General features: G+C 37.4%; 1 protein-coding gene and 2 pseudogenes across 1 annotated transcript; 2 read left to right on the forward strand and 1 right to left on the reverse strand.

The window, feature by feature from the left end:
• The first annotated feature begins 19,528 nt into the window (after window positions 1–19,528).
• On the forward strand, window positions 19,529–22,131 carry LOC137239600 (T-complex protein 1 subunit eta pseudogene; annotated as a pseudogene).
• Window positions 22,132–22,955: 824 nt separating this feature from the next.
• Window positions 22,956–25,446, forward strand: LOC137239602 (uncharacterized). Its single transcript, XM_067765095.1, has 4 exons — window positions 22,956–23,239; window positions 23,557–23,745; window positions 23,809–24,042; window positions 24,101–25,446. The coding sequence occupies exons 1-3, from the start codon at window positions 23,222–23,224 to the stop codon at window positions 23,914–23,916; spliced, it is 315 nt and encodes a 104-aa protein (XP_067621196.1). The 5' UTR covers window positions 22,956–23,221; the 3' UTR covers window positions 23,917–24,042; window positions 24,101–25,446.
• A 24,708-nt stretch (window positions 25,447–50,154) lies between these two features.
• On the reverse strand, window positions 50,155–51,280 carry LOC137238459 (tRNA-dihydrouridine(20a/20b) synthase [NAD(P)+]-like; annotated as a pseudogene).
• Between the last annotated feature and the right edge of the window lie 20,809 nt (window positions 51,281–72,089).

Genomic DNA, 72,089 nt, shown 5'->3' on the forward strand with positions numbered 1-72,089 from the left:
GACCGCATTTTTTTCTTAATACAAAGTTTTTTTTTTTTTCAAAGTTTTGTTTCCAGCTAAATTTTTCCTTTTCCTTTCCACTGCATATATAGTTACGTTTATAGATTACCGAACATACTAAATTTTTCAGTTTCTACTGAGCTCGGCTTGAAGTTCAGCTTGAGCCTAACTGTACCGCCTCTCTAAGCTTATTATACATACATATTTATACTATGAGAGTTAAACATATATTTTTTTTCTTTTGGACATTAGATATTTTCGAGAAAAAAAAACTTTCTTACTTTGCTTTTTCTTTCCTTATGACTATTTCCTTCGAAGTTAATTTTTGACCAAGATATGTACACTAATAATTTCCTTTCTATTTTTCTATCGATGCTTCTTTGCAAAATTCTGTCTTATATTTGCTAGCTATATCTATACAAAATAGTTACTTTGTTACTTGTTTGTTACTACTTTGTTACTAGTATGAAAATCAAATCAAAAACAATCTGAGACACCAGAAAAGTAATGAGAAAAAAAAATTCAGGAATCCAATTCCCATTGCCACTCAGCTGCTGGATGCGGATCCTCTGGGCAACTTGCAATACCCTTCTCCAAATCCAAATGATGTTCTGCTACAATCTCGAAACTTTGTTTAAAAATTTTAGTTTTGTTTGCATATTCGGATTTTATTTTTCTTTTTGTTTACGGTCAACGCGACTTGTATAGAACTTTTCTCTTTACATTAAAGCGAATTTTAAAACCTTATATACTATTGTTGCAAAATACGATAAAATGAATTAACAAAATCAATACTCGAGACCACTTTTACGATCTTACCGCTGGCTGTTGAACAGGAAAAAGAGACTTTTTTCAGCTGAAAAACCTGTATATATAGGCTTGCTTTGACCGGAAGCGGATACCTTCTTCCCGTTCTATTAATTTTCTTTCTTGCATTCTACTCATTTTTTTTTTCACAATGAAGTTATCTGTATTTAAGTTAGTGAATTAATTTATTTGCAATAGCGAATGGACATACATTAAATTAGTGCATGGGTTTATTTAAAATAAAGAATGGAATTTTGGAAGAAAAAAAAAGAATGATAGCTTTGTCGGTATGGAACCCAGTACAGTGCATATGCTATCAAAGTCACAAGAAAGACTGAGGATTTTATTTGTGTTAATAATTCATCCATAATTTCTCAGGCATCTGCTTTCTCGAAAAAAATGTGTGCCTTTCCATGGCAATATTCACCTTATGTATGAAGTAATTGTCGAACTTCTTTAAAAGATTGTCATATCTTACAGTGTCTATTTCTTCATTAAAAGAGTTGATGGTGCAATAAAAGCGCCGCTTTTCGTTGGTCTGATTGTTCCTCTAGACCCGACGCACGCATAAAAATTGGAAAATGGCTTTTCCATTTTTTCCATGTCATAGGCTGATTGGATGCTTTTAAATCCATTGGAGTCATTGTCGTTGCAACTGACATAACCTGACTTTGATCACATATCGTGCGCACGTTGCTATTTGATGAAGGTGTTTTATTATCCTCTTCACCCGCCATTTTTTAGCTAATTAGGCGGAGCTCACTTTGCTAATTAATTAATTGGTTTTTTTACAATGAAAGATTATTTATCTTTTTATTTAATAAATGTGGCCGATTTAATTTTTCTTTTAACCTGACGCCATGTTGTGTCTTATACACGTTTATTAGTCAAAGTAATTCATGTATGTGTATACATCTGTCAAACTCCAATAACAGTGTTGCATAGCTTAAAACAAATATTGAACAGTGTTGTAGATAATAGTAGTATCTATCTATATCTATAAATCTTATAAAATAAAGTCGCTAAATGCCATGTACGCACATAATTTCACACAGAATGCTCCGATTTTAAAACGGATTTTTGCATTTGAAAGCTTAGCTACGTGAGATGGTACAGTTAATATAATTTGAATATGTTATAGGGGCGAGGCAAATTGCCAAAATGTAGTAAAAAATCATAACATTTTTGTTTACACAGCTATAACTCATAAACGGATGGATGGATTTGAAAAATTATATTTTTCAGTAAAACTTTGAAATATTTACCTTCGTTCTGCGTAAAAAAAATACTTGATTCCTTTCTTATATCAGCCAAATTGTATAAACAAAAGTAACATTTTTACCAAAAAATGCGTGTGTGTGGTTGTTCGGTGTCAACTGGGCGCGCAAATTACTTTTAAGTGAGGCCGGCGGCACATATGTATGTAGCATTCGCTGGGTTATTTAACTTCGGGAGTATATTTATATGTATGTATTTTCATATCATATCAGCTTGACATATGTATGTACATATATATTTATGCGTTGTTGCCAAGTTAATGCAACATAAATGATTAAGAATACAAACATCTCTTGAAAAATACTCTTTCGTTAAAAATATTGAACATTTCCTTAAAATTCGTAAACACAAGTTTTATTTTTTGGTATTTTTTCATGTATATGCTATATATGTGCACTAGGGAAATTTAATTCTTCAATATATTTTTTATGCTAAGGTAATCCTGGGATGTGTTTGTACAATATGGATAACAAATGAAAGCTGTTGTGTGTTGACGAGTGCTTTAGTAGAGGGTAATTTGCATACCCCTGGGCCAAAACGTGGGCCCGTGTACCCCTAGAGAGAGTTTATACAATATGGATATCAAATTGAAGCTGTTGATGAGTACTTTAGTACAGGGTAGTTTTCATACCTATTGGTGACTATGGTCTGGAGATATAGGCCAAAACGTGGACCCGGGTACCCCTAGAATGTGTTTATACAATATGGATAACAAATGAAAGCTGTTGCCGAGAGCTTTAAAGTAATTTTCAATGTGATATTCGATTTAGTCGCATCAACCTGGCAATACTGATAAATGTCCATGCGAAGCCGAAATAAAGACATGAATTAATAATACCCACATACCTATTTACATACGTACAATTCGATTTGCCTAAAATTTGGTATATAAATTTGTCTATATTAGTAGTTGCGACAGAGACGGACTGGGACTGGGATTAGGACTGGGACTGAGACTGAGACTCGGAATGGGACTGGAACAAAATAGATACCACCCTCTGGGACTGGCAATAAGGGACGAAGAAGAATGAGAAGAACTCGAGAGAAGAGCAAAGAGGGGAGGAGAAGGAGACTGAGAAAGAGATAGAATGAGACGAAGATAGAGATAGAGTGGAACGAAGATAGAGATAGATGAAGCGAAAAAGACGGAGGGAGTGAGTAAAAGGATCAAGAAAAAGTGAAGAGGGGGAGGGCAGAGTTAGACCGAAAAAGCTTATTAAAATGTATGCAGATAGACCAAGTTTAGGGCAGAACAATGTCTGCCAGGTCTGCTAGTAATAATATATTTACACTATGATAATTAAAGATCGTAATTAAAGATAATAATTGAAGGTAGTACTTCACATCAAACCACTTACAAAGCAATTGGTCAGCCGATTGCATGCTACGTGTCTCCCATATGGTCGCCAAGCCTAAAACCTACCCACTGGAAGAAGCCACAGGCCTGCCAACATACCCCTCTCAGAACCACCATGGGCTGTCTTCTTATGTCCCAAGAACACCATCTACATAATGAGGCTAGAATACTCCCGATCAGGGAGAGAAATGAGATGCTAACAAAGCAGTTCCTGTTGAATACCCAGAAACCTGGGCATCCCAATAGACCTCTGATTGATGAGCCAACACCGCCCAGGTGCTTAAGGAGTGAGTTGTGCTTTTTCATTCATTTCAGAGATTCGGTTCTTTCGTTATTTTTCTGATGAACGAAGAAGTTGTTCTTCTGGTTCATCTGTTCCTTTTTTTTCAATCAAATTTGTTCACTGCTGCTAACACTCACGAAAAAAGTCAACAAGTATAGATGGGGGTGTGTATGTAGCAATGCTTTGTGTATGTATATTTTTAGTGTAAGTGGCATCATCGACATTCGTGCTCACTGTGAATTTCTACGTATATATGTAAGAATTTACAATGTTTGCGAAAGAGAGAAAGAATAACATTAGATAAAACGAACTAAAAGAACAAATAGAACCAAAATCCAAGATCTAGTTCACTTGTTCAGTTGAGAGACCCGGTCAATTCACTTGAGTTTTTTGACAGCCACAAATACACCCAGTGTACATGTGAGAATTCGGAGCATAGAGTTCAGAAAATGAAATAGCATGATGAAATATTATTTTATATTTATTATCTCACTCTTTTTCTCACATTGCATACGGATGGTGAAATTTGAAAATTGTCATTTCTCGAAGTGCTAATTCCAATTCTGATTTGATCTGCGCGCAACCTCAGCTGTGGAAAAATTTATAAAATCAAAAAATTCTGCCGACGGACCCACTGAAAAATCAAATATTCCAGTAAGGATCATATAATTCTTTCTCGCCAACATCATTTTGTGTTAAAATACAAAAATAGAAGGGAAGATCTATGCCGAGCTTTCCTCCCAAATTTGTGACATACTCCATTTTTAATTTTGACTACAAATTGGCTTCCAAATACTGTGGATGTGATTCCAGACGTGGCCCCTCGATTTTGATACATTTGTGGCAATTTGAATTCATGTATATTGTATAAAACTATAATGAATTACAATTGTTTGAGCGGCCTATGTGCGCTAGTGCTTCTACAGTTGCCGCGTGTAAGCGAAGCGTTCATAGTCACCGTTGACGCACACAATGAATGCTTTTTCGAGAGTGTGGAAGGTGGCACAAAATTTGGTGTAACATTTGAAATTATTGAAGGTGGTTTCCTGGACATTGACATCAAAATAACTGACCCGGATAATAATGTTATACATTACAGTGAGAAGGAATCTTATGCCAAGGTATATACCACAACAGCAACCGTATAATGTGTGCTAATACAACTAATATAATTCAAATATTACTGATGATTATTTTTGTATTATTTTCTTTAGCAACCACCTGCACCTGGTACTGGTATATATCAACAGCCGCAACAGTATGATCAAGCCCAACGCCGCTTAAATCTCAATCAGATGCCAAATCCGATAAGCGTTCTCATTGAAAATCAAAATAGCGCTGATGGTTACATTTTTGTATCTCATATTAACAATGTGAAACACACAACGAAAAATTCTGTTTTTATAAAGCACTATACCTACAAATGGTAACTTTTCTCCACTAAAAGTAGCTAAATTTGTCTTAGGCTTAGTTATACAATTACTTAGTTTTAAAATGCGTGCCATTTCGTACGATAAAACGTTTGGCTGCGCTCCTGTATCAATTACACATTGAACCTCATAGTTATTGATCAACACTCGTACAACCCATTCGTCGTTCCTTTTACTCATTTTATGTAAATTCACTGCCTGCTCCTGTTGCGTATCAATTTCATTTGTTGTTGTTGCTGTTACCATTACCAGGAAGAGTTCGTTTTCACTATATTCGTCATCACTTGCATTGGTTACCTTTTTGACATATTTGCTTTTGTTGTTGCTATCATTCGTCTTTTTTACGCCGTTTCGTTGGTGAAGTCTAATTTGAGTTTTTGGTTGTTGTTTTGTTTTATTATGACACATGGTTGCGAAATGACCTTTCTTTTGACACTTGTAACAATTTGCTTCCCTTGCTGGACATTTATATTTATGAGTTTGCCCACATTTTTGATATATTTTCTGACTCTTTATTTTGTTGTAGTATTTTTTAACCACTGCCACATACTTTTCTTCGTTATCAGTCACACATCTTAGTTTCTTTGAGTTTTCTTTAGCACATTCTATGTTTTTTGCAATTTCAATTGGTTTTTCTAGATTGATGGCACCTTCAGAGAGCAGTCGTTCTTTTATCTGGCTGTGCATATGCTACCAAAGTCACAAGAAAGACTGAGGTTTTTATTTGTGTTAATAATTCATCCATACTTTCATCAGGCATCTGCTTTCTCGAAAAAAATGTGTGCCTTTCCATGGCAACATTCACCTTATGTATGAAGTAATTGTCGAACTTCTTTAAAAGATTATCATATCTTATTGAAGCTGTTGATGAGTACTTTAGTACAGGGTAGTTTTCATACCTATTGGTGACTATGGTCTCGAGATATAGGCCAAAACGTGGACCCGGGTACCCCTAGAATGTGTTTATACAATATGGATAACAAATGAAAGCTGTTGCCGAGAGCTTTAAAGTAATTTTCAATCTGATATTCGATTTAGTCGCATCAACCTGGCAATACTGATAAATGTCCATGCGAAGCCGAAATAAAGACATGAATTAAAAACCCACATACCTATTTACATACGTACAATTCGATTTGCCTAAAATTTGGTATATAAATTTGTCTATATTAGTAGTTGCGATCCTTTTTTCCGGGAAGTAGACCAGAGACGGACTGGGACTGGGATTAGGACTGGGACTGGGATTAGGACTGGGACTGAGACTGAGACTCGGAATGGGACTGGAACAAAATAGATACCACCCTCTGGGACTGGCAATAAGGGACGAAGAAGAATGAGAAGAACTCGAGAGAAGAGCAAAGAGGGGAGGAGAAGGAGACTGAGAACGAGATAGAATGAGACGAAGATAGAGATAGAGTGAGACGAAGATAGAGATAGATGAAGCGAAAAAGACGGAGGGAGTGAGTAAAAGGATTAAGAAAAAGTGAAGAGGGGGAGGGCAGAGTTAGACGGAAAAAGCTTATTAAAATGTATGCAGATAGACCAAGTTTAGGGCAGAACAATGTCTGCCGGGTCTGCTATTAATAATATATTTATACACTATGATAATTAAAGATCGTAATTAAAGATAATAATTGAAGGTATTACTTCACAACAAACCACTTAAAAAGCAATTGGTCAGCCGATTGCATGCTACGCGTCTCCTATATGGTCGCCAAGCCTAAAACCTACCCACTGGAAGAAGCCACAGGCCTGCCAACATACCGCTCTCAGAACCACCACGGGCTGTCTTCTTATGTCCCAAGAACACCATCTACATAATGAGGCTAGAATACTCCCCATCAGGGAGAGAAATGAGATGCTAACAAAACAGTTCCTGTTGAATACCCAGAAACCTGGGCATCCCAATAGACCTCTGATTGATGAGCCAACACCGCCCAGGTGCTTAAGGAGTGAGTTGTGCTTTTTCATTCATTTCAGAGATTCGGTTCTTTCGTTATTTTTCTGATGAACGAAGAAGTTGTTCTTCTGGTTCATCTGTTCCTTTTTTTCAATCAAATTTGTTCACTGCTGCTAAAACTCACGAAAAAAGTCAACAAGTATAGATGGGGGTGTGTATGTAGCAATGCTTTGTGTATGTATATTTTTAGTGTAAGTGGCATCATCGACATTCGTGCTCACTGTGAATTTCTACGTATATATGTATGAATTTACAATGTTTGCGAAAGAGAAGAGAGAAAGAATAACATTAGATAAAACGAACTAAAAGAACAAATAGAACCGAAATCCAAGATCTAGTTCACTTGTTCAGTTGAGAGACCCGGTCAATTCACTTGAGTTTTTTGACAGCCACAAAAACACCCAGTGTACATGTGAGAATTCGGAGCATAGAGTTCAGAAAATGAAATAGCATGATGAAATATTTATTTTATATTTATTATCTCACTCTTATTCTCACATTATATGCATACGGATGGTGAAATTTGAAAATTGTCATTTCTTCGAAGTGCTAATTCCAATTCTGATTTGATCTGCGGGCAACCTCAGCGGTGGAAAAATTTATAAAATCAAAAAATTCTGCCGACGGACCCACTGAAAAATCAAATATTCCGGTAAGGATCATATAATTCTTTCTCGCCAACATCGTTTTGTGTTAAAATACAAAAATAGAAGGGAAGATCTATGCCGAGCTTTCCTCCCAAATTTGTGACATACTCCATTTTTAATTTTGACTACAAATTGGCTTCCAAATACTGTGGATGTGCTTCCAGACGTGGCCCCTCGATTTTGATACATTTGTGGCAATTTGAATTCATGTATATTGTATAAAACTATAATGAATTACAATTGTTTGAGCGGCCTATGTGCGCTAGTGCTTCTACAGTTGCCGCGTGTAAGCGAAGCGTTCATAGTCACCGTTGACGCACACAATGAATGCTTTTTCGAGAAGGTGGAAGGTGGCACAAAATTTGGTGTAACATTTGAAATTATTGAAGGTGATTTCCTGGACATTGACATCAAAATAACTGACCCGGATAATAATGTTATACATTACAGTGAGAAGGAATCTTATGCCAAGGTATATACCACAACAGCAACCGTATAATGTGTACTAATACAACTAATATAATTCAAATATTACTGATGATTATTTTTGTATTATTTTCTTTAGCAACCACCTGCACCTAGTACTGGTATATATCAACAGCCGCAACAGTATGATCAAGCCCTTCACCGTTTAGATCTCGATCAGATGCCAAATCCGATTAGCGTTCTCATTGAAAATCAAAATAGCGCTGGTGGTTACATTTTTGTATCTCATATTAACAATGTGAAACACACAACGAAAAATTCTGTTTTTATAAAGTACTATACCTACAAGTGGTAACTTTTCTCCACTAAAAGTAGCTAAATTTGTCTTAGACTTAGTTGTACAATTACTTAGTTTTAAAATGCGTGCCATTTCGTACAATAAAACGTTTGCCTGCGCTCCTGTATCAATTACACATTGAACCTCATAGTTATTGATCAACACTCGTACAACCCATTCGTCGTTCCTTCTACTCGTTTTATGTAAATTCACTGCCTGCTCCTGTTGCGTATCAATTTCATTTGTTGTTGTTGCTGTTACCATTACCAGGAAGAGTTCGTTTTCACTATCTTCGTCATCACTTGCATTGGTCACCTTGTTGACATATTTGCTTTTGTTGTTGCTATCATTCGTCTTTTTTACGCCGTTTCGTTGGTGAAGTCTAATTTGAGCTTTTGGTTGTTGTTTTGTTTTATTATAACACATGGTTGCGAAATGACCTTCCTTTTGACACTTGTAACAATTTGCTTCCCTTGCTGGACATTTATATTTCTGAGTTTGCCCACATTTTTGATATATTTTCTGACTCTTTATTTTGTTGTAGTATTTTTTAACCACTGCCACATACTTTTCTTCGTTATCAGTCACACATCTTAGTTTCTTTGAGTTTTCTTTAGCACATTCTATGTTTTTTGCAATTTCAATTGGTTTTTCTAGCTTGATGGCACCTTCAGAGAGCAGTCGTTCTTTTATCTGGCTGTGCATATGCTACCAAAGTCACAAGAAAGACTGAGGTTTTTATTTGTGTTAATAATTCATCCATACTTTCATCAGGCATCTGCTTTCTCGAAAAAAATGTGTGCCTTTCCATGGCAACATTCACCTTATGTATGAAGTAATTGTCGAACTTCTTTAAAAGATTATCATATCTTATTGAAGCTGTTGATGAGTACTTTAGTGCAGGGTAGTTTTCATACCTATTGGTGACTATGGTCTCGAGATATAGGCCAAAACGTGGACCCGGGTATCCCTAGAATGTGTTTATACAATATGGATAACAAATGAAAGCTGTTGTCGAGAGCTTTAAAGTAATTTTCAATGTGATATTCGATTTAGTCGAATCAACCTGGCAATACTGATAAATGTCCATGCGAAGCCGAAATAAAGACATGAATTAATAATACCCACATACCTATTTACATACGTACAATTCGATTTGCCTAAAATTTGGTATATAAATTTGCTATATTAGTAGTTGCGATCCTTTTTTCCGGGAAGTAGACCAGAGACGGACTGGGACTGGGATTAGGAATGGGACTGGGATTAGGACTGGGACTGAGACTGAGACTCGGAATGGGACTGGAACAAAATAGATACCACCCTCTGGGACTGGCAATAAGGGACGAAGAAGAATGAGAAGAACTCGAGAGAAGAGCAAAGAGGGGAGGAGAAGGATACTGAGAACGAGATAGAATGAGACGAAGATAGAGATAGAGTGAGACGAAGATAGAGATAGATGAAGCGAAAAAGACGGAGGGAGTGAGTAAAAGGATTAAGAAAAAGTGAAGAGGGGGAGGGCAGAGTTAGACGGAAAAAGCTTATTAAAATGTATGCAGATAGACCAAGTTTAGGGCAGAACAATGTCTGCCGGGTCTGTTATTAATAATATATTTATACAATGTAATTAAAGATCGTAATTAAAGATAATAATTGAAGGTATTACTTCACAACAAACCACTTAAAAAGCAATTGGTCAGCCGATTGCATGCTACGCGTCTCCTATATGGTCGCCAAGCCTAAAACCTACCCACTGGAAGAAGCCACAGTCCTGCCAACATACCGCTCTCAGAACCACCACGGGCTGTCTTCTTATGTCCCAAGAACACCATCTACATAATGAGGCTAGAATACTCCCCATCAGGGAGAGAAATGAGATGCTAACAAAACAGTTCCTGTTGAATACCCAGAAACCTGGGCATCCCAATAGACCTCTGATTGATGAGCCAACACCGCCCAGGTGCTTAAGGAGTGAGTTGTGCTTTTTCATTCATTTCAGAGATTCGGTTCTTTCGTTATTTTTCTGATGAACGAAGAAGTTGTTCTTCTGGTTCATCTGATCCTTTTTTTTCAATCAAATTTGTTCACTGCTGCTAACACTCACGAAAAAAGTCAACAAGTATAGATGGGGGTGTGTATGTAGCAATGCTTTGTGTATGTATATTTTTAGTGTAAGTGGCATCATCGACATTCGTGCTCACTGTGAATTTCTACGTATATATGTATGAATTTACAATGTTTGCGAAAGAGAAGAGAGAAAGAATAACATTAGATAAAACGAACTAAAAGAACAAATAGAACCGAAATCCAAGATCTAGTTCACTTGTTCAGTTGAGAGACCCGGTCAATTCACTTGAGTTTTTTGACAGCCACAAAAACACCCAGTGTACATGTGAGAATTCGGAGCATAGAGTTCAGAAAATGAAATAGCATGATGAAATATTTATTTTATATTTATTATCTCACTCTTATTCTCACATTATATGCATACGGATGGTGAAATTTGAAAATTGTCATTTCTTCGAAGTGCTAATTCCAATTCTGATTTGATCTGCGGGCAACCTCAGCGGTGGAAAAATTTATAAAATCAAAAAATTCTGCCGACGGACCCACTGAAAAATCAAATATTCCGGTAAGGATCATATAATTCTTTCTCGCCAACATCATTTTGTGTTAAAATACAAAAATAGAAGGGAAGATCTATGCCGAGCTTTCCTCCCAAATTTGTGACATACTCCATTTTTAATTTTGACTACAAATTGGCTTCCAAATACTGTGGATGTGCTTCCAGACGTGGCCCCTCGATTTTGATACATTTGTGGCAATTTGAATTCATGTATATTGTATAAAACTATAATGAATTACAATTGTTTGAGCGGCCTATGTGCGCTAGTGCTTCTACAGTTGCCGCGTGTAAGCGAAGCGTTCATAGTCACCGTTGACGCACACAATGAATGCTTTTTCGAGAAGGTGGAAGGTGGCACAAAATTTGGTGTAACATTTGAAATTATTGAAGGTGGTTTCCTGGACATTGACATCAAAATAACTGACCCGGATAATAATGTTATACATTACAGTGAGAAGGAATCTTATGCCAAGGTATATACCACAACAGCAACCGTATAATGTGTGCTAATACAAATAATATAATTCAAATATTACTGATGATTATTTTTGTATTATTTTCTTTAGCAACCACCTGCACCTGGTACTGGTATATATCAACAGCCGCAACAGTATGATCAAGCCCAACACCGTTTAGATCTCGATCAGATGCCAAATCCGATAAGCGTTCTCATTGAAAATCAAAATAGCGCTGGTGGTTACATTTTTGTATCTCATATTAACAATGTGAAACACACAACGAAAACTTCTGTTTTTATAAAGTACTATACCTACAAGTGGTAACTTTTCTCCACTAAAAGTAGCTAAATTTGTCTTAGACTTAGTTATACAATTACTTAGTTTTAAAATGCGTGCCATTTCGTACGATAAAACGTTTGCCTGCGCTCCTGTATCAATTACACATTGAACCTCATAGTTATTGATCAACACTCGTACAACCCATTCGTCGTTCCTTCTACTCGTTTTATGTAAATTCACTGCCTGCTCCTGTTGCGTATCAATTTCATTTGTTGTTGTTGCTGTTACCATTACCAGGAAGAGTTCTTTTTCACTATATTCGTCATCACTTGCATTGGTCACCTTATTGACATATTTGCTTTTGTTGTTGCTATCATTCGTCTTCTTTACGCCGTTTCGTTGGTGAAGTCTAATTTGAGCTTTTGGTTGTTGTTTTGTTTTATTATAACACATGGTTGCAAAATGACATTTCTTTTGACACTTGTAACAATTTGCTTCCCTTGCTGGACATTTATATTTATGAGTTTGCCCACATTTTTGACATATTTTCTGACTCTTTATTTTGTTGTAGTCTTTTTTAACCACTGCCACATACATTTCTTCGTTATCAGCCACACATGTTAGTTTCTTTGAGTTTTCTTTAGCACATTCTATGTTTTTTGCAATTTCAATTGCTTTTTCTAGCTTGATGGCACCTTCAGAGAGCAGTCGTTCTTTTATCTGGCTGTGCATATGCTACCAAAGTCACAAGAAAGACTGAGGTTTTTATTTGTCTTAAGAATTCATCCATACTTTCATCAGGCATCTGCTTTCTCGAAAAAAATGTGTGCCTTTCCATGGTAATATTCACCTTATGTATGAAGTAATTGTCGAACTTCTTTAAAAGATTATCATATCTTACAGTGTCTATTTCTTCATTAAAAGAGTTGAATATTGTTAGACACTCAGGCCCTAGATGGTGCAATAAAAGCGCCGCTTTTCGTTGGTCTGATTGTTCCTCTAGACCCGACGCACGCATAAAAATTGGAAAATGGCTTTTCCAATTTTTCCATGTCATAGGCTGATTGGATGCTTTTAAATCCATTGGAGTCATTGTCGTTGCAACTGACATAACCTGATTTTGAGCCCATATCGTGCGCACGTTGCTATTTGATAAAGGTGTTTTATTATCCTCTTCAGCCGCCATTTTTTAGCTAATTATGCGGAGCTCACTTTGCTAATTAATTAATTGTTTTTTTTTTACAATGAAAGATTATTTATCTTTTTATTTAATAAATGTGGCCGATTTAATTTTTCTTTTAAAACCTGACGCCATGTTGTGTCTTATACACGTTTATTAGTCAAAATAATTCATGTATGTGTATACATCTGTCAAACTCCAATAACAGTGTTGCATAGCTTAAAACAAATATTGAACAGAGTTGTAGATAATAGTAGTATCTATCTATATCTATAAATCTTATAAAATAAAGTCGCTAAATGCCATGTACGCACATAATTTCACACAGAATGCTCCGATTTTAAAAGGGTTTTTTTGCATTTGAAAGCTTAGCTACGTGAGATGGTACAGTTAATATAATTTGAAGCTATATGTTAAAGGGGCGAGGCAAATTGCCAAAATGTAGTAAAAAATCATAAAATTTTTGTTTACACAGCTATAACTCATAAACGGATGGATGGATTTGAAAAATTCTATTTTTCAGTAAAACTTTGAAATATTTACCTTCGTTCTGCGTAAAAAAAATACTTGATTCCTTTCTTATATCAGCCAAATTGTTTAAACAAAAGTAACATTTTTACCAAAAAATATGTGTGGTTGTTCGGTGTCAACTGGGCGCGCAAAATACTTTTAAGTGAGGCCGGCGGCACATATGTATGTAGCATTCGCTGGGTTATTTAACTTCGGGAGACACTCAGGCCCTAGATGGTGCAATAAAAGCGCCGCTTTTCGTTGGTCTGATTGTTTCTCTAGACCCGACGCACGCATAAAAATTGGAAAATGGCTTTTCCAATTTTTCCATGTCATAGGCTGATTGGATGCTTTTAAATCCATTGGAGTCATTGTCGTTGCAACTGACATAACCTGATTTTGAGCCCATATCGTGCGCACGTTGCTATTTGATAAAGGTGTTTTATTATCCTCTTCAGCCGGTTTTTTTATCTAATTATGCGGAGCTCACTTTGCTAATTAATTAATTGTTTTTTTTACAATGAAAGATTATTTATCTTTTTATTTAATAAATGTGGCCGATTTAATTTTTCTTTTAAAACCTGACGCCATGTTGTGTCTTATACACGTTTATTAGTGAAAATAATTCATGTATGTGTATACATCTGTCAAACTCCAATAACAGTGTTGCATAGCTTAAAACAAATATTGAACAGAGTTGTAGATAATAGTAGTATCTATCTATATCTATAAATCTTATAAAATAAAGTCGCTAAATGCCATGCACGCACATAATTTCACACAGAATGCTCCGATTTTAAAAGGGTTTTTTTGCATTTGAAAGCTTAGCTACGTGAGATGGTACAGTTAATATAATTTGAAGCTATATGTTATAGGGGCGAGGCAAATTGCCAAAATGTAGTAAAAAATTATAAATTTTTTGTTTACACAGCTATAACTCATAAACGGATGGATGGATTTGAAAAATTCTATTTTTCAGTAAAACTTTGAAATATTTACCTTCTTTCTGCGTAAAAAAAATACTTGATTCCTTTCTTATATCAGCCAAATTGTTTAAACAAAAGTAACATTTTTACCAAAAAATGTGTGTGGTTGTTCGGTGTCAACTGGGCGCGCAAAATACTTTTAAGTGAGACCGGCGGCACATATGTATGTAGCATTCGCTGGGTTATTTAACTTCGGGAGTATATTTATATGTATGTATTTTCATATCATATCAGCTTGACATATGTATGTACATATATATTTATGCGTTGTTGCCAAGTTAATGCAACATAAATGGTTAAGAATACAAACATCTCTTGAAAAATACTCTTTCGTTAAAAATATTGAACATTTCCTTAAAATTCGTAAACACATGTTTTATTTTTTGGTATTTTTTCATGTATATGCTATATATGTGCACTAGGGAAATTTAATTCTTCAATATATTTTTTATGCTAAGGTAATCCTGGGATGTGTTTGTACAATATGGATAACAAATGAAAGCTGTTGTGTGTTGACGAGTGCTTTAGTAGAGGGTAATTTGCATACCCCTGGGCCAAAACGTGGGCCCGTGTACCCCTAGACAGAGTTTATACAATATGGATATCAAATTGAAGCTGTTGATCAGTACTTTAATACAGGGTAGTTTTCATACCTATTGGTGACTATGGTCTCGAGATATAGGCCAAAACGTGGACACGGGTACCCCTAGAATGTGTTTATACAATATGGATAACAAATGAAAGCTGTTGCTGAGAGCTTTAAAGTAATTTTCATTGTGATATTCGATTTAGTCGCATCAACCTGGCAATACTGATAAATATGCATGCGAAGCCGAAATAAACACATGAATTAATAATACCCACATACCTATTTGCATACGTACTATTCGATTTGCCTGAATTTTGGTATATAAATTTGTCTATATTAGTAGTTGCGATCCTTTTTTCCGGGAAGTAGACCAGAGACGGACTGGGACTGGGATTAGGACTGGGACTGAGACTGAGACTCGGAATGGGACTGGAACAAAATAGATACCACCCTCTGGGCTGGCAATAAGGGACGAAGAAGAATGAGAAGAACTCGAGAGAAGAGCAAAGAGGGAAGGCGAAGGAGACTGAGAAAGAGATAGAGTGAGACGAAGATAGAGATAAAGTGAGACGAAGATAGAGATAGATGAAGCGAAAAAGACGGAGGGAGGAGTAAAATGATTAGGAAAAAGTGAAGAGGGGAGGGCAGAGTTAGACGGAAAAAGCTTATTAAAATGTATGCAGATAGACCAAGTTTAGGGCAGAACAATGTCTGCCGGGTCTGCTAGTAATAATATATTTACACTATGATAATTAAAGATCGTAATTAAAGATAATAATTGAAGGTAGTACTTCACAACAAACCACTTACAAAGCAATTGGTCAGCCGATTGCATGCTACGCGCCTCCTATATGGTCGCCAAGCCTAAAACCTACCCACTGGAAGAAGCCACAGACCTGCCAACATACCGCTCTCAGAACCAGGGCTGTCTTCTTATGTCCCCAGAACACCATCTACATAACCCTGCAGTCAAACCAATTAGTTGTATACTAGAAGAATACTAGTTTGCCAAAAATTCCAACTAGTATGAGTTCTGTCTTTTTTCCATATTAGCAACTGGTATTTATAACACGGCGATGTCCTACGAACTATCAATTGCCAGCTTCTGCATCAGCATCATACCAATTGGCAAACTAGTCATTATATACAACAACATCATACCAGTTGACATACTAGTCATTATATACACCAACATCATACCAGATGACATACTAGTCAGCATACCCATCAGGGTCATACCAATTGACACAATAGTCAGCCTTTGCGCCAGCATAAAACAGATGACATACTAGTCATTATATACACCAATATCATAACAATTGACATACTAGTCAGTGTATTCAACATCAACATACCAGTTGCCATACTACTCAGTCTACGCATCAATGTAATAACAATTGACATACTAGTCGATATTTGCATCAGCATCCTACTATTTAATATACTAGTCTCAGTTGGGTTGAAAAATTACTTGAAAATTGATAAATTAGCTCAAATTTATGTTATTCATTATATTTCATATATATAAAATGTATGTATATATATACATATGTATATAACTTTAAAATTTATCACTTGAATACATTATACTTTGGAATAAATTTTAATAAAAATACGTACATATATATGAGAACTAAAAAGTAACAGAATAACACACGAATGTGACGCAATCTCAAGACGCAGGGCTAAGTTTATGAGTTCACCATGGCCAGAACATTCCCACATTAAATCCCTCAAGCCAAGAGAACTGCTAGGGTTCATCATGGAAGTCGGATGGGATGAGGTGCTGACCAATGGTCGCAGTGCAATCCTCAATAAATTATCTATCTATCTAACGGAGAAGGGACGAACCAGTAGTGGTTGACTGTGTAAAAACAGGCCAAGCTGCACTAGCGCCGTCCTGTTATGAGTGTTAATGGAGTTCAGAATGGTGGTAGTGATATGCACTTTACGGAAGTCATGCTTATGGCTGGATAACCGAACAATTTCATTTAATTGAGGTAATCATAACGGCTTTAAACGTTTTCGTTACTGACCAAAGGGATAATATCGGTATATACTGACTGGGTTTTCGGTCTTTCTCTGTTATTCTGGAAAGGCATAGGCTATTAACGACAAGTAGAAAAAATGTCCTAGGCTACTGATGCCCTCATGGCACAGGTGTTTTGGCATCGGTATAGGTCTTCCATCTGGGACTATTGATATGGATGGCTTGGCCTTTTCAATAACTTCTTTAACCTCTGTTGAGGGAACGGTGAGGGTTGACTCGTCATGCTTGTGTTTCTGTGCCCGTTGATTTGATCTAGCATTGTCAACTGAAGTATGCATTGCAAATTGGCTACAGAAAGCACTCGCGCATTTCCTCGAGCCGACAGACGAAATTCTAGTCAAATGAATTATTTAAATACTAACTAGTATTAATAACACCACAAAATTATAGCCAATGAACCATTCTAAAACTGACCAGTATGATGAACGCCACACAATTCTAGTCAATTAACTACTCATACACTAACTAGTATGAATAACACCACAAAATTATAGTCAATGAAATATTCAAAAGCTGACTAGTATGAATAAACCCACAAAATTCTAGTCAATGAACTAGAATGTTTGCTGACTACTTTGGCTTTTGACTGCAGGGTATAGATAGGGGCGTGCATGAAGCAATGCTTTGTGTATGTTATTTTTAGTGTAAGTGGCATCATCGACATTCGTGCTCACTGTGAATTTCTACGTGTGTATATATGAATTTACAATGTTCGCGAAAGAGAAGAGAGAAGGAATAACATTAGATAAAACGACCTAAAAACAAATAGAACCGAAATCCAAGAACTAGTTCACTTGTTCAGTTGAGAGACCCGGTCAATTCACTTGAGTTTTTTGACAGCCACAAATACACCCAGTGTACATGTGAGAATTCGGAGGATAGAGTTCAGAAAATGAAATAGCATGATGAAATATTTATTTTATATTTATTATCTCACTCTTTTTCTCACATTATATGCATGCGGATGGTGAAATTTGAAAATTGTCATTTCTTCGAAGTGCTAATTCCAATTCAGATTTGATCTGCGCGCAACCTCAGCGGTGGAAAAATTTATAAAATCAAAAAATTCTGCCGACGGACCCACGGAAAAATCAAATATTCCGGTAAGGATCATATAATTCTTTCTCGCCAACATCATTTTGTGTTAAAATACAAAAATAGAAGGGAAGATCTATGCCGAGCTTTCCTCCCAAATTTGTGACATACTCCATTTTTAATTTTGACTACAAATTGGCTTCCAAATACTGTGGATGTGCTTCCAGACGTGGCCCCTCGATTTTGATACATTTGTGGCAATTTGAATTCATGTATATTGTATAAAACTATAATGAATTACAATTGTTTGAGCGGCCTATGTGCGCTAGTGCTTCTACAGTTGCCGCGTGTAAGCGAAGCGTTCATAGTCACCGTTGACGCACACAATGAATGCTTTTTCGAGAATGTGGAAGGTGGCACAAAATTTGGTGTAACATTTGAAATTATTGAAGGTGGTTTCCTGGATATTGACATCAAAATAACTGACCCGGATAATAATGTTATACATTACAGTGAGAAGGAATCTTATGCCAAGGTATATACCACAACAGCAACCGTATAATGTGTGCTAATACAACTAATATAATTCAAATATTACTGATGACTATTTTTGTATTATTTTCTTTAGCAACCACCTGCACCTGGTACTGGTATATATCAACAGCCGCAACAGTATGATCAAGCCCAACGCCGTTTAGATCTCGATCAGATGCCAAATCCGATAAGCGTTCTCATTGAAAAACAAAATAGCGCTGGTGGTGCTTTTATTACTAATGAACAGTGTTTATTACCACCATTGGTGACCACAAAATATGTGGTACAATATCAGGGTAACTCCTCGCCACGTTACGTTAGGTGCTGATATTCGAAATTAATATTTTCTTTGGCAATTACATTGATCTTTCTCGTTTGCAGGTCCCCTTTGTATTGCATACCTGCAACAGCTGATTTATTAAAAACAACAGCTTTGCCCATTACACTTACCGTCTCACCAATGGCACGCACGGGTGAGCGTGAATATGAGCCACCTATTGTAAATTTTGGTGAATTGGGTCTAATTAGATGTAATCATTGCAAGGCTCATATACAATTTGTAGATGCTGGTCGTCGTTTCCAATGTCTTTGTGAAAAGTAACAACATATGGTAAAAAAAAAATCGTTCACTTTTACTTGTGTTCATTGACTTATACTTTTTCTCAACAGTGCCAACTGAATATTTCCAACAATTGCGCCACACCGGACAGTGTGTCGATAAATATAACGTCCTGAACTTGTATTGGGTACATATGAGTTTTTGTGTAAAAAATGTTTGGGTACCGATAGCTCTCAAGGTAAACCTCAACTCATATCCAACATCAATGCCTCGAAATCAATTGTGGACGCTGTACGCACTATATTGGAGCCACGCAGTATGGACAAGCATATTGTTGATTCCAGTGGTAAGGCCACAATTTCAAATGAAGGTGCTGCCATTATGAAACTATTGGATATTGTGCATCCAGCCGTAAAACTCTAGTCGACATCGCCAAATATCAAGATGCTGGGTAAGTTTTTTGTTATATTGGAATGTGTAAAATAAAAAATGTTATCTTATCAGGTCGGCGATGGCACCACTTCAGTAGTACTTTAAGCAGGTGAAATCTTAAAACAAGTTAAGCCATATGTTGTGGCAGGCGTGCATGCACGTCATCATTAAAGCTATACGTAAAGCATTACAATTATGCATGACCAAAATATTACATGGCTGTACATGTCCAAGCGCCAATCAAAGCAACAACAACGTGCGTTATTGAAAAAATGCGCTGCCACAGCAATGTCCTCCAAACTTATTCATCAACAAAAAGATTTCTTTTCTAAAATGGCTGTGGACGCTGTACTTTTCTTTGATGGACAACGTCATACAAAAAATATAAAATCGCATTATTAAATATAGAATTGGAATTCAAGGCTGAGCGTGGTAATGCTGAAGTACGTGTTGATAATGTTCAAGAGTATCAGAAAATTGTTGATGCTGAATGGCGTATTCTGTACAATAAACTAGCTAGGTAAGGCGCCAATGTTGTGCTATCTAAACTACCAATTGGTGATGTTGGTACACAGTATTTTGCAGATTGTGATATTTCTGTTGTGTTCGTGTACCAGAAGAAGATTTGAAACGTACAATGAAAGCTTGTGGTGGTACTGTTATGACTACAGCTAATGATGTTAATTCAAGTGTTTTGGGTGAACGTGATTTCTTTGAAGAACGTCAAGTTGTTGGTGAATGTTTCAACATTTTCCAAGGTTTGATAGTGGGTTTGACATTTATTTTATTTTCATAGTTTATAATTATTTAAAGTTGCGTTAATGCTAGAACATGCACATTGATTTTTCGTGGCGTTGCCGAACAATTTTTGGAAGAAACTGAGCTTCGTTACATGATGCTATAATGATTGTGCGGCATACAATTAAACATGATTCTGTTGTTGCTGGTAGCCAAAATACAAATTGAAAAGAATGTCTAATCTTAAATTGTTAAGTAATATAATGAAAAGATTGTGTCCAACTTCGAAAGAAAACACTATAAAATTTGTCTCAGTGAAATGATAATTATTGCTTTTGGTTGTTAGTTTTGAGGCATCGTCTTCGAGTGCCTTCTGATCGTATATGCTGTTTCTTTTGCGAACTACCTGTAAGGCGTTAACTGATCAGTAACGTCGCCGCGGACTCGTTCAGTGTAATGTAGCTCAGCTCTATAACAAAACAGTCAAAACATGTTTGTACACCAAAGCAAACGAGGGACTCAAGGGGTTGATAAGCGACAAAGCTTTATAGGTTCAGAGCTTCCGCAACCCAATTGTCAACCTCATCTACGCGAGGGGAATCCTGTTACAAATATGAATGTATAACACACTTATTTAGTAGGCGAGGCTCTGCCGACCCCAAGTTCCTCGTGGGGTGGGGCGGGATAGCTTAGAAGCGTTAATGTGATCATATTAATCGTTCCCTAGATGTTGTTGTAGCAGTGCTTCGCCCCATCCAATTGGTCTGACCGATCACAAATTGTCATCAATGTCTTCTAACGGGAGTCCAAGGAACTTGCTGTTTCAACAGAGATGGACCATAATGAGAGGGGTGTTAGAGACGTTTATTCCACAATACAGTTAAAGAGATGGTTGGTGTCATGTGGGGACACAGTGCAAGCAGGGACATTTTGTTTGTCGGCGTTGATTCTGGATAGATACGGGTTTAACCTCTTACAGTATCCAGATCGAAGTTGGGCTAAAGTGACTCGCGTTTGCCTAGGGAGTGTGCGTTCCTCTTCTGCAAGTTTAGGGAATTGTTCTTGAGTACTGGATTCACCGGGAAATTCCTGACATAGAGGTCCGACGCCTGTTTATGGAGTTTACCAAGGACCTGCTTATGTTTTTTGGCTTCATACGGCTGTGTTCTCAGGTGCCGTATTTCCTCATAGTGCTTACGGAGGTGAGTCCTTAAGCCCCTGGGCGGTGTTGGCTCATCAATCAGATGTCTGTTGGGATGCCCAGGTTTCTGGGTATTCAACAGAAACTCTTTGATTAGCATTTCATTTCACAGCAATCGGATTCATCGACACCTTTGAATATTCTTGATCTGAGAAAATCTAATCTAAATTTCTACTTAGCTTTAAGTTGCAGAGTTAGGTAGATTCAAATAATCAAATTTTATGTTCGAAACCATGGAAACAACTCAAATTTTGCACGAATATAACACACTTCTGAATTGTCCAAATATAAAGTTAGCAGCTGCAGCAATATAGCTCAAAACAATTAATATATGTATTTTGTATGTAATTACTAATGTACTTACTTTTTTTTTTATATTAAATGTTTTAATTTAAGTTGCAATTTCATGTACATATGAGGCTCCAAGATGCAAAACCGGGATAAATGTTTATATTATATGTTATGTTTTGCTATTATAATTAAAAATAAATATTGAAAATTTAATTTTTTGGTTGATATTTTATTCATGTGGCTGCTCCAGGTAAAGTAAATCGGCAGGTAAAATTCAAGTTATATGGCGGTTATATAAATGGTAAAACCGCAGTAAAATTTATTGTCAAAAGGCTCGAAACTGTAGAGTGAAATGACCGAAGAAATGACCGCCATTTGACGAGCATTGTGACGTGTGTGAGCAGAACAGTGCTATGCTCACATCCTATAAGTGGGAGCGGAATGCACGATCACATTAATAGGAACGAAAAGGAAAATTTGGTCACAAAAGTTCATCACGTCCATGCAAACGTGACTATGAATATAACCGCTGCAAAAAGTCACAATCACCCCTATTACGGTATCCGACGAATGTTATCCGCGGTGAATGCGAATCGAATTGAGAAGATCTGTAGGCCGATTCTGTAACTCTTAACAATAAGAAAACTTGTTAGCTTAGTCAAAAGCTTTTGCCGTTTGCACTAACAATTCATTGATTCTGTAACTCGGTATAAACAATGGCTGATTGTTCAAAGTAATGATATGTGGCATCTCCGGCGAAAAAATGCGAAAAACACAAAGAGGAAATGTCAAAAGTAAGTTTGTGCGCGCAGAATTATTTTTACAAAAGTGGAAATAATTCGGGGAATTTTGATCGCGGTTATTATTATATAAATTAAACGTAAGTACATAGTGCAGTGCATATTTTGCTAACTGAAAGTGTTTAAACTATTTGTATTTTACTAGGATGTGTGATAAAGCAAAAAGGAGTCGTGCTTCGGGTGAGCAGTTGAGTGCAATGCTCGATTTTTTTATTTCCACCCCGAATCTTGCCAGCGGAAAGTTCCAAAAATTGCATGGAAAGTTGGAGAACAAAAAAAAGTGGACCGGTAAAGACGGTTGAGCAGTGGCAAAATATAAGTTTATCTTGATTTATTTTCAAACAAGAAAGGCGCTTTTTTGTCCCCTCCTTTTCGTGTTCGTTTGGACAATAGAGGAAAAACTTCGAAATACTTTTGCGTTTGTTTTTAAAATGTCCGATTTTAAAAAGGTAAAAATGTCACTTTTTCTGCCCTGTGAAACCATTATTAGTAAAATGTAGTTGAAACATTTCTTTCGTCATGGCATAGCTCTTTCTTTCCATTAGCTTACAACTGCTAAGACACGTCTAAAAATGTCGGGAGAGAGGTATCAAAAGATGTGTTTTGACCTCGTTACCAAAACCCGAAAGTGGAAATTAAAAATTTAGTTCTGTATATACATTTGAAATTGTTAAATAAACTAAAGCCAAAGCTCGGGCATAACAAAACAGAGTATGTGGGGTCCGCTTGTAACAAATAAAATATAAAAATATCTTTTTCTATATAGGTCTGGCGGGATTTAAAAATTCGCACATCTACTCATGTGCACGATCTGAAGAAGGAACAGAATATGACTGGAAACAGACCCCTTCAACAAACTCCTCTTACCAACTTGAAGAAAAAAGTCATAGATTTAGTAGGGATCACCTACATGGAAGGAGAGTCAGATGTTAACGAGAATATTCCCATGCAAGAAGTAATTCGTTTTGTATCATCTTTTATGTGCTCATCAAATTTCCTTTTAATCATGCGTTTATAGGATCTGCAATTGTTCATGGAACACGATGAAGATTTTCAACTGGTCGTAGATGACGAGGAGACCTCTGAATTACCGTCATTAAATCTGCCCGAAGGCGAATCGGAATGACGGTGCGAAACTCCAAAAACCCCAAACCGTACACCACGTAGGGGAAGTAAGAGGAAGCGGTCTGAAGAATCACCCATCACAACAACATTTTTAAAGATTGCCGAAACACAAGCCGAAATACAAAGGGTATACACGCATATGGTAAAACACTACATTTCATTGCAAAAATTGTTTCTTTTATTAGATGCATGTAGAGTCCTCGCAGAACCAGATTGAGGCAATAAATAGAATGGCTGCTGCCACAGAAAAAATGGCAGACGCAATGCGCAATGGTAGCATTTAGCGAGGGGGTGAAAACCTGTGCGAATGTTTTCACGCAATTTACATATTCTTTTGGTCCTCCGCAGTAGATACTTAGTTTGTAAAAAACTTTTTTTTGCATACTAAAAATTTCGGAAATTTGGCTTCAAGTGATGGTTTTTTTAAAACCACCGTATCCTTCTAAACTGTAACAATAACTTAAATATTAATCAATATGTTGTATAAGTCCATTTTTATTTTATTTTATGAAAGGCATTGCACGCAATTCGAAACAAAAGCAAGCGAACGGGTAATATTTAAATTTTATTAAGTTAAATTTTCAGTCGTTTGTAATGCATATTACTAAGTTTAAAAATTAATGATACAGGATGTACGGTATCATCAGGTTCATGATGTAGTTGTCTCACTGATTTTCAGAATACCTAGAAATACTTAAAATAACCCTTCTGATTCTCACAAAAAATAATAAAGGACTACTATCTCCACAGATTTTGAAACTTCAAAGATTTAGTCTAATTTCCGGCAATACACCGTTTTGCTTAATGACCAAAATTCACTTTTTATGCATTTTGGCATGCAATAAAATATTTTGCACGTGGGTTGCCTGAAAATCTCTTAACAAGGATTTTTTCAATTAATTTTTTAAAAGTGCATTATTGCTTAAAATTTTGTACCCATTTACTTAATGAACAAATTATACACCAATCGAAATTATAAAACCTATGGAATACGAAGGGTTTAATAAATAAATTTTATTTCACTGTATAGAGGATATTATTACTGTATAATTTGTTCCTTACGCAAATGGTTGCATTATTCGAAAAAATGTCCTTTAGAGAAAATAATTTAAAGTATCATTGCAAGGATATTTCCAGGCAACCAACCCTCAAAATATTTGCATGCATTCCAAAATGCATATACAGTACATTTCGTTCATTGAGCAGATGGGTCAAGGTCGTTGTATATCTGGATCTCCTACTATTTGAGTACACTTTTCATTGTACTGAGGTTCTTCGTTCTACTACACTTCACCCTTTTAATTGCTTTTGTTTTGACCTTTTTGTGCAATGATTTTCATTTGTCTTTTATTAAAGTAAAATGTAATACAAATGTTATACTTCTCCAACAGAAATTACAAGAAAATTTTTTAAAGTAAAATGTAATACAAATGTAATACTTCTCCAACAGAAACAACAAGAAAATTTTTTAAAGTAAAATGTAATACAAATGTAATTATTCTCCAACATATATTACAAGAAAATTTTATTTGTAAAAATGACTAAAATAATGGTTGACACATAATTTGAAAAAAAGAACAGTTATTTAAAAATATTTAGGCTTAAATTTGATGTATTATATTTTTAAATAACTATTCTTTTTTTTCAAATTATATGTCAGCCATTATTTTAGTCATTTTTACAAATAAAATTTGGCATTGTATAAGTGGCATTTAAAGTAAAATAAATAAATTTTGCGCGTCTTAAGTACGGATTTACATAATACGTTTTTTTATGTGCTCAGCCATTTCCGAGATACATACATAGCACAAATTGCCACTCAAACTTTACATCATGATAGATTACTGATAAATGAAGACTTTTAATGTCACTTATGCAATGCCAAACTATGCCTGTTTCCAGCTTATTATCTCAAAATTTTTTTTTTATCCTTTTATTTTGTAAAATTTCTTACATACATATATATTTTTTTACTGAATTCTATCACAAATTTTATTTTTACAAATTAATTACAATGTTTTTTTTTTGTAATTTTAATATATATAAGTTTCTGTGTACGGTGTGGTGTATTGCATTTGATTTGTTTATTCAAATTAATGTTAATTATCGTTATCTTAAAACATGACTGAAATATTATTCGTATTTCTAAATAAACTATGTATTATCTGTATTTACGTTTGTTAGTATGTATACATTTTTATAAATGTGTTATTCTTGAAAATTATGTGTTGATTTTAAACGATTGATTAAGAATATTGCATTTGCTCTAGGAGTTCGAATTTCATGTGCTTCATAAAACTCGGAACGTATTTGTAACTCTACTATATTCCTATAGTAAAATCATGATATAACACATCTCTTCGAATGTAGTAAATTGCAATGTCGCATATTATATATTGAATTGAACTATTTTATAATTAAAATGACATTTTTAAAGGTTTTGTTTTCCATAAAGGCTTTGATCCTAAAGAAAATCGAAATTCCAAAGCCATTTATTTTGCTCAAAAAGTTTTTGAAAAAAGTGTTGAAATGACCAATTGTTCAGTAGTTTAACTTGCCTTTGAAGCGCAATATGTTCGACTCTTGTATATCTAGTTTTACGTTTTTGAAATAAAAATTTTTTCTTGTACACTTTTTAGTTTTCGAAAGCCTTTACCTGACGAAAAGTGCAATTCTATTTGAGCAATATATTTTTTAGTTTTAGGTGTTTTCGAAATTAAACATTTTTTTTAATATAAAACTTTAAAAATAAAGAAATGTTTCTGAATCATTTTTTTCTTGCTTTTATTTTGAAAAGCGGGATCAGTGGTTTTAAAAGTTTTCAGATATATTTGCTTTTCCTGTATGCAGAATTATTCAAACATGCTCATTCCATTTCAAGACACCCGGTCCGCGCAGGTGATGATTTTTGATTTTGATGAAATTTTAATATGTTGTTCTTTGGTCAAAATAATGAAACACGTGTATTTTTTTTCCTCAAAAAATTTTCTTTCGGATTTATCGGCAATTGAATTCCATAAAATGCAGTCGATATTTTATTCACCTATTTTTTCAACTGTCAATAACTTTGTCAAAAATTAACCGATTCTCATGATTTTTTCTTTGAAATGTTCGTTATTATATTTAATTTTATATATCTTTATAAACAATAGCATATAGTGTAAAAAAAAGTTTGTTTAGTATTTAGTAAAAATGTATGACTTTTTTCAAAAATTCGTTTCTCAAAAAACGTTATCTTTTTTTTGCTTAAACTTTCTATATTGAGTGAACAGTTCATATTTAAACTTGGGTAAATATTTGGCCAACGCTCGTTGTTTTCGAAATTGCATAAATACATATATGGCGAAAAAAAAGTTTAATATTCAAAATTTCATATCTGGAAAACAACAAGTTTCGGCTAATAGGCATTTAGCCAAGTTGAAATATGAACTGTTCACTCAATATAGAAAAAGTAAGGTTTTTTGAGAATTAATTTTTGAAAAAAGTCATAAATTTTTACTAAATACTAAACAAACTTTTTTTACACTATATGCTATTGTTTATAAAGTTATATAAAAGTAAATATAATAACGAACATTTCAAAGAAAAAATCATGAGAATCGGTTAATTTTTGACAAAGTTATTGACAGTTGAAAAAATAGGTGAATAAAATACCGACTGCATTTTCTGCATGGAATTCAATTGCCGATAAATCCCCAAACAAATTTTTTTTGAGGAAAAAAGACATACACGTGTTTCATTATTTTGACCAAAGAACAACATATTAAAATTTCATCAAATTAAAAATCATGTCCTACGCGGACCGGGTGTCTTGAAATGGAATGAGCCAACACTAATTGTGGCAATAAATGATTTTTTCGCAATTTCGATGAAATTAAAGTTTTTATCTACATTTGTATTTTATTTTCGAAACGGACATAATGTTGCAGGTTATATAGTTTTGAATATTTTTATACCCGAAATGAAGTTTTTAAAGATTAACATATTTCCATAAAGGCTTTTCAAGAAAATCGAAATTCGAAAGCCAACTTTTATTTTGCTCAAAAAGTTTTTCGAAAGTTTTCACACTGACAAATCCATTGTTTTTAAGGTCTTTTTAATAGTAAAGGGAAAACATTGGGAATCCTTGGACAATATCCAGCATGTGTAAAAATAATATTACTTATAAAAAAAAGTTGTGCAATTATCCGTTGTTCGACACGTTTTGCAATTGAACTTGGCACACCATCATCGGAACCAACTTGTATTTGTATTTCGGGATCATAAACAATCTTATCGTCGAAGTCGGGTGTCTGATCGCTTAGCTGTATATTATGCAATGTTGCGCACGCGTTAACTATTTTTCCGGCAAAACTAGGCTTATAGAGGAGTACTCTTTGGCGGTATAAACACCGCCATGTACTTTTAAGGACGCCAAAGAGTCCCTCGATAGGATTGCGTGCTTTGCACAGCGCCTCGTTGTACCGAAAGTTAGGCGTTCCTTTAGTCTCGTTTGGTAGAGGTGTCATCAGCCATGGCTCCAACGGATGTCCAGAATCGCCTGTAATTTGGTGCTTTTGATATTGCACAGTCAAACGGAATTAAACAACTTACCTATCAAAAACGTGTTTAAATTTCCATTTTCGTATGAGCGTTGCAATACCCGATGCACTGCAGAGGAGGTCCAAATAAACGAGTCATGTCTTGCTCCAGGAAATTTCGCATTCACGTTTAAATTTCTAAGGTGGGGATCGCATATCTGCAAATTTTAACAAGCAGACACTATTAATAAAGTTCTTTCGGTTAAGTGTGTTGTTCTTACCATTTGCACGTTGATCGAATGTTACCCATGATGATTGACGTAATTCGATTCATTATCCTTTGGACCCAAAATTGACACGTGAGTGAAATCGATTGCACCGATAGTGCCCGGTACAAATGGTGAAGGCGCTGATGCAAAAAATTCCTTTGCCGCCTGGCGCTCTATTTGGGTCATAGGGAATTTTATGTGATTGAAAAACAGCGAATTGTTTATTGCATCAGTCACACGATGTACGCAACGGCTTATTGAGGTTTGGCTCATGGAAATTCCCCACTGCTCTCCCACCGGGCGCTGGTAGCATCCAGTGGCATAAAACCTTGACACTGCTAGAACCTATCACCATTTTAAATATCACATATAATGCATGTATAAAAATTAGTTTATAGCCTATAGGACCTATGTACCTGCTTATCGGGTGATAGCGCTGTTATTCTTGTTCCTTTTAACTGTATATTCAGATGCGACATTATATCCTTAGCTATACCGGGACTCAATCTATACAATTTACGGAACTCCGTTGAAGTTAAGTCGAATGGATCATCAACTTCCCGGAGCCGGCGCGGGTCAACAGTAGGCATATTTAGTTGCTCATTACGGGACAGATGCAATCTAATATACTCGAATGCCATTTTTCACAATATTCACAAAATTTGTAATTATTTATTTTAGATTATCAAAACTGAGTAAACAATACAAATGTCATTAACAACACAAAATGAAATGTCTTTAGGCTAGCCACAAAAATAAACAAAGAAAATCAGCTGATTGATATTGTTGCCAATAAGCAAGTTCAAGTATTATCTAAAATGTTACAGAATCGCATAACAACAAAGAAAATTGCTAAACAGAGAAAACAAAAAGAAATGTCGTTTAAATTTGTTACAAAATCGGCCTACTTATATTCTCATAATCGATCGACAATTCAGCTCGCCAATAAAATTTTGTAGATAAAGCAGTTCGGCGATTCCCCGCATTCCGATAACCGCAATAGAAACGCAATAGCTGTCATTTGTTCTAAGTGTCATTCGCTAAAAAGCTGTTGCGAATTGAAAAGAAAAATTTTACATAACGCGCAATAAAGTTAAAATAGAATCAATAAAAGGTTAGTTTTTTTTTTTTAATAATTTGGGAAAAATTTAAACAACGTGACATCAGGACGGACAAGGCGACAGCTGTTTCGATTATACCTTGTAAATCTCTTCAAAGCCTTTTCTCCCGGGAGTGGGAGTCGAACTCGCACTCCTACGATAGTTGAAATGGTTGTAAACGCATTCAGCTACGTCATGCCTGTTGTAAAGTTCTTCCCAATTGCCTTCTTTTTTGCATATTTTAATCTTTTACACATTGCATACTTCGTATGGAATTATGTGTTAAAGCTATGCTTGGTACGGCGGTTTTCAAAGAAACTTTGGTTTTTGTTGCTGTTTTCGTTCTATTTATAGAACTACAACGATTTAACCAATTTTGTCTGCTTGTATGATTTTAATAATCGGGGATTGCCCATATTGCTTTTCTAAATGTATGAAAACATTTATTTGAAGCAATTTTTTAATTTTATAATTTATTTAATAATTTGGGAAAAATTTAAACAACGTGACATCAGGACGGACAAGGCGACAGCTGTTTCGATTATACCTTGTAAATCTCTTCAAAGCCTTTTCTCCCGGGAGTGGGAGTCGAACTCGCACTCCTACGATAGTTGAAATGGTTGTAAACGCATTCAGCTACGTCATGCCTGTTGTAAAGTTCTTCCCAATTGCTTTCTTTTTTGCATATTTTAATCTTTTACACATTGCATACTTCGTATGCAATTATGTGTTAAAGCTATGCTTGGTACGGCGGTTTTCAAAGAAACTTTGGTTTTTGTTGCTGTTTTCGTTCTATTTATAGAACTACAACGAATTAACCAATTTTGTCTGTTTGTATGATTTTCATAATCGGGGATTGCCCATATTGCTTTTCTAAATGTATGAAAACATTTATTTGAAGCAATTTTTTAATTTTATAATTTATTTAATAATTTGGGAAAAATTTAAACAACGTGACATCAGGTCGGACAAGGCGACAGCTGTTTCGATTATACCTTGTAAATCTCTTCAAAGCCTTTTCTCCCGGGAGTGGGAGTCGAACTCGCACTCCTACGATAGTTGAAATGGTTGTAAACGTATTCAGCTACGTCATGCCTGTTGTAAAGTTCTTCCCAATTGCCTTCTTTTTTGCATATTTTAATCTTTTACACATTGCATACTTCGTATGCAATTATGTGTTAAAGCTATGCTTGGTACGGCGGTTTTCAAAGAAACTTTGGTTTTTGTTGCTGTTTTCGTTCTATTTATAGAACTACAACGATTTAACCAATTTTGTCTGCTTGTATGATTTTAATAATCGGGGATTGCCCATATTGCTTTTCTAAATGTATGAAAACATTTATTTGAAGCAATTTTTTAATTTTATAATTTATTTAATAATTTGGGAAAAATTTAAACAACGTGACATCAGGACGGACAAGGCGACAGCTGTTTCGATTATACCTTGTAAATCTCTTCAAAGCCTTTTCTCCCGGGAGTGGGAGTCGAACTCGCACTCCTACGATAGTTGAAATGGTTGTAAACGCATTCAGCTACGTCATGCCTGTTGTAAAGTTCTTCCCAATTGCTTTCTTTTTTGCATATTTTAATCTTTTACACATTGCATACTTCGTATGCAATTATGTGTTAAAGCTATGCTTGGTACGGCGGTTTTCAAAGAAACTTTGGTTTTTGTTGCTGTTTTCGTTCTATTTATAGAACTACAACGAATTAACCAATTTTGTCTGTTTGTATGATTTTCATAATCGGGGATTGCCCATATTGCTTTTCTAAATGTATGAAAACATTTATTTGAAGCAATTTTTTAATTTTATAATTTATTTAATAATTTGGGAAAAATTTAAACAACGTGACATCAGGTCGGACAAGGCGACAGCTGTTTCGATTATACCTTGTAAATCTCTTCAAAGCCTTTTCTCCCGGGAGTGGGAGTCGAACTCGCACTCCTACGATAGTTGAAATGGTTGTAAACGTATTCAGCTACGTCATGCCTGTTGTAAAGTTCTTCCCAATTGCCTTCTTTTTTGCATATTTTAATCTTTTACACATTGCATACTTCGTATGCAATTATGTGTTAAAGCTATGCTTGGTACGGCGGTTTTCAAAGAAACTTTGGTTTTTGTTGCTGTTTTCGTTCTATTTATAGAACTACAACGAATTAACCAATTTTGTCTGTTTGTATGATTTTAATAATCGGGGATTGCCCATATTGCTTTTCTAAATGTATGAAAACATTTATTTGAAGCAATTTTTTAATTTTATAATTTATTTAATAATTTGGGAAAAATTTAAACATCGTGACATCAGGACGGACAAGGCGACAGCTGTTTCGATTATACCTTGTAAATCTCTTCAAAGCCTTTTCTCCCGGGAGTGGGAGTCGAATTCGCACTCCTACGATAGTTGAAATGGTTGTAAACGCATTCAGCTACGTCATGCCAGTTGTAAGTTCTTCCCAATTACCTTCTTTTTTGCATGTTTTAATCTTTTACACATTGCATACTTCGTATGCAATTATGTGTTAAAGCTATGCTTGGTATGGCGGTTTTCAAAGAAACTTTGGTTTTTGTTGCTGTTTTCGTTCTATTTATAGAACTACAACGAATTAACCAATTTTGTCTGTTTGTATGATTTTAATAATCGGGGATTGCCCATATTGCTTTTCTAAATGTATGAAAACATTTATTTGAAGCAATTTTTTAATTTATTTAATAATTTGGGAAAAATTTAAACAACGTGACATCAGGACGGACAAGGCGACAGCTGTTTCTATTATACCTTGTAAATCTCTTCAAAGCCTTTTCTCCCGGGAGTGGGAGTCGAACTCGCACTCCTACGATAGTTGAAATGGTTGTAAACGCATTCAGCTACGTCATGCCTGTTGTAAAGTTCTTCCCAATTGCCTTCTTTTTTGCATATTTTAATCTTTTACACATTGCATACTTCGTATGCAATTATGTGTTAAAGCTATGCTTGGTATGGCGGTTTTCAAAGAAACTTTGGTTTTTGTTGCTGTTTTCGTTCTATTTATAGAACTACAACGACTTAACCAATTTTGTCTGTTTGTATGATTTTAATAATCGGGGATTGCCCATATTGCTTTTCTAAATGTATGAAAACATTTATTTAAAGCAATTTTTTAATTATATAATTTATTTAATAATTTGGGAAAAATTTAAACAACGTGACATCAGGACGGACAAGACGACAGCTGTTTCGATTATACCTTGTAAATCTCTTCAAAGCCTTTTCTCCCGGGAGTGGGAGTCGAACTCGCACTCCTACGATAGTTGAAATGGTTGTAAACGCATTCAGCTACGTCATGCCTGTTGTAAAGTTCTTCCCAATTGCCTTCTTTTTTGCATATTTTAATCTTTTACACATTGCATACTTCGTATGCAATTATGTGTTAAAGCTATGCTTGGTACGGCGGTTTTCAAAGAAACTTTGGTTTTTGTTGCTGTTTTCGTTCTATTTATAGAACTACAACGAATTAACCAATTTTGTCTGTTTATATGATTTTAATAATCGGGGATTGCCCATATTGCTTTTCTAAATGTATGAAAACATTTATTTGAAGCAATTTTTTAATTTATTTAATAATTTGGGAAAAATTTAAACAACGTGACATCAGGACGGACAAGGCGACAGCTGTTTCGATTATACCTTGTAAATCTCTTCAAAGCCTATTCTCCCGGGAGTGGGAGTCGAACTCGCACTCCTACGATAGTTCAAATGGTTGTAAACGCATTAAGCTACGTCATGCCTGTTGTAAAGTTCTTCCCAATTGCCTTCTTTTTTGCATATTTTAATCTTTTACACATTGCATACTTCGTATGCAATTATGTGTTAAAGCTATGCTTGGTACGGCGGTTTTCAAAGAAACTTTGGTTTTTGTTGCTGTTTTCGTTCTATTTATAGAACTACAACGAATTAACCAATTTTGTCTGTTTGTATGATTTTAATAATCGGGGATTGCCCATATTGCTTTTCTAAATGTATGAAAACATTTATTTGAAGCAATTTTTTAATTTTATAATTTATTTAATAATTTGGGAAAAATTTAAACAACGTGACATCAGGACGGACAAGGCGACAGCTGTTTCGATTATACCTTGTAAATCTCTTCAAAGCCTTTTCTCCCGGGAGTGGGAGTCGAACTCGCACTCCTACGATAGTTCAAATGGTTGTAAACGCATTCAGCTACGTCATGCCTGTTGTAAAGTTCTTCCCAATTGCCTTCTTTTTTGCATATTTTAATCTTTTACACATTGCATACTTCGTATGCAATTATGTGTTAAAGCTATGCTTGGTACGGCGGTTTTCAAAGAAACTTTGGTTTTTGTTGCTGTTTTCGTTCTATTTATAGAACTACAACGAATTAACCAATTTTGTCTGTTTGTATGATTTTAATAATCGGGGATTGCCCATATTGCTTTTCTAAATGTATGAAAACATTTATTTGAAGCAATTTTTTAATTTTATAATTTATTTAATAATTTGTGAAAAATTTAAACAACGTGACATCAGGACGGACAAGGCGACAGCTGTTTCGATTATACCTTGTAAATCTCTTCAAAGCCTTTTCTCCCGGGAGTGGGAGTCGAACTCGCACTCCTACTATAGTTGAAATGGTTGTAAACGCATTCAGCTACGTCATGCCTGTTGTAAAGTTCTTCCCAATTGCCTTCTTTTTTGCATATTTTAATCTTTTACACATTGCATACTTCGTATGCAATTATGTGTTAAAGCTATGCTTGGTACGGCGGTTTTCAAAGAAACTTTGGTTTTTGTTGCTGTTTTCGTTCTATTTATAGAACTACAACGATTTAACCAATTTTGTCTGCTTGTATGATTTTAATAATCGGGGATTGCCCATATTGCTTTTCTAAATGTATGAAAACATTTATTTGAAGCAATTTTTTAATTTTATAATTTATTTAATAATTTGGGAAAAATTTAAACAACGTGACATCAGGACGGACAAGGCGACAGCTGTTTCGATTATACCTTGTAAATCTCTTCAAAGCCTTTTCTCCCGGGAGTGGGAGTCGAACTCGCACTCCTACGATAGTTGAAATGGTTGTAAACGCATTCAGCTACGTCATGCCTGTTGTAAAGTTCTTCCCAATTGCTTTCTTTTTTGCATATTTTAATCTTTTACATATTGCATACTTCGTATGCAATTATGTGTTAAAGCTATGCTTGGTACGGCGGTTTTCAAAGAAACTTTGGTTTTTGTTGCTGTTTTCGTTCTATTTATAGAACTACAACGAATTAACCAATTTTGTCTGTTTGTATGATTTTAATAATCGGGGATTGCCCATATTGCTTTTCTAAATGTATGAAAACATTTATTTGAAGCAATTTTTTAATTTATTTAATAATTTGGGAAAAATTTAAACAACGTGACATCAGGACGGACAAGGCGACAGCTGTTTCGATTATACCTTGTAAATCTCTTCAAAGCCTTTTCTCCCGGGAGTGGGAGTCGAACTCGCACTCCTACGATAGTTGAAATGGTTGTAAACGCATTCAGCTACGTCATGCCTGTTGTAAAGTTCTTCCCAATTACCTTCTTTTTTGCATGTTTTAATCTTTTACACATTGCATACTTCGTATGCAATTATGTGTTAAAGCTATGCTTGGTATGGCGGTTTTCAAAGAAACTTTGGTTTTTGTTGCTGTTTTCGTTCTATTTATAGAACTACAACGAATTAACCAATTTTGTCTGTTTGTATGATTTTAATAATCGGGGATTGCCCATATTGCTTTTCTAAATGTATGAAAACATTTATTTGAAGCAATTTTTTAATTTATTTAATAATTTGGGAAAAATTTAAACAACGTGACATCAGGACGGACAAGGCGACAGCTGTTTCGATTATACCTTGTAAATCTCTTCAAAGCCTATTCTCCCGGGAGTGGGAGTCGAACTCGCACTCCTACGATAGTTCAAATGGTTGTAAACGCATTCAGCTACGTCATGCCTGTTGTAAAGTTCTTCCCAATTGCCTTCTTTTTTGCATATTTTAATCTTTTACACATTGCATACTTCGTATGCAATTATGTGTTAAAGCTATGCTTGGTACGGCGGTTTTCAAAGAAACTTTGGTTTTTGTTGCTGTTTTCGTTCTATTTATAGAACTACAACGAATTAACCAATTTTGTCTGTTTGTATGATTTTAATAATCGGGGATTGCCCATATTGCTTTTCTAAATGTATGAAAACATTTATTTGAAGCAATTTTTTAATTTTATAATTTATTTAATAATTTGGGAAAAATTTAAACAACGTGACATCAGGACGGACAAGGCGACAGCTGTTTCGATTATACCTTGTAAATCTCTTCAAAGCCTTTTCTCCCGGGAGTGGGAGTCGAACTCGCACTCCTACGATAGTTGAAATGGTTGTAAACGCATTCAGCTACGTCATGCCCGTTGTAACCGCCGTACCAAGCATAGCTTTAACACATAATTGCATACGAAGTATGCAATGTGTAAAAGATTAAAATATGCAAAAAAGAAGGCAATTGGGAAGAACTTTACAACAGGCATGACGTAGCTGAATGCGTTTACAGCCATTTCAACTATCGTAGGAGTGCGAGTTCGACTCCCACTCCCGGGAGAAAAGGCTTTGAAGAGATTTACAAGGTATAATCGAAACAGCTGTCGCCTTGTCCGTCCTGATGTCACGTTGTTTAAATTTTTCCCAAATTATTAAATAAATTATAAAATTAAAAAATTGCTTCAAATAAATGTTTTCATACATTTAGAAAAGCAATATGGGCAATCCCCGATTATTAAAATCATACAAACAGACAAAATTGGTTAATTCGTTGTAGTTCTATAAATAGAACGAAAACAGCAACAAAAACCAAAGTTTCTTTGAAAACCGCCGTACCAAGCATAGCTTTAACACATAATTGCATACGAAGTATGCAATGTGTAAAAGATTAAAATATGCAAAAAAGAAGGCAATTGGGAAGAACTTTACAACAGGCATGACGTAGCTGAATGCGTTTACAACCATTTCAACTATCGTAGGAGTGCGAGTTCGACTCCCACTCCCGGGAGAAAACGCTTTGAAGAGATTTACAAGGTATAATCGAAACAGCTGTCGCCTTGTCCGTCCTGATGTCACGTTGTTTAAATTTTTCCCAAATTATTAAATAAATTATAAAATTAAAAAATTGCTTCAAATAAATGTTTTCATACATTTAGAAAAGCAATATGGGCAATCCCCGATTATTAAAATCATACAAACAGACAAAATTGGTTAATTCGTTGTAGTTCTATAAATAGAACGAAAACAGCAACAAAAACCAAAGTTTCTTTGAAAACCGCCGTACCAAGCATAGCTTTAACACATAATTGCATACGAAGTATGCAATGTGTAAAAGATTAAAATATGCAAAAAAGAAGGCAATTGGGAAGAACTTTACAACAGGCATGACGTAGCTGAATGCGTTTACAACCATTTCAACTAAGGTAAATGCACCTATTTACGGGCTAGTCCATATTTCCGTTCTATTTTGTTAACGAATTTCTTTACTTAAAAAATAAGACTATGGCTTACTTTGTGAACACAATTTTTATTTTAAATTATTGTGAAATTAAGAAATTATGAGTTCTGAGAAAAACAGGGATAAGCCCATTTCAGCTTTAAAAATATTTTAACTTATCAGTCGGCATTTGGCATTCAGTGAAGATAAACGCAAAAATCAGTGGTTTTCTTAGTAAAAGAGTTAAGGATTCATCGCTACTTTCATAAGCTTTTTTAAACAAACTGGTAAGTTTTTATAAAATGTTTTACACATGAAATTAGAACTAAATGTATTAGATTTCTATTTTCGTAGTGAAAAATTAGTTTTTGTTATTGAAATACGTGAAAAACTGTGTTTTAAACTAAAACGTAATAAGGTGCGCTCGTATTTCGAAGTGCTGCCAATTGCGTTATTAGAAAGGAAATAGGAAAAGTTGTTCTGTTTTTGTTTGTGGCTTATTTTTTTAAATAAATAAATTAAATATTTTTTTTTTGAAATAGAGATATTACAAAACTTAATAAGGATCTCAAAATTGCTATTCCGTTCCAATATATTCTGCAGACTTTTCTTGTTTTTAAAGTAAAAAGTTTTTAACTCTCAGCTAAAATAAGTCGAACAAGAAGTTAAATACGAACATAAAAAACGTGTTTGAAAGGCATTTTAATGATAATTTACAGAATTTCCAAACTCATCGGGAAGAAAGAGACTTGAAAAACGTATTCAGTTCGATAACCTATAGGTTTAAAAAGTATTTATTTAAAATAACCATACAACATAATTAGGCTCTTAATTTGTATATATTTTTCTAATTCCGTGCCATATAACGCAATTGAGAAGTTGTATATTGTAATTGCGGGACATATCTTTTTTCAGGTGTATTTTTTTAGAGACATAAACATTTTCGCTAAACTATGCCGAAATATACTCAGGAATCATTAAGATTAGCCCATGAGGCCATCAAATCATCTAAAATGACATGCTATAAAGCATCGAAACTGTACAATATTCCATATCAGACCCTCTTGGACAAAAAAAACAACAAGTATACCAAGTCATATGCTGGACCTCCAACAGTATTATCCGAAGAAGAAGAAGGTTTGATAGTTAAATGGGTGCATAAATTAGCCGAGATGAGGTTTCCGGTCACAAAAGATCAGCTCATTAATTCCGTAGCGTGTCTTGTAAAAGAAATAAAGAGGCCTAACCATTTTAAAAATGGAATACCAGGTAGGAAATGGTACGAAAACTTTTTGAAAAGAAATATGTCAATAAGTCTACGAGTTGCTCAATGCTTGACAGTCTCTCGTGCTTCAGTAACAGAAGCTTCTATAAGAGCTTGGTTTGGTCGTGTTTATAAGTATATTCAGGATAATGACTCTCTTGAAGTTTAAGAGGATCCAGACAGAATTTTCAACTGTGACGAGTCAGCCTTTTTCCTTTGCCCTAAGGGTCAAGCTGTTTTGACTAAACGGGGCTCTAAAAGTGTTTATTTTCGAGCAGGAAATGATGAAAAGGAGTGTCTCACACTTTCTATAGGTGCTTCCGCATCCGGTCATATCATGCCACCATTTGTAATTTTTCCGTACAAACGACTTCCAAATAATATACTGCGAAAATATCCGACGGATTGGGCCATTGGAAAGTCAGACTCTGGATGGATGACTAGCGAAACTTTCTTTGAATATATAGCTAATGTATTCTATCCCTTCCTGGTTAATGAGGGCACAAAGCTGCCAGTGGTTTTGTTTCTTGACGGACATTCATCTCATCTGTCTCTACACGTTTGTGAGTTTTGCAAGAAGCATGGAATCATACTTGTGGCACTCCTTCCCAACTCTACCCACTTACTGCAGCCAATGGACGTTGCAGTATTTCATACTCTTAAAAATCAATGGAGAAAAGAGATTCAAAGCTGCAGATTCAGTAATAATGGACAGCGATTGAAGCGCGACGACTTTGCCCCCATCGTTCAAAGGTGTTTAGACATGGCAGTGACTCCCGAAATCATAAAAAATGGTTTTAAAACATGTGGATTGTATCCTTTTAATCCGGATGCGGTGCTTTATGACAAAATTTTGAAAGCCTCCATAGAGACAACATCCGATGAAACCACTGCTCATAACGTTGAAAATCCAAATAATGATACACCAAAGATTGGAAGTGAGGTGAAAGAGTTGGTTAAGATGTTTGAAGAAAGACTTTCCCCAGAAAAATTGAAATCATTTACTGTGTGTCCTGGACAGTGGGACGGAGATGTGAAAGATGAAAATTTATATTATTTTTGGAAAAGTCTCAACAATGATCAAGATGATGAACGTAATTTTCAAATAAACGATTTAAGTATAACGAATCTGTTAGGCGATTTTATTTCATTTGATATTGAGAACATGAGTATAGATTTTTTGGACGAATGTAATGTGACAACAGTGGAACAGTGGAAACCCCTAAAGTAAGCGGCTTGAATACTTCGACTCCAACTTCCGTTAAACAACCTAACCTTGAAAATATTTCACATGTTGAAGATTTAACGACCGACCAAAATATTGAGTATGCCTCTCGGTATACGGATGTAATGCCAAGCACCTCCAAAGCTTCTATTTCGGCTCCAGCTAAACCACTAAACGAGGAAGAAACCCACAAAAACCATGAGTTCCCTACTCCTTTCAAAAACGCGTTACTTTGGCCTGAAACCATGCCAATCGATTCAAAGAAAAAAATCGTTAAAAGAAAATTGACGCCAACTGTAGCGATAGCCTCAGAGTATATTGAATATCAACGTCGCTTGGATGAAGAAAAAAAGACAAAGAGTGAGAAACAGGCTTTAAAAAAGAAAAAGAAGAATGAGAAATACATTAAAAAAACACAAAAAATGGAGCCCTTTCAGAAGAAATCATTAAACAAGGAGATTATGTGGTAATTCAATATGAAGGAGAAAAGTTTCCGGGCAAGGTACTAAAAGTTATTAATGGCGATACTGTTAAGTTCCAGATTAAAACAATGACAATGAGTGGTCCCAATTGGCGCTGGCCAGAAAGGGACCATATTCTGGATTATGAGGTTGGAGAAATAATAAGAAAGATTAATCCACCACAGCTCATAAATAAACGAGGAGTATTTCTAATAAATGACATAAATTAATATAAATATGTAAAACTTGTATTTCAAAGATATGTTTAATGTAACAAGAAAATATGTGTCAATAAACAACATAACTGAAAGTCTAGATTTTTATTGAATTTTTGCTCTGACGATGTCAAATAGCTGCTATAATATATGGTACGGAGATAGGAACGTTTTACCACAGAATTAGGACGAGGGAAAATTTTTAACCCGGAAATGGGAACAATATATGATTTTACAAAACGTAATATATGTTACAAACTTAACTAAATATTATTTATTTATGCACTGTATTTTATTAATAAATCATCTGTTAATGTATACAATTCAGTTTTGAAGTTCGATAAAGCGGAGATAAGACACAGTGCACCTTTCATTATAGGTATCTCTTAACATGCCGTAAATAGGTGCATTTACCTTATCGTAGGAGTGCGAGTTCGACTCCCACTCCCGGGAGAAAAGGCTTTGAAGAGATTTACAAGGTATAATCGAAACAGCTGTCGCCTTGTCCGTCCTGATGTCACGTTGTTTAAATTTTTCCCAAATTATTAAATAAATTATAAAATTAAAAAATTGCTTCAAATAAATGTTTTCATACATTTAGAAAAGCAATATGGGCAATCCCCGATTATTAAAATCATATAAACAGACAAAATTGGTTAATTCGTTGTAGTTCTATAAATAGAACGAAAACAGCAACAAAAACCAAAGTTTCTTTGAAAACCGCCGTACCAAGCATAGCTTTAACACATAATTGCATACGAAGTATGCAATGTGTAAAAGATTAAAATATGCAAAAAAGAAGGCAATTGGGAAGAACTTTACAACAGGCATGACGTAGCTGAATGCGTTTACAACCATTTCAACTATCGTAGGAGTGCGAGTTCGACTCCCACTCCCGGGAGAAAAGGCTTTGAAGAGATTTACAAGGTATAATCGAAACAGCTGTCGCCTTGTCCGTCCTGATGTCACGTTGTTTAAATTTTTCCCAAATTATTAAATAAATTATAAAATTAAAAAATTGCTTTAAATAAATGTTTTCATACATTTAGAAAAGCAATATGGGCAATCCCCGATTATTAAAATCATACAAACAGACAAAATTGGTTAAGTCGTTGTAGTTCTATAAATAGAACGAAAACAGCAACAAAAACCAAAGTTTCTTTGAAAACCGCCATACCAAGCATAGCTTTAACACATAATTGCATACGAAGTATGCAATGTGTAAAAGATTAAAATATGCAAAAAAGAAGGCAATTGGGAAGAACTTTACAACAGGCATGACGTAGCTGAATGCGTTTACAACCATTTCAACTATCGTAGGAGTGCGAGTTCGACTCCCACTCCCGGGAGAAAAGGCTTTGAAGAGATTTACAAGGTATAATAGAAACAGCTGTCGCCTTGTCCGTCCTGATGTCACGTTGTTTAAATTTTTCCCAAATTATTAAATAAATTATAAAATTAAAAAATTGCTTCAAATAAATGTTTTCATACATTTAGAAAAGCAATATGGGCAATCCCCGATTATTTAAATCATACAAACAGACAAAATTGGTTAATTCGTTGTAGTTCTATAAATAGAACGAAAACAACAACAAAAACCAAAGTTTCTTTGAAAACCGCCGTACCAAGCATAGCTTTAACACATAATTGCATACGAAGTATGCAATGTGTAAAAGATTAAAATATGCAAAAAAGAAGGCAATTGGGAAGAACTTTACAACAGGCATGACGTAGCTGAATGCGTTTACAACCATTTCAACTATCGTAGGAGTGCGTGTTCGACTCCCACTCCCGGGAGAAAAGGCTTTGAAGAGATTTACAAGGTATAATCGAAACAGCTGTCGCCTTGTCCGTCCTGATGTCACGTTGTTTAAATTTTTCCCAAATTATTAAATAAATTATAAAATTAAAAAATTGCTTTAAATAAATGTTTTCATACATTTAGAAAAGCAATATGGGCAATCCCCGATTATTAAAATCATACAAACAGACAAAATTGGTTAAGTCGTTGTAGTTCTATAAATAGAACGAAAACAGCAACAAAAACCAAAAAACTATCGTAGGAGTGCGAGTTCGACTCCCACTCCCGGGAGAAAAGGCTTTGAAGAGATTTACAAGGTATAATCGAAACAGCTGTCGCCTTTTCCGTCCTGATGACACGTTGTTTAAATTTTTCCCAAATTATTAAATAAATTATAAAATTAAAAAATTGCTTCAAATAAATGTTTTCATACATTTAGAAAAGCAATATGGGCAATCCCCGATTATTAAAATCATACAAAAAGGTTAGTTATTTATTATATTTTTTGGTAAAATTTATGTAATACTGATATTTTTAAACAGAAGTCGCACCACAAATCGCGAGCAGTTTTCTTTGATGGCTGAACGGATGAAGCTCAACGAAGACATCACCAAAAACATATCCAAGCAGGCGCCAGACGTACTCTCAGTGTTTTGGACATCCCTAGGCACCGACTTAAATGCGTTGGGACCTCCAACAAAGTCCATTGCTGAGTGGAAAAAAGTAAGAAAATTTTTTAAATATAAAAATTTTTGTTAATGTCATGTCAATTTCAGGTATGGTCAGATTCCCCCCGGGCCCGGTGTTTCTCAGCGATTTAGAGGTACTAAGACATTTTTTTTAATTCAGGAGAGTCTTTATTTCTTCCACGTGCAAATTTTAAGCAAAATTTCAAAAGCAACGAATATTAATAATGATTTTTTGCCTGGGCCTGAGGAGACAATAAAAACATCAAACAAAAATGTGTTTCTCAGGAGGCCCGCGATTTAGAGGTACTAAGACATTTTTTTTAATTCAGGAGAGTCTTTAGTTGTTCCATGTGCAAATTTTAAGCCGAATTTCAAAAGCAACGAATATTGATAATGAGTTTTTGCCTGCGCCTGAGGAGACAATAAAAACATCAAACAAAAAGTGTTTCTCAGGGGCCCGCGATTTAGAGGTACTATGAGATTTTTTTTAAATTCAGGAAAGTCTTTAGTTGTCCATGTACAAATTTTAAGCCGAATCTCAAAAGCAACGAACATTGATAATTATTTTTTGCCTGGGCCTGAGGAGACAATAAAAACATCAAACAAAAATGTGTTTTTCAGGGGGTCCGCAATTTAGAGGTACTAAGAATTTTTTTTTTTAATTGAGGAAAGTCTTTAGTAGTTCCATGTGCAAATTTTAAGCCGAATTTCAAAAGCAACGAATATTGATAATGATTTCTTGCCTGGGCCTGAGAAGACAATAAAAACATCAAACAAAAAAGTGTTTCTCAGGGGGCCCGTGATTTAGAGGTACTAAGACATTTTTTTTTTTAAATTCAGGAGAGTCATTAGTTGTTCCATGTGCAAATTTTAAGCCGATTTTCAAAAGCAACGAATATTGATAATGATTTTTTGCCTGGGCCTGAGCAGACAATAAAAACATCAAACAAAAATTAATGTTTACATGAATCCGAAATTGTAAAGTTTTCGTGGTGACAGTGATGAAGGTTCATCTTCAAAAAGTCTTCCAACAATACCACCAACTCTGTATCAAAATCCAGATTATTTAAACTACTTCGATATCGGTACCGTGAATAATGAGTTTTTGCGATCTGAAGAAGTCAACGAAATAATTCGTCGAGGTCATCAAAAGTGACCTGTTATTTTTTCACGTGATTGTCATAACGAGGCATTTCCTACCTCGTTGTTAAACAGAATTTTGCTAAATGGAGAGAAAGTGGAGCGTGACCGGTTAGTGTGGAGTGCCAGTAGCAATGCTTTTTATTGCCTACCATGTCGTCTATTAAGCACCAATACTTTAAATCGACCTAAAATTTGTTCTGCGGATATTCGAAATTCCAGGTGTGCAAGAAGCTATACGATAAACTGCCATCGCACGAAAATACTCAAGATCGCATTAAATGTTATATTCAATGGCGATCTTTACACAATCTAATTCAAAAGGAGGCTACAATTGATACACTTATCAATGAACAGCTAATCACTGAAACTCAAAAGTGGAAAGAAATTTTATATAGAATTTTGGACACTATTTTATTTTGGTAAGTTAATTTAATAGTTGGTAAGTTCTGGAAATAGAAGAGCCTAGATGTATGCAGCGTAAACTATAAAAGCGGCGCAAGCGAGTAAGAAGTAATTCAGTTTGATTTGAGTTGTCAAGCAGTTACGACTAAGGCGATATCTAGCGAGCAATAGCAGTATTATATTGAAAGTCAGTTTCATTTAAGCTATCAGTTTGGTTATTAAGCTATTCGTTGCACAGTTTGAGTGTTATTGTGAAGTATTTTAATAAAGGCCATTTTTCCATTATTCAATATTGGAGTTATATATTCAACAGTTTAGCGATACGAACCTGGCAAAAGGGCAAATAAGAGGATTTGCAGCAAATTCGTTACAATTGGTTTCAGAAGAGGAATTGTTGAATAAATTCCAGAGGACAACAAGGACATGGCGACGTTCAGTGAATTGAAGATCCAGCAACTGAAGAAGGTGTTGGAGAGCCGCGGATTGAATACAAGCGGCGTTAAACTTGAACTTCAGGCACGGCTACGAGAGGCAATGGAAGCAGAAGGAATTGATGTGGAAGAGTATGTCTTTCATCTTGATGGCGAGGAGACAACAAAAATTGAAGAGAAAAACGAATCATCGCAGACTGTTACCAGCACAGTCTTGAACATGATATTGGCTGCAATATCTGCACAAACATCGACAGTAGCATCAATGTCGTCGCAATTGGCATCCCAATTGGAATCGCAAAAGACAGAAATAACATCTCAACTGGAATCTCAAGATACACGTATAACATCAAAAATTGAAGCACAAGAAACGCGTATTTCGGAAATGTCAGCACAAATTTCAGCACAGATATCATCTCAGATCTCCACACAACTAGAAGAGCAGGAAGTCCGTATATCATCTAAACTGGAAGCGCATATGGAAGAAAAACTAACCCAGTTTCATGACGGCTTCAGTGGTCGACAGGATAAAATCGAGGCCGAGGTGGATGCTTTGAGAGGACGTATTGAGCAGTTACAACTAAATCGTCCAGCAGTTTCAACGAGTAATCCAAATGTAAAAACACCATCCTTTGACGGTTCTGTTCCTTTCCAGGTCTTTAAGCTACAATTTGAGAAGACCGCAACAGTGAACAACTGGAATGCTGAAGATAAAGTTGCTGTACTCTTCGTAGCATTGAAAGGACCAGCTGCCGAAATCTTACAGACGATTCCAGAGTACGAACGTAACAGTTATGAAGCATTGATGGCTGCTGTATAACGACGTTATGGAAGCGAGCATAGAAAACAGATATTCCAAATTGAGTTGCAAAACCGCTACCAAAAAGCAAATGAGACATTGCAAGAGTTTGCTTCAGATATTGAAAGGTTGGCTCATCTCGCAAATGCGGACGCACCCGCGGAATACACCGAGAGGGTAAAAATCCAGAGTTTTATAAATGGCATACGGGACGTGGAAACGAAGCGAGCTACATACGCAAACCCAAAACTGACATTTGCTGAAACGGTATCACATCCATTGACTCAGGAAACGGCCTCACTATTGAGTAAACCAGCATCCAAAGCTCATCGTTTGGAAGTGGAAAGACCAGATTGGGTAGACACAATTTTGGAAGCACTGAAGGGATCACAACAGAAAAATGCCGGAGTTATTAAATGTTTCAAGTGCGGCTACCCAGGTCATATTGCACGACATTGCAGCACCGGTCCCAATAGCTCCAACAATGTGGATGGCAAGGAGCGTATACTGACTGTAGCTACGGGCGAATCTCATTCCTTGATCCGATCTGACTTGGTCAACAGGAGAGTAAAACCGTTACCTGGAGCGAGGTTGCGTACGGTCACTGGCGAGTATAACCAAGTCCAGGGAGAAGTGATCTGTGAAGTCTTAATTGGGAAGGTCATGGTTTTACACAAATTCGTTGTGGCGGAGATTGTTGATGAAGTTATATTGGGAGTGGATTTCTTGGTTGACCACGACATCAAGATCGATATGCAGAGAAGGGTGATGCATTATGAGAACCAAGATGTACCACTTAACTTCAGTTTGGAAAAAGGGTTCAGCAGTAAGCGAGTGCTGGTGGAGGAGATTCGACAGAGACCACGAAAGTCAAGGAAAGTAGATCGAGCAAAGGTTGATGGATCGAATGGGCCAAATAAAGCGAAAACAAAAGTACCTGCGAGAAAAACACTGGCATTGACAAACCCTAGTGGACGCACTAAAACGACTGAAAGAATTTTCCAGAAAGAATGCAAGGGTGGTTTCAAGCCAGCGCGTACTACTGTTGTGAAACGTCAAGACGATACTGATGATGCAAAGTCAATCCGTCGAGATCAAGCTCTGCGAAGTAGTTCTTCATTGGCCAAGCAACAGAGTGCGAGGGAACGATCCAGGATAATGAGTAGTAAGATGAAATACAGGTACGACAACAAGAATAATTCGGAAGGCTTCTTGGAGGGAGATTTGGTACTGTTGTACAACCCTCACCGGCGGAAAGGTGTTCCTTCCAAATTTTGGTGCAGTTGGGAAGGCCCGTACAAAGTTGTAAAAAGGATCAGTGATGCCATCTTCCGCATACAAACAATTGGGAAACCACGAAGTAGAAGGGTGGTTCATTTGGAGAGGCTAGTAGCGGTTAGATCGAGAGATTCGTCTGATCGGGACGATCAGACTTAGGTGGAGGGCAGTGTCACGGATATTAGCATCACTAAGCTATACCATCACTAAGACGATGCTAAGGACATGCTAAGCGGTATTTACGTCAATAATCAAATCATGTATACACATATATTAGGCAGCCGAGAGAGTCACACACAGATGCATTTACTTATACGCATATGTGCGTGCGAGAGACTGTAAACTACAAACTCACATACATCTGATACGACTAAGACGATATCTAGCGAGCAATAGCAGTATTATTTTGAAAGTCAGTTTCATTCAAGCTATCAGTTTGGTTATTAAGCTATTCGCTGCACAGTTTGAGTATTATTGTGAAGTATTTTAATAAAGGCAATTTTTCCATTATTCAATATTGGAGTTATTTATTCAACAGTTTAGCGATGCGAACCTAGCAAAAGGGCAAATAAGAGGATTTGCAGCAAATTCGTTACACTATCTTTCCGCTGACATTCAGAACGAGTTTATAGAAATTTGTGCAAAGCACGTGAGGGAAACAATATTAGATCAAGGCAAGAAAGCCAAGCATTTTGTTATTTCCGTTGATGCTATGCCTTGATGCTAGTCCCGTTGACTACGTTCATTTTGCGCTAACTCCATTTCAATTCGAAAGCAACAAATTTTACAATTCAGGAACCATAAATCTAGTCAGAAAATCGCTGATCTAATTTGCCATACTCTAGGTAAACATGAAATCCCATTAAAAGATTGTCGTGCACAAGGGTACGATAACGGCGCCAATATGAAAGGAGCGAACAACGGAGCGCTACGTCACATTATCGACAAAAACTCGAATGCCGATTACTCGCCTTGTGCAACCCACAGTCTCAATGTATGTGGTGTTGATGCTGCAGAGTGTTGTACGGCTGCAATTACTTTCTTCGGAGTTGTACAAAAATGTTTTACTATTTTCACCAGCACTCCACAACGATGGGACATCCTCAAAAAAAAATGTACCGAGCTCTCTTGATAGTCTTTCAGCCAAAAGCCAAATTTGACTGCGCAAGCATACGGCGGTGTTACCGGCATCTCATGTACATCAACAAGTTCGAATGTATCTTGCTGTCCTCAATTTGGTTCAAAATACTGACTACCACTAATGAAAGAAACGTGGTCCCCCAAGCTAAAGACGCCACCATAGATGGTGAGGTCCGACATCTAGATGCCTTATTTGCTGATTCGAAGTTGATCAAGAACCAATGGGAAGCAATTTTAAACGAATGCAAAACAGTTGCTATTCAATTGAACATCTCGCCAAAGTTTCCGGACATTCGAAAGAGAAAACCCAAAAGACTTTCTGAAGATAATTTACATGAGATGATTACGGATGATTCAGAGTCTGATTTTGCAGCGATGATAAATTTGAGCGAGACGTTTTCCTTTTGGTGGCAATTTGAAGACATGGATGAAACTACGGTTCGGGCGAGCGCAGCAAATTTTGTCGAAAAATACAAGTCGGACATTTCTCAAAGCTTAGAATGCGAAATAATTCGCTTGAAACGCATTCACGAAGCAAATTTTGATAAAGGTCTGTCACCATTGGAATTACTAAATGCCATCTACATATGTTCAAAATCTGTATACGATTTTCGCCAACATTTGATTGCTTTACGTATCTTTTGCACTATACCTGTCACTGTAGCTAGTGCAGAACGTTCCTTCAGCGTCCTTTGAAGAATCAAAAACTTTCATAGATCGTGTTCATCTCAAGAGCGACTTTCAGGACTTGCCACGCTTTGTGTTGAATCTGTTTTGGCAAGACAGTTAAATTTTGATATTAAAAATAAATAAATGTAAGGCGCGATAACCTCCGAAGAGATCTAAGGCCGAGCTTCTCTTCCAATTTGCGTCGTGCTCCTCTTGATTTTTCCCTACAAATTGGCCGGACGGGACCTAAAATTTTTTTTTTACTTTTTCGGCATAATGTGAAGGACTCCAAATTTTTTAACTACTAAAGCATTCCGAAAAAAAAAAATTGTTTTTTGACCCATCCTACTCCATATATTTGTAGTGTATTAATAGTAACTTTCTAACACTAAACTGTTTATGGCGGAAAGACGGACACTACGAACTCTATACCTTTATACCCTTTCCGAAAAAGTATATTTGGTTCGTTCATATATAGATAACGTTCATATATAGACAACGTTCACAGCCATAGGTTTTCCGCTAATACGATGCACGAGATTGCTACTCCAAACATCTTTATTCTCGTTTAAATTTACTTGTGCTTTTGATGCTGATCAATTTTTTTTTTTTTTTTGCTGGGAGAGGTTTACTTATATTTTCAGAGGCCGAATTCTGGGCGGACTCCGCGAATTTCATCAATTCCTCTTCAAAAGTATTTTCCTCGAACTCAGGAGAATAGTCTGGATCATCCAAACTATCGCCCCTATCAAAATCTACTTCCTCTTGAATTATGTCATCAGTAAAACTTTCATCGCTGTCAAGATTGTTCAGAAGAGCCTCTATTTCTGTATCCGCAAGACAGCGACTTAAGTTTTCCATTTTTTCTTTTAATTTCAACTCAAATTCACACGGAACTTAAATTTCATCCACAAATATTTAGACATTATTAGCAAGACCACGTCAAACTTACGTTCAAAATTTTACCAGTTATTAGTAAAACTACGTAAAATTTACGTGCACACCTTTTGTAACACAGATTACAGCAAACCGCGAACTGATAACTGACTAATTATTCACATGTTTATGTAACACTAAAACACAGCAAGCACTGCCCAGCGCTCACATAGTTGGGCATAACGGTAAAACGTAACGTGACTTTTTAGGCGACATACACGTAAAATTTACGTAATTACCTTTCTGAGGCTAAATTTAAGACAGGTTCTGTAAAAAACTTCACTTTACTCGATATTTATTATTTACATAAGTTTGGCACCTCTCTTATACATATTTTTATTCGCCCAATTTATTAAGTAATTATCAGTCCAGTAGTGTGAAAAAGCTGCCTTCTAATTCAAATCATTTTCGTCGATAGGTGCCGACACCTTATCGTTGAATTGATTGAAAAATTTACCATCCAAATTCTCATTCCAAGTGAGTGCATCTGATGATTTATTAGCTTGCACCCCGTCATATTTTGGTTGAGGATATATACACTTAGTATATTCCAAGGGACTACAATACGATTCTATGTAGGGCTTTAAGCCATAACGTTCCTCAAAAAATTCAAATATTTTTTGCTTGCTTGTAAAATTGTTGAACTCCAAGCCCAGCTTCCTCGTCATATGACTGCTCCACATAAATGTAAGATCGTGCTGCCATTGAATATGTATATGATCACCAGCACGTGTGGCAATATCCAACCGTTCCTGCACACATTGCATCGATGTTTCGACTTTCCCGCAGTGTGTAGGATTTCAAAGTACACCTCGTGCTGCCATTACACCATCAGCCTGTGTTTGTGCATGCAAATGTTTAGCGTCTTGCCAGGTGCGAACATTTCCATTAACAATAAGTGGTTTTTGGATGGATTTCTTTACTTCAGACATAGCATTAATATTAAGAGGATCTGAAACCTTCTGCCACATGTTTCGTCCATGTAATGTAAAAAATGTGGCACCACATTTTTCTAGTTGACGTGCCAGTACCACTGTAGATCGTACTGATTGCTCTCCACTGCCATTTAGTCAGCGTAATTTTACCGATATGCTAAAGTTGTTTGGTAGCACACGCCTTGTAGTTAGTATATTTTAGAACCTGCCCTTGATTGTGGAGAGCCACAATTCAAATCCATGCCATCAACATATGGATATATTAACTGGGTTGCTAAGCAGAATTCATTCGCATCGCACGCAGCGAATTGTGATATACAAGGAATGTCCTCTAAACTTGTGGTAAATTCATTTTCACGCGCCTTTTTACTATTTATAAATGAATCAGCAATGATCATTGGTGTCAATGCCAATTTCTGACCATGTTATCGAAGAAGTCGCCTGAATGCCAATTTGCTATATCGCACCATTGAGCCGCTGACTTTGTAAATCCATGTGATGTGTTCTTTTCAGTGTTCAAAACATTGAAAATATCTATATGTGGCCTTTGTTCAGGTTGTAATTCGAGATTTAATGCAGTCATGTTATTGCATGTTAAATTCGCAGATAATTACATTTATTTACACTTTCCATTTTTGGTTATGCTCTTTATTTCGACGCTCAGCTTGTAAACAAATGAATTCTTCTTCTTATGATTTGTTGGCAACAAAATTCGAGAGTTGGCTACTTTTCAATATCAGATGGCGCCAGTGTCGCTCATTCTACCGTTCCCCATAAAAATACGTACAATCTACTCATAATGCATAAGCTTGTGTTAAACTCATTTATATGAAAAACTGCTTATGTGACGGAGCTATTACTGAACGGACGTAGAAATCAAACTAAATGTGTTTGGTCGTTGATTGTGACGAAGTTTTTTTTTTTCTTTCGCTCGTTGTATACGTATATTGTCGCCTAGCAGGTGCTAAGTTTATGCCCACCCCTGGTAATGTTACAAAAAGCTGTTAGACTAGGCAACTTCAACCGACATTGTTTTTGACAAGTTGAGTTGTAATCCGTAATACCAAATTGCAAAATTTCAACTGAAATAGAGTTGTAAACCGTAATAGGGGTTTAAGTTCCTCCACTAAGCCCTTCAACCGACCGGGGAATCAAGCTACCGACGTTGTCCTTCAGCAACGAGGGCAATGTTTCCTATATTTCAGGGCGAGGGTGGCAGAGGTATGATGATTTTCCCACCAAAATGATTACACTCCAACGATTTAGGATTGGGGGGTTCTCATAAAAAATTTGAGCTTAACGTAAAAATATTTAATAAAATAAGATAATAATGTAATGTTTGTTTATGTAAATTTTTTGTAATGAAAACAAAACCAAAATAAAAGAACAAAATAGGAGAGCCCCGAGAATTAAAAAATTTTTAAACGTCATTTGACTCACCGGTTTTACCTTAATACATGCTTCAACCAACGACTTTATTGGTTTATAAATTTTTGAATATATATTATATTGTTTTGGTAATAGAGGGGAGCGGGCGCCAAAAAAATATACTCCCCGGGCGCAAGGAAACCTTACTACGCCACTGGTACTAAGTTATACTTTCCAAAAGATACTCGAGTTTTTTTAACAAGTACTGAGTAAGGTATCGATACTTAACAAGTGCCGATGGTCTACAGGTTTAAGATCAACAACGTACATCCCAATAACAACATAACTTGAGCAAAAACTAAGATATATTTACCAAATCTTGTACAACACTAAATATCTGAACCGTCGACGAATTTATTTTTTCCAGAAGACATGCAAGATCATTCAATTAAAAGCGGGCACATCATGTGCCTCTATTACGGTTTATAACTCAACTTAGTTGTGTTGTAATCAAAACAACTCAACTTTCAGACAACTCAACTCTTATTTGATATTACGAATTAAAACTTATTTCAGTTAAAGTTGAATTGCTGTTGTCAACCTAAATGAGTGATTATTTGACAGATAAATGAAATGAACAGCTAATCAATTTGTGGCTAAAATTTAAGCATTTGGAAGTGATTTTTTAATTAATAGCAAAATGGATATTAGCATAGATTTATTTTGTAACGACGAAAATGTTGGTGACAAAATTGACATGTCGCGAATAGGGAAAAAGGTTCACGGGATCACTGTGGAACTACCAAGCACCAAGTAAAAGAGCGTTTTAGTCATTGTACATTTTACCAAGTAGCGCAACTAACAGCTGATCGGTGAAAATTCGCACATTCACACGCACAGTTCTCGACTCAATTTCAAAAACAAACTTTAGATTATTTAACTAAATTTTTAAAGTGAGATAATCCTTACGAACTTATGTATATAGAATATATAAGGCGTTTTTGTTGTTATTCAAACAATAGTTTTATTTATATTAAAGCTTTTAACATTTTTTCTTTTAACTTTGAAAAAACTCCGAACACCATTCCTTCATTATATGACATTCGGCTGCCTAGTCCACTGCCTTCCACTCTATTCGCACATAACCTCTATTTAAGCTGCCAAACTAGATAGTAAACAATGGTTTTAGTGGCAAATTATGAACAAGGTAAAGCAGTTGAAGGACATCCCAATTTATATTCCAGTGATGCCTTGGGTCGTCTGTACACTGTTCATCCGATCAATACAGAATGTTTCTATCTAAGATTGCTGTTGATCAATATACGTGGACCAATATCCTTCCAAGATTTAAGAACGGTCAACGGTCAGCTTTGCGCCAAGCTTGCCAGGAACTAAATCTTCTTGAGAATGATGCACATTGGGACACTGCACTAGATGATGCAACGCATACTACTCGACCACAGCAAATACGTACGCTATTTGCCATAATATTGACAACCTGCTTCCCATCTAATCCAAAAGATCTTTGGGAAAAATACAAGGACAACATGAGCGATGATATTCTACATCGTTTGCGCGCTAAGAATCTAAATCCGGACATTCAATTCACACAAAACGTGTATAATGAGGCATTGATTTTGGTTGAAGACATATGTTTCACACTCGCTAACAAGGCACTGGTGCAACTGGGAAAGCCTGCTTCAAACCGACCTGCAAACAACGTTTTCGATCGTGATTTGCAATGAGAAACACACTAAGATTTTGACGAACTGGGGACATTCGTTAAGACAAATCTTCCGAAGTTGATTCCAGATCAACGCATTGCATATGACAGAATTTTGCGTGCAATCACAGAACAAAGCGGTGGACTGTTTTTCATAGTTGCGCCCGGTGGTACAAGCAAGACCTTTCTTCTTTCACTAATTTTGGCAACCATACGATCACAAAATAATATTGCACTGGCTATTGCATCATCTGGGATTGCGGCAACTCTTTTGCATGGTGGCCGAACAGCGCATTCAGCATTGAAACTGCCGTTGAATTTGCAAAATACTGAGGCACTAACATGCAACATCAGCAAAAGCCCTGGAATGGGAAAAGTACTCCAAACGTGTCAAATTATCATATGGGATGAATGTACAATGTCTCACAGGAAAGCAGTAGAAGCGCTTGATCGTACACTGCGAGATTTGAGAGGAAACAGACGGATCTTTGGTGGCGCACTCATTTTACTGTCTGGGGATTTTCGACAAACACTGCCCATTATACCACGTTCAACACCCGCTGATGAACTTAATACATGTCTTAAATCATCACTTCTATGGCGTCATTTACAGAAATTGACTTTGAAAACTAACATGCGTGTACAACTGCAACGGGATGCATCGGCTGGAAAATTTGCAAAACAATTAATGGATATTGGAAATGGGCGAATGGTAATTGATGCATCTACGCAATGTATCACCCTGCCAGCAAACTTCTGTAAGATCACAGAAAGCATCGGCGAATTGGTGCAAAAAGTTTTCCCAAACATTGCACAAGACTACAAAAACCATCAGTGGCTCAGTACGCGTGCTATATTAGCAGCCAAAAACATAGATGTTAATACTATCAACTTCACCATTCAGCATGGAATACCCAGTGAAACGACAACATATAAGTCCATCGATACTGTGGTGAATCAAGACGAAGTTGTCAACTTTCCAACTGAATTCTTGAATTCACTTGATTTGCCAGGCATGCCACCGCACGTTCCAACATTGAAAATTAGTGTACCCATCATTCTTGCAACGGCACCAGACTCTAAGTCAAGAAAATGATGAACAATGCTATCGAGGCAACAATTTTGACTGGAAAATTCAAAGGTGAAGACGTACTGTTGCCACGTATCCCAATGATCCTGACAGATATGCCATTCAAATTCAAACCTGTACACTTCCCGGTGCGACTCGCTTTCGGAATGACTATTAACAAAGCACAAGGACAATCCTTACAAGTGTGTGGATTAAATTTGCAGAATCCATGCTTCTCACATGGACAACTCTATGTGGCTTGCTCACGTGTCGGAAAACCTTCTGATTTATTCGTCTACGCACCAGATGGATAAACAAAAAATATTGTGTATCCCACAGCACTTCAATAAACATCGAATTGAAACTAAACTTTATAATTTTTAGAAAAAAGCAAAATCAATAAAATGGTTTAGAATGAATTAAATACTTGTGTACTGATTTTTCTTTAAAATAATTTTTCTTAAATTTATTTTAGTTGTTAGCGTAGCGCTTACGATATACCGTTACATCCAGCAATGTACTTGTATGTACAAAATAATCAGTGCAACGCCATAACGTTATCCAAAATAGTGGATATATTTATTTTGGATATAACAAAACTGGCTAGACTTAAGGACAAAACCATAAAGAATCGCTGCTAAATGAAAGTTTTTGGATGCCAACCTATGAATCCAACATTTTTTTACATATTGTCTGGGCAATTAGAAAAGCCGGCGTTTTCGATCCCACATTATTTTATATAATGAGTGTAGTAAAATATGCACATGCGTGTATACTTTCAGGAGAATATTGTAACGAATTTACTTGCAAATCCTCTTATTTGCCCTTTTGCTAAGTTCGAATCACTAAAGTGTTGAATAAATAACTCCAATATGTAATAATGCAAAATGGCCTTTATTAAAGTACTTCACAATAACGCTCAAACTGTGCAACGAATAGCTTGCTTAATAACCAATCTGATTGATAGCTCAAATGAAACTCTACTATTCAAAATAATACTGCTCTTGCTCGCTAGATAGCGTCTTAATCGAAATCTCAAATCAAACTGAATTCCACCGCCTCTACAATTGCCGCCTTTTATACTCTCGGATTTCAACGTTCGCATCTTCTAGGCGCTTCCAGAATCTACTAGTCCAGCAGCTCTCAAACTTCTCAGCTGTAACTACAATTGCATGATTTTTATAGTTTTTCTCATTCCATACTTTCAGGAGTATCTCAGATATATTCATGTGTTTGTGCATTGTCTCTCCGTTGCTCGTATACGTACATGGTACATATGTGTAGACGCAATTATTGTTTTGTTTATGTAGATACAAAATGATTGATCTATGGATGTGAATTCACGTCACTGCTTAGCATCGGCTTAGAGACGATAGCATCGCGTAGTGCTGCTAACATTCGTTACACTGCCCTCCACCTAAGTCTGATCGTCCCGATCAGACAAATCTCCTGATCTAAACGCTGCTAGCATCACCAAATGTACCACTCTTCTATTTCGTGATTTCCCAATTGCTTGTATGCGGTAGACGAAATCACTGATCGTCTTCACAACTGTGTACGGGCCTTCCCAACTGCACCGATATTTGGATGAAACACCTTTCCGCGGGTGAGGGTTGTATAGCAGTACCAAATCTCCCTCCCGCAAACCTTCCAAACTATTTTCCTTGTCGTACCTGTGTTTCATCTTACTATTCATTATCCTGGATCGTTCCCTCGCACTCTGTTGCTTGGCCAATGAACTACTTCGTAGAGCTTGCGCTTGACGGATTGGCTTCGCATAATCAGTATCGTTCCCACATTTCACAACAGTAGTGCGCTCCGGCTTGAAACTACCCTCGCGTTCTTTCTCGGAAATTCGTTGCTTCGTTTTCCTGCGTCTTTTAGGTTTTGTCAATGCTAGTGTTTCTCTCGCAGGTACTTTTGGTTTTGCTTTATTTGGCCCATTCGACCTATTAACCTTTGCCTTTGACTTCCGTGGTTTTTGTCGAGCCTTCTCCACCAGTACTCGATTACTACTGAATCCTTTCCGCAAACTGAAGTTAAGTGGTATATCCTGGTTCTCATAACGCATAACCCTTCTCTGCATATCGATCTTGATGTCATGGTCAACCAATAAGTCCACTCCCAATATGACTTCTTCAACGATCTTCGCCACAACGAATTTGTGTAGAACCGTGACCTTTCCAATCAAGACTTCACATATCACTTCTCCCTGAACTTGGTTATACTCGCCAGTGACCGTACGCAACTTTGATCCAGGTAACGGTTTTATTCTCCTGTTGACCAAGTCAGATCGGATCAAGGAATGAGATGCGCCCGTCTACAGTCAGTACACGTTCTTTACCATCCACATTCCCTCTGACGGTAAGACTGCTTGATTTCCTTCCAATTTGCGACACAGATATCACAGGACATTCAATAGCCGGGACAAGTTTTCGTTCTTTACATTCGACACACTCTTACTCATTTCCGCCAGCTTTGCGTTTATGGCCACCCACATTGTTGGAACTATTAGGACCAAGATCGCAATGACGTGCACTTGAAACATTTAATAACTCCGGCATTCTTCTGTTGAGATCCCTTCAGTGCTTCCAAAATTGTGTCTACCCACTCTGGCCTTTCTACTTCCACACGGCGTGCTTTGAAAACTGGCTTACACAGAAGCGACGCTGTTTCTTGAATCAGAGCATATGATACCGTTCCTGCGAATGTTGGCTTTGGGTTTGCGTATGTAGCTCGCTTTGTTTCGGCGTCCCGTATGCCATTTATAAAGCTCTGAATTTTTGCCCTCTCGGTGTACTCCACGGGTGCGTCCGAATTCGCTAAATGTGCTAGCTATTCAATATCCGACGCAAACTCTTGCAATGTTTCACCAGGCCTCTGGAAGCGGTTCAGCAACTCCATTTGGTATATCTGTCTCCTATGCTCAGTTCCGTATCGTCTCTCTAGAGCGCCCATCAATGCTTCATAACAGTTTCGTTCGCCCTCTGGAATGGTTTGTAAAATCTCAGCTGCAGGCCCTTTCAACGCCATCAACAGTGCAGCAACTTTATCTTCAGCATTCCAGTTGTTCACTGCTGCGGTCTTCTCAAACTGAATCTTAACCACCTGGAAAGGAACAAAACCGTCATAGGATGGTGTTTTTACCTTTGGATTGCTTGCTGAAACAGTTGGCCGATTTAGTTGTAACTGCTCCATACGACCTTTTAAATCATCTACTTCTGCCTGAAATTGAGCCATTTTTGCATCCTGCGCTTCCAGTTTTGATGATACCTGTTCCAAAATTTCTGCCGACATTTCAGATATACGTGCCTCTTGCGCTTTCAATTGAGATGTCATATATGTCTTTTGGTCTTCCAGTTGAGATGACACTTGCGACGTCATTTCTGAAATACGTGCCTCCTGTGATTCCAGTTGGGATGCCATATATTTCTTCTGCTCTTCCAGTTGGGATGCCATATATGTCTTCTATTCTTCGAGCTGTGTAGACATTTGTGTTTCCTGTGCTTCCAATTGTGATGACATATACGTTTTCTGTTCTTCCATCTTGGATGTTAAACGTGTCTCCTGCGATTCCAGCTGAGATGCCACTGTCGATGTTTGAGCAGTTATTGCAGCCAATATCATGTTCCAGTCTGTGCTCGTAACTGTCTGTGATGTTTCGTTTTTCTCTTCAATTTTTGTTGTTGTTTCGTCCCCATCAGGATAAAAGACAAACTCGTCCACATCAATTCCTTGCGACTCCATTACCTCTCATAGCCGTGGTTGAAGTTCGATCTTATTGCCGGTTGTATTTAATCCACGGTTCTCCAACTCCTTTTTCAGTTGCTGCATCTTCAATTCACTGAACTTTGCCATGTCCAAGTTGTATTCCCAATCTTCGGAATTTATTCAACAATTCCTCTTCTGACGCCAATTGTAACGAATTTACTTGCAAATCCTCTTATTTGCCCTTTTGCTAAGTTCAAATAATTAAACTGTTGAATAAATAACTCCAATATTGAATAATGGAAAAATTGCCTTTATTAAAGTAGTGTTCACAATAACGCTCAAACTGTGCAACGAATAGCTTGCTTAATAACCAAACTGATTGATATCTCAAATGAAACTCTACTATTCAAAATAATACTGCTAGATAGCGTCTTAATCGAAATCTCAAATCAAACTGAATTCCAGCGCCTCTACAATTGCCGCCTTTTATACTCTCGGATTTCAACCTTCGCATCTTCTAGGCGCTTCCAGAATCTACTAGTCCAGCAGCTCTCAAACTTCTCAGCTGTAACTACAATTGCATGATTTTTATAGTTTTTCTCATTGCATACTTTCAGGAGTATCTCAGATATATGCATATGTTTGTGCATTGACTCTCCACTGCACGTATACGTACATGGTACATTTGTGTAGACGCAATTATTATTTCGTTTATGTAGATACATAATGATTGATCTATGGTTGTGAATTCACGTCACTGCTTAGAATCGGCTTAGAGACGATAGCATCGCTCAGTTCTGCTAACATTCGTTACAATATGTTTAGATCAACGCTCATATATCAACACCTATGTATATGATGCATGTATATATTCGCCTCGATAAGCGCTTACGATTTACTAATGGATCTTAAAATGTACTTGTATGTAGAAATTATTCCGTGCATGCAACAAAGGAGAATTTTTATTTCAACAAAGCGGAAAAATAATCAAAAAAAAAATTAAAAAAAAATAAAAATAAAATAAAAAATAATTTAAAAAAATTAAAAGTAATTTGATTTTTTTCAATCATCGGAAAAAATCGTAATTTTTTTTTGATTTTTTTCTAATGGTAATCAATTAGTAATTGATTTTTTCGGAAAACAATTGAAATAATCATTGGCAATTAAAAAACGCATCTAATTAATTGATTACTAATGCTAATTCAAATTTAACAGGTCTGGTTGGAAAGCGGTAAAAAGGCTAGAGTACAGTGGGCCATTATCCTTATTAACAGCAACATTTTCAATTACATATATATGCAAGGATTCTAAAATATTTAGTTTATTAATATTTGTTTCCGATTTAATTAATTTGAAATCGCCTTCACTTATAGCATGTTTCTTCTTAAGCGCAAGTTCGGCTATTCCACTTTTTGGTTCGATGTTCTTTATATATTTTAGATGCTCGTTCATCCTTGTGCGTATTGTGCGCACAACGATAGTGCCGAAAGAATTGAATTGTTTTTTTTTTTTTATTATTTTTAATAATAAAATATAAAAAATACATTAAGTGACTAATAAGGGTTAAAGACTCACCATTAGGTTTGGTCTAGCTGATTGTGTCTATTGTGTTAAAAACGTTCTCCTAATTTGAAAAATACCCTTAAAAATTATGACCTATATTATTTGCACCTAAGGAGTAGAAGGTTCAATGTGGTTGTTGTTATTGTTTAGCAGTGCTTCGCCCCATTCAATTGGCGCGACCGATCACAAATTGTCATCAATATCCTTTAACTGGAGTCCAAGGGAACTTGGATTTTCAACAGGGGTGGACCTTAGTGAGAGGGGTGTTAGAGGCGTTGGTTCCAAATTACAATTGAAGAGATTGTTGGTGTCATGTAGGGAAACATTGCAAGCAGGACATATATTTTATATGTCGGGGTTGATTCTGGATAGGTAACAGTTTAACCTGTTACAGTACCCAGATCGAAGTTCAGATAAAGTGACGCGCCGTGTTCTCAGGTGCGCTATTTCCTCATAATGCTTAAGCTCCTGGGAGGTTTAGCCTCATCAATCAGAAGTCTGTTTTGATGCCCAGGTTTCTGGGTATTCAACAGAAACTGTTTGTTCAGCATTTCATTTCTCTCCCTAATGGGGAGTACTCTCGCATCATTGTGTAGGTTGTGTTCTGGGGACGTAGCGATTCTGAGGAAAGTATTTTGACAGGCCTGTTATTTCTTCCAGTGAGTAACCTTAGGCATGGCGACCATATCGGGGACACGTAGAATGCAATCGGCCGGCCAATTGCTCTGTAAGTGGTAATGAGCGTTTCCTTGTCTTCACCCCAAGTGCTGCGGGCAAGAGATTAGAGAATTTTATTACGGCTCTGGATTTTAGGTACAGTTGCGATTGCGTGCTCGCCTAAATGCAGATTCTGATCGAACGCCACATCCGGTATTTTTTGTTGTAAGACAGTAGCGTAATGCCATCGACGTGGATGTTCAATATCGTCGACATTTGACTTCAAGTGTCTTGGCTACTGGCGAGAGGAGAGATATCGGACGGTAAGAATCTCATATGTTAGCTGGTTTCCCAGGCTTTAATATCGGAACCACCCTGGCCATTTTTCGGGGATATCGAAGGTTGAGGACAGGTTGAAGACATGGGCTAGATAATTAAATCCCTCCTTGCCAAGTTTTATAAGCATCGGCATTTCTATGCTGTCTGGGACTACTTATTTAGATGGTCTAGCATGAACGATGGCATCTTCTACCTCCTTGGCGGTGATGGTAATTGGGGACACACTGGGTTTGACTTTGTCAACCATAGAACGCATTACTTATTGCCGTCAGAAAGCGCTCGCGCATTTTTTTTCGCACCTAACAGCACTTTATCGCCGAATGCGATGGATATTTTGTCGTTGTGCTTAGTTGGGTTCAATAGGGACCGTACGGTAGACCATAGCTTACCCACACCGGCAGAGAGGCTCCAATTCTTTAGGTGCCCCTCCCATTTCGCCCGCTTGTGTTTGTTTGCAAGCTGTCTGATGCGTTGGTTAATGTCTTTTATTTCTCTCACTAGAGTTGCGGCATCCGCTGGAAAGTGTGGCAGGATTTCCGGAATTCTTCCGGCGGGAATAAAACGAGTCGACGCGAATTCGATGACCTTGCGGAATGCACACTCCCCTTGATGGGTATCAGTCGGGATTGGGAAGGCAGCGAAGCGATTGTCTGTGAACGTTTTGTAATCTTCCCATTTTCCCTTTTTGAAGTTGATGAAAGCGTATAATTTATATAATGGTGATATATACATATATGAAAGAATCATAATTTTAACAAGTATGAACATAGGTAAAATGAAAAGATTAAGAAAGTTAATTAAAAATTATTCCAATGCGTAGTTGAAAAACTGTTTTCAGTTTTAAATCAATACCAATTTTATTATTCTCTTTGTAATGACTTTTTGATGCAGTTTGATAGAGCAGGAGCTAATGCATCAACCTGGCATAACAACAACATCATCAACTTTATAATGAATTCACTTCCTGTGCTTTCAATGAAATAGTCGAACAGTTTTTTGCCTCTAATGTAAAATTTTTGCAGGTTTGCAGGTTTGCACTCTAGGCCGAAGAAATATTGAAAGGGACGTTTTTCTGCGTTCTTCCTTGAATATGGTGAGATGATAAAAGTCTTTTAGTTGGTCTCTTAAATTAAAGGCACTTCTTGTGGTTTTGTTTGAGCATGTGAGCCTTGCATTTTGCAAAGGTACTCGAATTTCACGCCTCCACAAACGCTTTCTTACAATGCCGTTCTCCTCCTCATCCACTGCTTCAGGCGGGCAATAGCTACCATCATGCATTTTAAGGAAGCTGTGCAACACGATGGTAGCCTTTACTATTTTTTCGGCGGATTCAGGACTCATATTCAATGGACCTAACAAAGTTCTTCAACGGCAAGCCAAAAACCAAATGCGTTTTCAATTACGCGACGACCACGAGACAGGCGCTGTTTGTAATTCAATCGTTCTGGAATTGGGTTTGTTCCTAAAATCAATAAATTTTAAAGGGGCGAAGGAGACATTGCAATTAGTTCTTCGAACCTGGATATGGCTTCATTAGAAACGGTTTCATCAAAGGAAACGCATTATCGCCCACAAAATAGCGTGGAAAACTGACATATTTACTTGGAAACATTTCATTTTCAGGCAAGTCCAGCTTTCCACCATAAAGGTCTTTACCAAACCCTGAATACCATAGGACTCCGCCGTCGCTTTGGGAACCGTATGCGTCAATATCGATGCAGGTAAAAGTATAGTTTGCGTCACAAACTGCAAGCAGAACTATAGAAAAGTTCCCTTTGTAATTGAAGAATTGTGAGCCCGAATTTGATGGGCTAAATATGTTTATATGTTTGCCATCGATTGCTCCAACGCAATCTGGCAAATCCCACATTGTAAAGAAGTCCGTGGCGATTCGTTTCCACTCATCTTTTTGTGGTACGGACAAATAAATGGGCACATTATTTCCCATAGCGCTTCACATGTTTCTCCAACAATGTTCTTCATAGTGGAAAGTCCAATTTTGAAAGCGGATGCATGGAATGGTTTGCCTCCGCCATTAGCCAAGTAACTAATATGAATACACATTATTACATATATAAATCCTATATTTATTAGGCACACATTTTACCTGAGGGTCAAGTAAAGCCGACATTCAGAGAAATACACGGCCGATTTGAATGCTTTACAAGTTTCTCTCATATTAAACTTAGCAATAACTCGAATGTTACCTAATCCATTCTTAATTTATTTCCGAACTCCTCAGGAAAAGGGAAATGATTTTCGAAAAAGTCATGGAGATTGCGATCTCTCAGAGCTGGCCGCACCCACCACCTACGATAGCCGTGTATACGGTTTAAACACTCCCTGGCTTCGAAAATAATTAAAATTACTTCTATTTCTTCCATTTTTTACTTAATTATAACACTTAGGCAAAGTTTTCTATTAAAGTGTTTTCCCTTCTGGAGATATTACTGGATATTATCTTACTGTACTAATGTAAATTCTAATAAACGAAATGAAAATTTGTTACGCTTTTTGTATGCCGCACAAGGGTTGTAAATATATTTTTTTCTATTCTTTTGTGAAAATTATTGCCTGCTCGCAACGCAAAAGCGTTACACTTTTTTTAAATAAACAAATTTACACATTTGGCGAAAATAAACATCAGCTGACTTTTGTTTACAAATACGCCATTTTGCGTCATTGATTGTGGCGCTGTTACTGTGTAATGGTCCACTTGGGAGATTCACCCTTGGAACGTACTAGCTGGCTAGTGATAGGTGAAAAGGTCAGGATTCACCTCAATCATGTCTACCTGGGGTGGTTAAAACTCCAATGACATTGACAATTTTTCAATATCGCATGGCGCAATTGTGTAGGTAGCTCATCTCATCAGCTGACTTGGATTCCTGTCATTGTGCTGGCATAGAGATTGTCAAACGGAGATGGCAACCGAAAAATGTAACCAACACATTGGCAACTATTTACTGCGTAGTGATCAATGTTAGCGCATACATTTCCCACAACACACAAGACTTGCAAGTTGTACGCATTCTATACATTCTTTCCGCCAAACATCAGCACGAAGATACTGACAGTCTGAACACGGTATGTGTTAACGCTGTAAAGATGAGCCAACCAGATTGGTGAACCAGCCGATGATAGCCGCCACAGTTAGATAACTGCGTTTTTCCATCCCTATAATGGAATGGAATTTATTCTTGCTAACGGCATGACTGCGTGGTGGAGATTATTTGAAAGATCATTAAGTGGATGGCCCGCGTCGGATGAGTTTGTTATTTTTGGAAGAAGAAAAAGTGAACGTGGTCGCCGGTTGTGGTCGCAAAAAGAAAATAAAACGTTTTAAAAAGGAGTTTTATATAAAACAATACAGTAACCCGTTCAAAAGTCTCGGCAGGATATTTTCTAGTAAAAAAAAGTTGGGTTGCAGTAACACAGATTACCAAGATTGGTGCGTGCTTTCATCTTATTTGAGTAGCCTTGGATTGCTGCGCCTCTACAGATTTTTCCAATTTTCTTTACATTGGAGTGTATGTGTGTCGCGCTTGGAAAAACGGCAGTTTGTTTGCTTTCGTTCACCGAAAAATCGAAGCGCCGCCGCCGCTTGCAGGTTCTAGGCAAGAAGAAATTTTGTTAAATCCAATAAAGGTGTGAATATACACAATAAAGGCATTTTGGTAAAAGAAAAACCCACAGCTGGACAAAATAGCTGATACATCAGAGAATTCATAGCTGAAATGGAAGTGGAAAATTGTGCTGTGAAAGCTATTTAATTGTGAATAAGTGCGCTCCATTGTGCACAGTTCGTTAAGCAGCTGCATGGGGAACAAATTGTGGAAGACGCAGCACTCCCATTTGGTTTGCTTGTCACTTTAAAATCGTCTAAAAATAACCAACAAAGTCTCGGTATCTCTGTTCACGAGTACATACTTCCATACTGCAAATGAAACCAAAATCACACTACACATGTAATTTGTTTATAAAAGTGCGGACGAATCTATTTTACTGTGTGTTGTATCGCTTTTTCGAACACTATCTAGCCGAATTCGAAAATTGGAGTCTCATTGAAGCAAAGGTGCCTATATTGCGATTCAGAGATCGTCTTCATCAACTAAAAAGTGGACTTGAATTTCAACAATTGTGTCGGCATTAAAAACATCCATTTGCGAAATATAGCTGCGTCGGTGGTCATGGCTTTGAAGGTGGGAATACCACCGGGCGTCGCAACAACACCCGCGGTGTCCCCTATATATATTCGGCCTTTTATTTTTATTTACAGCATTTTTTTGTCATTTTGATTTTCAGCGTTAGCAACCGGTCATGTTCGGTTTGTTCCTTTTTTGCGTTTAGTTTGTTTTAAATTTTTGAATTTTGAATTCCGTTTTGAATTTAACGGCCTGTCCGTGACATCCGGTTCGGCCGGATATTGTTTTAGTTTGAATTATAGCATTTTGAGTCGTCTCTACGCTGTCATTTTGAAAGGCATGATATGACCTTTTTTTCTGTTTATGGCGCAGGACAGCAAGGTTGGCAAGAACCCACGCCAGCCGACATGATTAGCCAGAGTGCACCCCCAGATCATGCCGACTGCCTTCCTTGCTGCTCCACTGAAAAGGCGTTTTCATAACAGATGGCGCCCAACGGGATTTGGTGCCTGAGGCGCTGTCGCGCTGGTCATTCCTGGTCAATTTGTGAAGTTGACCATCCCACCAGTCCGAGGTGAGCAGCCGCAGGAGCATCCACCTGCGTTGCGGTGGGATGGTTGGACGGATCAAGTTGTCCGGAATGATCATCGTTGACAGTTGCTGAGGGCGCCATAACAGATGGCGCCCAACGTGGTACCTGAAGCGCTGGTCGCGAGGGTCATTCCGGTTCGACTTGTGAAGTTTGACCATCCCATCAGTCCCAGGGGTGAGCCCCTGGAGACCGCCCCCGCGTTGCGGTGGGATGGTTGGACGGATCATGTTGTTCGGAGTGGTCGTCAGGGGCAGTACTGGAGGGCCCCACGAGACTGAACGTCGTGTCCTCCGGAGTTTGCATTTCACCCGGTGAGGCAGTGCTGCACGAACTTAGTTTTTTTTTGTAGATTTGGGGTTTTAGTTTTCCCGGATGTTGTCCGTTAGTCGGCTCTGGTTTAAAATATATGTCCGCTAATAGGGGTTTTTATTTGTTTTTTAATGTTTAAAATTTTGTAATTTTTTTTCATTCTCTTTTAATTGCCGAATTTGCGTTGTTTAGTATGAATGGTGCGTGTGTATTATAAGAACCCCAGCTCATCCCACGCCTCAGGTGGTAACCTAGACTACCACCTGGAGTGCGACGGGTTGAGCTGGGACTCAAAGCGGCACCCTTTCCTGTCCCACCAGTCTGGGGAGCGGCTTTCAAAACCGCTCCATCCATTGCGGCGGAGGCAGGAGGGGTGTCCAGTTTGAGTGAACGGGAGCCCCCAACACCCCCTCAAGTCCCAGGGGTGAGCCCCTGGAGACCGCCCCTGCGTTGCGGCTAGGTGTGCTTGGACCGAACTGTGTGTGTCTGGAACTGACCCTAGTGGCCCCAACCAAACTCAGAGGCGGGTCCCTCAGACTCCCTTTGCACTGCGGTTGGGAGCACTAGGGACAGGTGTGAGTGGATTGTTGTATTATCAAATCTTTATATTTTTTTTGTGCCTGTATAACATTACCTTCTAATGATGGGATGTCAGCATTCCCATTGCATCTAAATACACAAGTAGTTTTGCGAAACCTATACTGTTTTTTTTTTGATTATATAACACATATTTCAATAACCACTTTTTTCCAGCCATTTGAATTTTTTTATTATTCGATACGATTATCGAATTAACATTGATTGTATTTATTCTCGCGAATATTTTTTTTTACCCTCGCAGAAATTTTTTTTCCGTTTTCCAAGAACACAATCGTCGGTAATATAGGGTGAAGGGGGGTTAATTCTAAACTTTTTTCTTTAACCCCTATGTTAAATAATAAGCGTGAGCTCAAAAGCCGTCTGGCCGCGTTGAATTCTATTTCTTATCTAATTTTATTTAGGCTTCAGAATTTTAACATAGGTATCATTACAATGTAAAAGAAGATATGTCTGGATATATATATATATACATAAGTAGGTACGTACGTACATTGTTACTGAAAAATAATAAAGCATGTAGCGGTACAAGAGATCATCCGATGGACAGGTATCAAAGTACAAATAACTGCCTTTAAATATGTATGTTTGTAAGTATGTACTAAATGTATGTACCCTTTGTTATTTATTGTTTGGTTTCGGTTACCAACATCTGACGCGAGAGTTGGATGCATTTGTTTAAGTCTATGGTCATACATACTTATGCGAAAGGGTGTCTCGAAATGAGCAAAGCACCGCGGGTTGTTCAAAGAAGCTTATAGAATCATATACAAACAAGAATCATATACATACGGTCTGGCCCAGTGAGGCGGCATATTTTCTGGACTGGTCGTTGACAAGTATGTTTTATGAGATGCCCTTCTGAAGTCCTTTGTCCGCTGTTGTATTCCGCAGTAACCACTCTTTCAAGGCCATCTCTGCCCGGGTGAACTGCAACTATCCGTCCAATGCGCCAATGTGCAGGCGGCAAATTTTCACTAAGGATGAGCACAACATCATCACACCGGAGAGTAGGTTCTGGGCGTGTCCATTTGTTACGTGACTGGAGCGAGATCAAATACTCGTTTTGCCAGTGTTTCCAAAAATGCGCATACATACGCTGTATACGCTCCCAGTATTGAAGACGGTTGTCTGGTACGTCGCGTAGATTAGGTTCTGGTCGGGATATAAGGGGTCTGCCAACCAGGAAATCACCGGGTGTAATCGCTAGCCCTCCTCCTAGGTCGTCATGCAGCGCAACTAGCGGACGGGAGTTTAGGTATGCCTCGATCCGTACCAAAAGCGTGCTCAATTCGTTGAATCGTAAGGTTTGATTACCTAGAACCCGATAGAGATGTTTTTTCGCTGAACGAACGGCGGCTTCCCACAGCCCACCATGATGAGATGCAGATGGGGGATTAAATTCCCAACGCGTTCAAACCTGAGCTATGTGCTGCTGCGAATAGGTACACATCCATTGCTCTAAATCATGCTTCATCAGATGGTCGGCACCATCAAACTGCGTGCCGTTGTCGCTATACATGACGCTGCAAATACCACGGCGACTAATAAATCTGTCGAAGACATCGATAAACGCGAGTGTGGATAAATCCTCTGCTAGCTCGATATGAACTGCCTTCGTTGCCATGCAAACAAAAATCCCCGCATAAGTTTTGGTCGTTACGTTGGACCGGCGTCCGCCATGACGGACGTGGAATGGACCACAGTAGTCCAGTCCAGTACGGGTGAAGATGGGAGCGACAAGTACTCGAGAACCAGGAAGAGAAGCCATTTGTTGCTGCTGACTTACTCTTTGATGGCGACGGCATACCACACAACGATGAATATATGACTTAACCACAGCTCGCGTGTGTACAATCCAAAACTTGCGGCGAAGGTACTGAAGCATTCGTTGTATACCGCTATGCATGCATACCGTATGAGCGTCTGCTACAGGCAGCGTGGTCAACCTGCAATTCTGCGGAATAATCATTGGATGTCGCTGGTCGTATGGCAGCTCCTCTAGATCAAGGCGTCCCCCTACTCTCTATATTCGATTATCATCCAGAAATGGATTCAGAGAGAGTATCTTGCTTGATGAAGAGACCAAGACGAGAGAACAAGACTCGAGAGAATTAATTTCAGAAACGAATATATTACCTTGCGCTTGTCTTATATGAACGGTAAGAGCCCAACTTAGTTCATTCGGTGTCAGAATGTCGTTCCGATGGCCCCTGAACATTGGCCCTATCCTCCGAAGACGTGCCGCGACGTTCAATAACCGACTCAATCGGCTATACCTCTCAACCAAGGGTATTCTCTGATCGTTATGTGCTGTCAGAATGTATGGCGTCTTAGATCTTACGCTGAGTAGTGTTCGAGGCCCACGACCTTCATCCAAAAGTGCTTGTTCATCTGCTGCTGCCAGCCCAGGCAACTTCGTTCACGATGGATGCTTATTGCGAATGCAGTTCGGGCCGGACCACCATAGCGAATGCCTTTCGAGGGCAGATGGAGTTATCCCACGACTCGCACAGTCAGCCGGATTCGATTCGGAACGTATGTGGTGCCAACAGTTCACATCACTATGTTTTTGAATATACGCGACCCGGTTGACAACAAACGGCTTTAGGGAGGACGAGTCCTTGCGTAACCAGTGAAGTACAATCGAGACGTCACTCCAAAGGACGTAATCTGCACTCTCTAATTGTAACACTTTACGAATGCTTTGGAAGGTAGAAACTAGGAGGTGAGCTGACCGGAGCTCGAGCCGTGGGATTGTCATGTGCGACACCGGTGCCACCTTAGTTTTAGCCGCAACCAACGCAACTCGGACCTCGCCATCGGAGGTTTCTGATCTTACGTAAATTACTGCAGCATAAGCCTTAGCGCTCGCATCGCAGAAACCATGGTTGCACATGCCCAGCCAACGAGGTATACGAATTCTACTCACTGTGGCCGGACCATTACGAAATGCATGCCAACGTTCCTGTAAATCGGTTGGTAGTGGCGTATCCCAACATGAATTTGCCTTCCACAATTCTTGTATCAAGCGCGCCACTTCACTTAATATTGTGCGTTTAGTTGATACCACGTCATCTTCGCTTAGCCGCACCTTGTAGAACAGTTCATCACCTATTGGGTCCAAGTGCAATCCTAAAACTTTCGTATGACACTCACCCAAATCCAGTTGTGCGGCTGATACTGTGAAGCCATTAAAGGCCTTTAGCACCTCCGAGCTGTTAGAGTTCCACTTACATAGTTCAAACTGACCTTTCTTAAGAATCTCATACACGTCACGACCTCGAATCACAGCTGAATTTGCATCGTCAACGCTGTCTAAATAATCATCTACGTATAAATTGTGAAAGATGATGCCTCGTGCCGCTGCTGCTCGGCCAGCATCGACTATGGTTTCGTAGTTATCGATGGCGCATTGCTGCAATGCTCGAACGGCATTGTAAGGGCTACAAGCCATCCCATAAATAACGGTGTTCAGTTCATAAGTGCGGAGAGGGTCGTCAGGAGACTCCCTCCAGAGAATTTGTTGCCAAATTCGATGCCTAAGGTCGACTTCAATCTGGCGGAACATCTTTTTTATATCAGCTGTGATCGCGACCGCGAATCGATGCAAGATATCAACAAGGTTGTCCTGGAGTTGAGGACCCGCCAATTGAGTACTCAGGGATACTCCGTTGCTAGTTTTCGCTGAAGCGTTGAACACGACTCTAAACTTCGTTAGTACAGCGTGATGTGAAATGAAATAGCATTGCCCATGGCCGATGTCAGTATCGGCAACCACCTGCATGTGGCCTAGGGCTTCGTATTCTCGCTTAAATTCAATATACCTTTCCCGAAGTTCCTCACTGCTTGACAATTTGCGTTCCACTTGAAGAAATTGACGAAGCGCTGCTCTACGTGAATCTCCAAGTACCGGGGCTTTACGACGAAATGGAATTTGGACACAGTATCGTCCGTCTGATCGACGAGTAAATGTGTTCCTGAAGATGCTTTCACACTCGTATTGAACGTCGTTTCTCAATTCGGAAGGAACTTCCTCATTCTCCCAAAATTTCTGAAGTAGTATATCGAGCCGTTGTTCTTCACATTATATATATTTGTGCTGTTTTAGTCTGAGCGTTGGCCTTGATTTGACCTAACACGATCCAACCGAGACGGGTCTGTAAGGCGCATGACTGGTTCGCCTTACTGGTAACCACCCCTTCTTGAATAATCGCGCTCCAAGTATCAGCTCCAACCGGAGACCACTGATATGTTTCCAAGAACTTGTATCAATTGACTTGGCCGGTAGTGGGGACGTAATTGTACGCAAATATAGGTATTTAAAGTGATACTGAAGTCTTCATGAATCATTGATTGTAATTTTAAAGTGGCTATGCCCTTCGTGTAGGCTGATGAACCTCCTCCAATGCCTTCTACTAGTACCTCGCCGCGGTGGCTATGCAAATTTAGCTTATTAATCATGGACTCAGTTACAAGACTGACCTGAGATCCAATATCGCAGAGTGCACGGCAGGAATGTTGATTCCCATAGCGATCAATCAGCCAAACGTTGGCAGTAGCGAACAATACAACACGATCACCATGGATGAGGTATGACTGAACCTTGTCGGTTAGTCATTGAGACCTGGGCAGAACTTGTGGAGGAGTGTTGACTGAAGTATTTAATTTCGATGCAGTGTCTGGTGAACAATCTGTTGTCGGAGTAGGCAAAGAAGGTGTTGCCGTCCCAGAATCGTCACCTCGGCAAAGTAAGGTATTGTGCTTACGTCGGCATAAAGTGCAAAGTCTTGACGAGCAGTCCGCAGTACCGTGCCCTGAAATCAAACAATCATAACTTCAATCGCCTTACCATCGCCCACCGATCGGTTAGTGATAAATTTTGAAACCTCTGACATTTGTTTAGACGATGCGCTTGTTGGCAGCTTGGGCAGGTTATAGTTGTTGATGTGCCCAAATTAACCTTAGCAGCCCGCTGGTGGGTACGACGTGATGATACAGCTCCCTCACGAGGGGTGGCAGTGTTTGGCATATTGTTCGCACGCCGCTCCAAAAATCCCAGCAGATCGTCAAGCTTCGGGATATCATTTGTGCGTACCCCACTCATTCTTCGTTGCATTGGGAAGTTTTGGTAGTAGAACAGGAACTATTATAGCGTCCCACTCTTTGGCTGGTAAGCTCATTACAGACAGAGCGCGATAGCTGTTTCGCACACAATCGATAATATCGCGCAACGCCCTTGATGTGTCAGCTGGACGATTTGGCAAATCCAATATTAGCTGGATATGTACTTGAGACAATAGCATGGGGTTATCATAC

The sequence above is a fragment of the Eurosta solidaginis genome, chromosome 1 (assembly GCF_040869045.1).
Source record: "Eurosta solidaginis isolate ZX-2024a chromosome 1, ASM4086904v1, whole genome shotgun sequence".
NCBI classification, from domain to species: domain Eukaryota; kingdom Metazoa; phylum Arthropoda; class Insecta; order Diptera; family Tephritidae; genus Eurosta; species Eurosta solidaginis.

Bases quoted from the DNA above. Each gene is read 5' to 3' on its own strand.
- LOC137239602 (XM_067765095.1), top strand. The intron at 23,746-23,808 runs GTAATTCGTTTT...ATGCGTTTATAG, and splicing joins AGAATATTCCCATGCAAGAA to GATCTGCAATTGTTCATGGA.